The sequence below is a fragment of the Callorhinus ursinus genome, unplaced genomic scaffold (genome assembly GCF_003265705.2).
Source record: "Callorhinus ursinus isolate GAN/ISIS: 27379988/994484 unplaced genomic scaffold, GSC_fseal_2.0 scaffold4, whole genome shotgun sequence".
Taxonomy (NCBI): domain Eukaryota; kingdom Metazoa; phylum Chordata; class Mammalia; order Carnivora; family Otariidae; genus Callorhinus; species Callorhinus ursinus.
This window is the reverse complement of record NW_027397066.1, coordinates 27,099,727-27,171,815: the sequence shown is the minus strand read 5'-3', so window position 1 is coordinate 27,171,815 and position 72,089 is coordinate 27,099,727.

Here is a 72,089-nt window from a genome sequence, read left to right as displayed (position 1 = left end):
AGTAGCATATTCTCTTTCTTCTGGCACTTTAACCTTTTGGCCTATTTCTTTCCATTTAGCTGAAAATGGAATTACAGTATTACACTGCTGATTTAGATTAGAATAGATTTTTATGGTATTAGATTTCTGATAACTTAATTCTCATTCTTTTAACTTACTGAGGAGAGGTCCTTTAAATATTGTAATATTATTCTTTATTCTTCCCAAAATGTACACCAAGAGATCATCACACATTTTGCTACAGATATATCTTGTGATTGTTATTTTTAATATCTCCTACCTGGTTTCTCTGGATAAAAATCCAATCTCCATTCCTCTAAACACTTCAGAGAATCATTTACCTTCCACGGGACACTTCTGGTAAATGAAACAGTCCCACATTATTAATGCCAACATTCAGTCATGTTAAAATTGGACAAGAAATAGCAAAATATATCTACAAGGAATAATTAGAGAGATGTTCACAGGGCTGGAGAGAGAGCAGTGTTGGGAACACATATTGGGTCCTCCTTTTTGTATTAGTGTATTTATTTTTCTTAGATATTCTCAGGGAATTTTTTGTTCCCAAGGAATAAATAGATGGAATGAATACTCCTGTCACATTAAATGACTTCTATATTTAACAGCTTTACCCCATTAGATTATAATGTCTTATACACACATTAAGACTTCACTGGTTTACCACACACAAACCTGACTTGTGCCTAGGGAGTAAATTATTAAAGTTTTTTGGACAATAAGCAATCCTTGACACCACCCCTCCCCTCTCCCCCTCCCAATCTGATGTTGTTAGACTGAGCCCTAGAAACACACACACACACACACACACACACACACACGGCTCCAGGTAATTACTCAGAATACTAAATTATTAACTTTTTAAACTCTTAAATCACTTAACATGGTAATTCTTACAATCAGAATTATTCAAATTTGTCAAAAGTGGTCAGAAATTTATCAGTAACTAAGCTGATACCATAAATGATCATATGTCCTAAAGTTCAAGGTCGACTGACCCTACACAACCATAACGTTGGTGCCAGAGTTGGTTATGCCACCTGGCCAGGCCCTCTGGGCAAGGAGTTGATTCACTGTAACTCTGAGCAGATGAGGGCACCCAAGGCGTGGAAAATTATTTGGATATGTTTGACAGGTGGCACAAGCCACACTACTTACAGACACGTCTGGAGCTAGCAGCCTCCAGCTCATGGAACATCCAGGTATTTTTCATCGCAATGACTCCTCGGGTGCGCAGGCCACCCTAAGTAAAACTCGGGAGATCCTGCGAGATCAGGCTTTCCTCTGGGTAAATGGTTCTAGCTGCGGCACCTGAGTTTTGGTTCAACTAGTTTCTTGAGCTGCTTCTGATGTTCCAAGTGAGTGTCCCAAACCATTCTCTCCCTTCCCTTCCCCCCTGCCTTTTTATTTTTTTTTTAATTAATTTATTTCTATTTTAAGTAAGCTCCACGCCCAAAGTGGGGCTGGAACTCACAACTCCAAGATCAAGAGTCACGTGCTCCACCGACTGCGCCAGCTAGGTTACCCATCCCTTCCCCTCTTTACGGACTATGTACTTACTCTCCCACACACCCCACCTCATATAGTGCTAACTGGGAGCTCTCTAATGTCGTGTTTGCCTTCAACCTAATAGGGCCAGTCTGGGCATTTCCTGTTATCAAAAAAGGAAAAAAACAAACAAACAAAAAAACAAAACACAATTTGTCTGTATAGTTTTGATACTATTTGCTAGACAGGATGGTATTTTTGCCATCACTAACATTTTGTATTGTACTCCGTTAACTCACTGATCAAGTAGAAAATCCATCTCTAATTTGGCTTTCCAAGGTACAACATATGGATTCTGGAAAAATGTTTACTTGGCCTGGCTTCACCAATTTAGTATCATAGCTTTGTAGCATTCCACCAAATCCAGTCATTGTTCTGATTTGCGTGAATTGCTGCCACTAATTGTATATTCATTGTCCCAGGAAAACTAGATTTCACATTAAAAATTTTCCATCAATTGTTAGGATATCAACCAATCCAAAAACTGTCTATCCTTCTGATACTCCATGCTAAGAACTTCTGACACTAAATTTCTGACACTAAACATAGCAATAAACCCTGTGCACTTACTTTCACTAACATGATATCTTTTCAGAATTGTCTCTGTTGTCATCTTCCTTACTTGACAAAGAAAAGTAAATTCAGTTTGCTTTTTTATAACGGATTTCTTTATTTGAGGTAGGGGTTTTCCAATGATTTCAGTGATCAACAAGAATAAATTGAGCAGCTTCATTGTATATCAAAATAGCATCTTCCATACAAATTTTAGGATTTTTTTTCTATTTTTGTGAAAAATTTGGAATTTTCATAGGTATTGCACTCACGGTACATCAATTGGGTCGTAGGGACATTTTTACAATATTGATTTTTTCCAATCCAAGACTATGGGAGATCTTTCCTATTATTTGTGCCTTCTTCAATTTGTTTCATCAGTGTCTTATAGTTACCAGTACACACTTCATTCAATTTCTTGGTTAAATTTATTCCTAAGTATTTTATTATTTTTAATGCTATTGTCAATGAGATTGTTTTTTTAATTTCTCTTTCAGCGAGTTTGTTGTTACAGTTGTTACAGTATTTATGTATGTTGATTTTTGTATCTTGCAACATTACTGAATTTGGTTTTGGATAAATAAATTCCAAATATCTAATGTATAGTGTGGTAATTATAATAATAATAATGTATTAAAATACTTGAAATTACTTGAGAATAGAGTATAAGAATTCTCACTACACACACAAAATAAGTTAACTATGTGAGGCAAAAAAAATGTGTTAATTAACTTGATTGTGGTAATCATTTCACAATGTATACATACACAAATCATCATGTTGTATATTTTAAATATACACAAATTCATTTGTCAATTTTTCTTCAAAGAAGCTGGAGGAGGTGGTGGGTGGCTTAGTTGGTTGAGTGTCTGACTCTTGGTTTTGGCTCAGGTCATGATTCTATGCGTCGTGGGATGGAGCCCGTGTTGGACTCCTCAATCAGTGTGGAGTCCACTTGAGATTCTCTAACTCTCCCCCTCTGCCCCTTACCCTTACCCCCTCTCATGTGTTCTCACTCATGCGTGCTCTCTCTCTCTCTCTCAAATAAATAAATAAATAAATAAATCTTTTTTTTTTAAAGTTAGGAAAAAACAGCATCTTCTTAAACTATGAAGTTTCATTCACATTATAAGAAAAGGGTAATTTAAAATTTCCAATTTACTGCTCTTTGATAGATGTTTTCCAGTATATATAAATTAGAACATTCCTATAATAGTACCTTTTGAATCAGATTTACTAAAGATTTCTAGGAATTGATATCTGTTCAAGTTCACAAAGATGTGTCTATCACTTTAAATTATTTTGTTTTAGTTATATCATTATATCATCATATTTAATAGCATGAAGTAAAATGCACAAATCTCAGATTTTGACCTCCTGCTAAAAGAATTACTGATAAATATATAGTTGCTTTACCAGTTGAAAACCAGATATATATTGCCATTTACTAAATTTGCATGGTAAGTGGTTATTCTTCCTTGCTTTAGTTTTTGAGCTGTTTACAGACAATAATAGAGATAAACTGTTAGTAATTGCTATTATAATCAGCTACTTAATTTGATTAGGTAGTGATGAAATAATAAGAGTTAATGAGCTATTTTGAGGACTTCTCATGTTGGACAAGTGGCAGTAAAAAAACCCTAATGAAACAGTTTGTTTAGATGACCAAATCTATTGCCAAATGAAGACATATTGATGAAACTGTATTGACCTTGCTTTAGGAAAATTGTGCTGTACTAATTAATTGAAGATTGTCTGGATATGAGCTTTAATAAAAGTTTCTTTTTTTTTTCAAATAAAACTTTACCTCACTTAATAATCATTTTATGAAAAAAATACTTTATTTTAGATGAAAATTTAATAGACTCTTTAGTAGCAATTGAAATATACATTTCAATAAGTGGCTTTTACATAAAATGTCCCAGCCTGATTGGATATGCTCTTACAAATGTTTCCTGTTTTCCTTCTTTTTCTGAATAAAATATTGCATGCTAATTTCTAGTTTCTTCTCTTCAAAGGACTTTTAATTTAAAAAATAAAACAAAACATAATGTTGCCTAATATAAGGCACAGTTGGTTTTAAATGAGTGACTGCAAGGAGTTCCCAGGATTGTAGAGCATGACATAGTACAGGGACTTAGGGACTTATATTTTTTTCTTTTTTAAGATTTTATTTATTTATCAGAGAGTGCGAGAGAGAGAGAGAGAGAGAGAGAGAGAGAGAGCATGCACAAGCAGGGGGAGCGGCAGGCAGAGGGAGACACAGGCTCCCTGCCAAGCAAAGAGCCCAATGCAGGACTCAATCCTAGGACCCTGGGATCATGACCTGAGGTGAAGGCAGACGCTTAATGGGGACTGAGCCACCCAGGGGTCCTGGGTCTTATATTTTCACTTTTCTGTGCCATTTTAAGTATTTATGAGTTTATGAGCTTAGCTCTCTTTCTAAGAACTGAAAAGAACAGCTTAGTGAAAATTCCTATGGTTGTTCTTATGTGATATTACAGATAACATTCATCTACCATGTCTCCCAAATAGCTCCACACTCTTGGGTGATCACCTCTTCTTGAGTGTGAGCTGGGACTAGTAACTCACTCCTAATGAACAGATCACGGCAAGGTGTGTCACTTGCAAGGTTATGTTACAATAAAATTATGGCTTCTGCCTTCTCTCACTCATTCTTCTCTTCTTTCCCCTCTTTCTTTCAGCCAATTGCCATATGTGAGCTGCCCCATGGAGAGGTCTACATGGCAAACAATTGAAGGGGGCGTCTCACCCATAAGCCTCGATTATTAACCTCGATTATTATTAACCCACAAGGAACTGAATCCTGCCAACAACCATTTGAGTGAACTTGCAAGCTGATCCTCCTTCAATGGAGCCTTCAGGTATGACCACAGCCCCACCTGATAACTTGATTGCAACCTTGTGAGGGGGCTTGAGGTAAAGCCATGGTTGTATTCCTGAACCACACAAACAGTGACATAAAAAATGCTTGTTGTTTTCAGGTGATAAATAATAGCTATCACAGCTATTTTATAGTTGATTACCTAATCATAGGTCCTTTGTGATTTGAGGGTCACATTTTCCTACTTTATCTGTTTTGCAATTCTTGATTGCATGTCAGATATTTGGTATTAAAAAATGATAGACACTGAAGTAAATAATATTTATCATCAGCAAAGACATACCATTTCCTCTGTCAGCCCTCTCAAGTGGGACCTAAATCAATCTAATGTGTTGTTGAACTTGGTTTAGGATTTGTTGAAGCTTTAGTCAAATTAAGATCACCACTGTCTTCATAAGTTTTGAGTGTAGTCTCCCTTCAGGGGAGCTGAGCACAGCTAAGACTTCAAGTCAATCTCATTCTCTCTCTTTTAGCCCAGTTGGCAGCTCCATATGCCACTACAGGTGTTTCTGTAGTTTCCAACCCAACCCCCAACTTTCTGTATTGGAGAGACCTTCTTCACATTCTGGCATGGACTCACACAAAACCCATGTGATTCGGGGGTATCTTTCTCACTGTCCTCCTCTGCCCTCAGTTGCTGGTGCAATGCCTTTGGCAAATGCCTATGGGAAAGAACTGGTGGATAAAAATGTTTCCACTTTACATCTGGGGCACTTTCAGATTCTAATCTCTCTCGCCAATCCGCGTGGGTGTGTGAAAGGATGCTAAAATTTCAACTGGATACCACTTCTGTCTAGGCAGGCTTGATTCTCTTCCCACCATGCACTCAGGGAAGAAAGTGGCTGTGAGCTACTTTTTTTCCTAGACAGAGATTATCCCTTTCTAGAATTTAGTTTGTTTTGATTTATTTGCATTCCACATCTCAGATATATTTTCTAAAAATGCATTATTTTTTAGTTTGATTCCAGGCTTTTTTCTCTGTGTTAAGGTGGGGCCATGGTCTCTTATTACTTTCTACAATTCAACTGGAACCTCAGTTTTCATGGATTTTAAGTTTAAATGTTTATCTCTAGCCCTAACCGACTTCATCTCTTCTCCAAATGTCCATAGCCTCTTAGACATCTTTGCATGGATGCTTAATAGAGATCTCAAAATTAAAATGTCCAACACTAAGTTCAGGTTCATATTCCTAAAACCTGCCCTACCCTACCATATCCCCATTATTTAATGGAAAATCTGTTATTTTAGTTGCCCAGATGAAATCTTTAACCAACTTTTTCTCACACCTACCTATATTCTCTCAGGAAATACTTACACTTTTTTCTTCAGAATGTATTCTGCATCAGACCACTTCTTACCAACTACATTGTATCACCTTGGCCCATCGTCTGTTTTTTAGATTACAGCTCTAACTGGTGTTCTTCCTTCCACACATGACTAACTACCCCTTCTAGAGTCTATGATCTACTGAGCAGCTAGGATGATCCTTTCACAGCATAAATCAGATCAACACACCATTCTATTCAAAACCCTGCAACAGTCCTGCACCCAATCAAACCAAAGTCCTTAAAATGGCCTATAAGGCATTAGGTGATCTGCCCACACACTCACCCCTGCCCAAATAGCCATGTGCACCTCACCTTTCTTTTCACTTCACTCATTTTACTATAGCCACACTGGCCTTGTTTCCCCCAAAAAACAAATGTACTCCCATTTCTGGACCTTTACATTGTATCCTCTACCTGGAATGCTTTTTTTCCTCAGACACCTTCATGTCTTATGCTTTTCGATCCTTCAAATCTTTCTAAATATCATCTTCTCAGTGAAACTCATATAAAAGTGCATCTTATTTTCAAGTTCCCTTACTTTGCTATATATTTTTTTCCAAGTAACTGATCACATTCCAGCATTTTATAAATGCATCTATCTACCTACGTATGTATGCACTTGTAATGCTTGATGTTATGTGTCAACTTGGTTGGGCCGTAGGGTGCCTAGATAGTTGGTCAAACATAATTCTGGATGTTTCTGTGAGGGTGATTCTGGATGTTATTAACATTTGAATTGGTTCAATGAATAAAACGTATTGTTCTTTCTAGTGAGGGTGGGCCTCATTTAATCCATTGAAAGCTTGAATAAAACAAAAAGGCCAACCATTTTCCAAATAAAGAGAAATTTCTCCTGCCTGACTGCCTTTAATCTGAGACATTTGTTTTTTCCTGCCTTTAGACAAATTAAAATATTGGCTTTTCCAGGGTCCTGAAACTACCAGCCTTGGAATTGTAACTATACCATCTATTCTCATGTTCCTCAGGCTTTCAGACTCAGACTGGAAAAAGCCATTGGCTTTTCTTTGTCTCCAGCATGCTGACTCACTCTGTAGATCTTGGGATTGGTCAGCCTCCATAATTGTGAGCCAATTCTATATAATCTCCCTCTCCATACCCCACTTCTTTTTTTTTTTTTTTTGAAGATTTTATTTATTTATTTGAGAGAGAGAGAAAATGAGAGAGAGAGAGCACGTGAGGGGGGGAGGGTCAGAGGTGAAGCAGACTCTCTGCCAAGCAGGGAGCCCGATGCAGGACTCGATCCAGGGACTCCAGGATCATGACTTGAGCCAAAGGCAGTCGCTTAACCAACTGAGCCACCCAGGTGCCCTCCCTACCCCACTTATTATACTGGTTAAACTGGTTATGTTTCACTGATTCCTGATGAATATACTACCTATCTATCATCTTTTTATTTTTTATTTTTTGTATTTGTATTTATATTTTATGTCTCCCTCCACTGGAATGTAAGACTCTCAAGAGCAAGGATTTTTATATGTCTTGTTTATTGCCTGTGCTCAATTTTTAACAGAATTGAAAAAAAAATACTTGAGACATTTCTGGCTTTCAAAATATAATTCATGTGCATTTTTTTTGAAGTTTATTGTAATTTATCTTTTGTTTGCTACTGTGAATTATCCAATTTATGTCAAAATTTTTAATGCATTACTCTTAGCATGTAAAATGTACAAGTGGTTAGAAGCATATTGAATCACATAGAAAAATAATTAGAGCAGCAAGTGCATATTACCAACATGATGCCCAAACACCGTTCTGAATGTTTGACATATATGACCTTATATAATTCTCACAACATACCAATTTTACAGATGAGGAAATTGAACTAACTTTTCCAAGATTATACAGTGGCTAAGAGATAGAGCAAAGACTGGAAGCCAGACATTCTGGCTCTGAAACCCATGGTTTTACCACCATGTTACATTATGTTATCACTAAATGTCTTGTAGCTAGCTCCTCCAATGAAGTTGAATTCCATTAGTAAGTAAGGCCCAACTCCAAGGTCTTGTTTTTGTCTGTTATTACCCAAAAGGCAGAGAAATTAAGTTTTATAATTATTTTATTCATGTGTCTGAAGAATTGCTTGCTTTGCCCACAGGTGGCACAGAAACGTTCTATCTTAGTTTGGCGGCTGCAAGCAAATACTATACTGATGTTTTAAAATGTCAATCAACTTTCCAGCACACAATGGTTTATATAAAATTTGGTAAAGTCAACTCAGGTCTTTGGATGTCAATGCTAGTCCAACACTATGGGCAGAAAGGCAATGCCCAATTCAACCTGTATCTCCTTTGGAAAATTCTTCCTATCTCAGTAAAATGAGCTTAAGATGTGTCCATATTACACTTTCTCTTTTATGTGTGTTTATCTTGTATTTTCTCTGAAGGACAAAAAATATCTCTTTCTTTGAATTCAAAGTTTTTGAGTTTTTGAGTTTTGGGGGGGGTTACTTCCTGTTTGATATGCTCTCATGTATAAATTATGCTTTGCTTGTGTTCCAAGTTAATGTGCAAACTTTTTCAGGTACTTCTTTAAACTAATGCTCTTTCATAATCATGTTCAACTCTTTAAATTATAAAGCCATTTCACAAATAAAGGAGAACTTTGCCAAACTTTAGAAAATGTAATTGCAGGAGCAAACAAGTTTAATTAATTAGCTACAGCTTTGTTATGGAAGGCGAAAGAGTGAGTTTATTCCTCCCTTGAAATATTCTAGAAATATACCACACTTTATATATGCCAAAAAAAATAGAAAGAGAAAATGTATACCTCTTACTGGCTTAAATATATACAAAGACAGTATCATATGTAAAGTACTGGGGTTGAATTAAATATTGAGATTGGAGTTCTGAGTAGAATGAAATTTAAATTACATCAGTTTTAGCTTAATAAAGTTCTTGTTTTCCTAAAATTGGTTCCTGTCAATTCTTGGAACATCGTATTTTGTTAGGCATATGGGTTTATATATTTTCCTCTCCTGCCAGACTATAGATTTCTTAAAGGCCAAGATCCTGTCTTACTAGTATTTGTATACTTTGATTTCTACAGACCTGACACCTGGGAGGATTTGAATGAATTAAAAAAAAAAAAATCAATGTTGACAAGATCTACATTGATCTTGAATTATTATTTTGAAATTATTTGAATTATTTGAATTATTATTTGAATTATTTGAATTATTAAGTTGAAACTTAATAATTGATGATAGGAATGTCAATACAAAATGGTGAGATTATTGAATATTTTACATTTGTAGGGATTTTGTCCTGCTTTTTTATCCCCTCAATAGATACACAGACTAAAGTCATTTTCCTGTATTTCCAAAATTATTCTTTTTAGAAAATCAGAATTTGGGCGCTTGGGTGGCTCAGTTGGTTAAGCGGCTGCCTTCGGCTCAGGTCATGATCCTGGAGTCCTGGGATCGAGTCCTGCATCGGGCTCCCTGCTCAGCAGGGAGTCTGCTTCTCCCTCTGATCCTCCCCCCTCTCATGTGCTCTCTCTCTCTCATTCTCTCTCTCAAATCAAATAAATAAAATCTTTTAACGAAAAAAAAGAAAATCAGAATTTATTATGAAAACAGTTTTAGGAAGTACGTCTCTTTTGATAACCTTCATTTGATATCTGCCTTTTGTGTTGATACAGCAAATATGATTTGTATAATTATAAACTTTTGCAGTTTGCCTTCCAATGTAAGATCACACTTTATCTGATGCTAAGGGAAGGCTCAAGAAAGAGGCAGTGTGCTGTAATTCAATACGTACAACCTTCAAAATCACAATGCCATAAAACCTAAGTTTCTGACACAGAATGAGCAAAATCAACTTATATTGTTTTGTTTATTTTATATTTTTAATTTTTTTGTATTTGTAACTCTCTAGAATAATATTGAGATAGAGTAGACAGCTAAGAATTTGTTTCAGTATTTACTAACAAGTGTTTATTTCTTTATGTGTGCAGGACTGGGCTAGCACGCATACTAAAATGCAGTCTTGGAGCTTCATTAGATGACTTGATGACCTATTTTAGGATAGAAGAATATTGGCATACAGTATTAGTTTAAGAAAACTTTATTGCTTAGAAATTATTCTACTGAAGAACAGTGGCAATTGGATCACACAACTTAAAGAAAAGAGAAGGAAAAAATAACATCAGTTGTTATTACTGTCAGGAGGACTAACTAGTACTGTAGAATACAATCAAATGACTTCATAGCAAAGACAAAAATATAGGCAGGGGAGTAAAGAAGATAAGACAACAGAGAAAAAGGATAGGAAAGCATGGAAAGAGAAAGAGAGAGAAGCTGAGTATGTGAGGAAAGGGGATTTAGGGCCACACTATGATTTTGGAGTCTCTTAAAGGCATCAAGTCAGCAATTAACTTCCTTTCTACCTCTAGAACCACCACCATCACCACCATGGCTATGAGTGATAAAACTCCTTAGATTTGTGATTATAAATCAAGGTTAGGTTTTAATATCGAAATTAGATTTCAGGTTTGTGTTTGGACCCCCCTAAAGTCCTAAAGGATATCTCTAAGTGATCATGACACTTTCCCACTGAGCGGATATGGCTATCTATCTATTGAACAAAACTTAGATAATCACAAGCAACACATAGTAGACCTTTGGGATTGAATTTATTTTCCATCCCTGTAATTAATAATCTCAAGGAATTATTTATACTTTTCATTCACCAAATATATTAATCAAGTCAGCCATTGCCTGATTCTGAAAGTGCTTACATTCTAGTGAGGGAAAGAGAAAATAAAAAAGAGTAAATAAATAAAAGTCAGTTTGTATAAATGCCATGGAAGAAAATTAAGTTAAAGAAAGACTACAAGGAGTTCTGAAAGTGGAAGAAGATGCTGTTTATATTTGTTGGAAGATTTATTGATGAGTGCCAAATTAAGGAAGAATGGCAAAAATATATCAGGTAGAGGGATTGGCAAATGAAAATATCTGAGGAGAGATCATACTTGGTGCATGTTAAAGGAACAGCAAGAAAGCTAGTATGCCAGGGATAAGGTCAGTGAAATAGGAGGGCCAAGCCTTGTAGGTTTTATAGCAATTTTACTTTCTTCTGATTGAGATAGGAAGTTATTGGAGGTTTTTGACCAGTGAGTGATATTATATGACTTGCACTTAAAAGTTTTTTTCTGTCTACTCAGCTGAGAACATATTATAAGGAAGCAAGAGAGGTATAAGAACAGTTTAGAGGCTATTATAAAAATCCAAGAAGGGGTGCCTGGGTGGCTCAGTCAGTTAAGCAGCTGGCTCTTGATTTTGGCTCAGGTCATGAATGCAGGTTCCTGGGATCAAGCCTCACTCCACGCTCAGTTGGGAATCTGCTTGAGGATACCTCTCTCCCTCTCCTTCTGCCCCTCCTTGCCACACCTCTCTGAAATAAATAAATAAATCTTTTTAAAAAATCCAAGGAAAGGATAATATGATCTATAGTTGCTTAAAATTCAGGTTGAGCAGTAAATGGTGACAAGTTAGATACAAATGAAAATAGAAACAACAGTATTTGGTGCTGAACTGGTTATGGAATATGAGTGAAGGAGAAAAATCTAGGATAACTTCAAAATTTTAGGCCTACATGGAAGATAAAATTGGCATCAAACTAAAATGAAAAAAGACTAGGAAAGGAGCACATTTGGGAAGGTGTATCAGTCAGGTTAGGTTAACTTATGTTGTGATAACAAACAACTCCAGGATCTCAGGTGCTAAACACAATGAAAATTTATTTATGGTTATGAAAGAGAAAACTGGCAACAAAGGCTCTGTTTGTCGCAGCCCCTCAGGGACCCAGGCTGACTAAGGCTCCATGTTGTTACATAATTTAACAACACTATGGCACAGGTCCGGAAACATGTTGACTCATACACTAAATCTTAAATTTTCTTTCCAGAAATTAAATTCAACTTATACTTAATACTTTATTTGCCAAAGAAGGTCACATATTCACATTTATATTCAAAAAGGAGCTGGAGATAAATTTTAGCTATGTGCCTGAAAGGTGTAGGCTGGGCAGGTTTGGTAAATAGCACTTAGTAGTCTCCAGAAGACATTTAGATTTGAACATGCTAAACTGGTCATTCTTATTAGACATCCAACTAGTGATGCCAAATACAGTTACATAGTTATAAAATTCAGGAGAGTAATCTGGTTTAGAATTAAATGTTTAAAGCCATAATCTTGGCTATGTACAAATGTCTATGTACAAAAGTGTACATAGAGAAAAAGCACAAGGACTACATACACCATGGAACACACGCAATTGGGTAGTCAGGAAAGTGAGGGAAAACAAACAATGGAAACTGAGAAAGTGTATCCACTGAACAAGGTAGGAGGAAACCTGAAGGAAAACAGTGTCGCAAAAGCCAAAGGTATAAAATAATATGGGAATAACTGAGCAATCGTATATACTTAATGCTGATAATGATGACATTGAATTCAATCACTGGACTAGTAGTGTGGAGATTATTGATGACTGAAATGATAATTTTTATGTAAAATGATAATAAAAAATGCTTGACTACAGCATGTTAAAAGAGATTTGGAAGAAACAGAGTTGTGACAATGATTTTTAAGGGTTTTGATATAAAAGAGACAATACCTGGAGAGAGAATGGGGTCAAATGAGGGTTTTTCCTCTCCTTTTTTAAGATGAGTTCTATTAAAATATGTTTATATGCTGATGAAAATGATACGACAAAGAAGGAAAAATGATGATGCAGAAGAGTATTTTGAGTTTCTTTAAGAGTAAGGTGGAAATTGTATGATTTTGGCTGAACAAATTTTGAAGTTTTAATACCTTAAGCATTATCACACTGTTTTTCTCTCTTTACTTCTTTTTGTGTCTTGGAGAAAGAAGAGAGTAAGTATAATTAGGTCAAGAGGAATCTGAAGTCTGTTGGATACTGTTGCAATAGCAGATTGAAAAGTAGACTCAGAAAATTCCTTAAAATAAAATAGCTATTGTAAGATATATTTGAATAAGTAAAAAGAGTTTGCATGCCAATCAACGAGAAATGCTTGTCAAGTGCCAGAGCCAGAAGTAATTGGACTGACTATAAAATAGAATTAAGGTGACTTAGAAATGAAAATTCTAATCAAATCCTGGAAGTAGACTAAACGGTAATGTCCAGCCAGGTGGGATTTTTGGAAAGGGATGATACTGTATTAATGTTATATATTTTTTTCTACCTGCTTAGCCATGTGGGAACAACTCATGTGGATGCATCAACTGGATACTCTTGTCAATGGGGCTAAGAGAAGGTTCCAACGAGATCAGTGGACAGTGCAGAGAGATCTCTACTCCCTCACCGTTTTGGATACTTTGTTAACTCTAGTTTTTACTATTTTTACTCCACAGTTCCAGTTCTCACTAGGTTCCAGTTACATTACTCACCTGCCCCACCCCCACCCCCTCAGTTCTTCCTACTACTCTTGATTCCTGGGACCTCAGTATCTTTTTTTGGTTTCCTAAGCCTTGCCATTATTGAGTATTTTAATGTTTTTTTTCTTGTTATTTTAAAAAGTACACATTTTTACTTAAATGAAGAACTGAAAAAACAACTGGCATTTTTAAGCCTTGAATAAAAAGATTATGGAGCACCACACTATGAAAGTGTCACTAGAATGAATGATTATGAAAGAGGGTTTACAACCTAGAATGTTGGCTGATAACCCTGAAACATTCTTATGACATGTGCAGCACATGGTTGAGTCAGTAGCTAATAGAATGGTCAACAAATTCTTAAAACTAAGATGGAGAAATAAACTATAAATTTTTTACATCGTGATAAGATGATAAATAGTTGTTTTTTTTAAGATTTTATTTATTTATTTGACACAGAGAGAGAAAGCACAAGCAGGCAGAGTGGCAGGCAGAGAGAGAGGGAGAAGCAGGCTCTCCACTGAGCAGGGAGCCGGACGTGGGGCTTGATCCCAGGACCCAGGGATCATGACCCGAGCCGAAAGCAGCTGCTTAACCGACTGAGCCACCCAGGCGCCCTGATAATAAATAGTTTCTTTATTGAATTTTTTGAATTTGAATTATCTGGGTGTGAGTCACTGTTAATTCGGGTACAATATCTTTAAATATTTTATAGAACACATCATATACGTGACATGTTATATAGTCCATCACTGTCATTGTTGATTTTGATACTTATATGGGCCAAATTTGACCAGTGAGATCCCATTCAGGTTGGCTCCTGTATCCTTTGGTATATCCTCTCTAGTTTTTGAGTTCTGTTTTCTCTCTGGCACAATAATTATTTTGGGTTCACTATATGTTTTTCCCTGCCCAATACTGGAATTGGCCATTTTGCCAGGGATCCTCATTCCATATAGTGGGAGATAACATTTTAAAATGAATCAAGGTGCTAAATGTGCTCCTTGTTTCAGAGGTATCATGGATATCTTAGCCCTTTCTCAGCTCTTAGCCCTTAGAAAATATATACCTTTATTGAATCATAAATTAATACTAACATTTCTAAATCTAATTCAACACAACATGGTTCTTTTTGCTTATCTCCTTTCATATTTAGATGTTCTTTAAAAGATCTTATTTTAATAAAATTGATTTTGTGTCTGCTGAGTTTACCTGGTCAGCTATCATAAGCTACTTTTGTTTTAAAATGACTAGAATCGAAGTGATTTCTCATATCATAGGTGACCTCTTTTATTTGTAGAAATATACCTCATGTTAAAGAGCCTTGCATGCTAAGAGCCTTGCATGCTGAGAATATACATTTTATTTATGCAAAGATCATATACTACATTTTATGATAGATTATCTGACCAAATATATACTTTCTAGGGAAGGTACTGAGTCAGTCTTTATGAAAACCAGTTTGAAGGCTAATGTAGTAATTTCAGCAAAGGATAACTAAGCCATGGTACTTGGATCAAGGTCAAGCAGTAAATGGGGAGAAGTAGATACATGTGAAGATAGAAACAAGAGGATTAGTTATAAATTCAATGATGAATATTTGATGATGAAAGAAAGGAAAGGGTATAGGATGATGTTAGTATTTTCCACGTAAAAAAATAGAAGAATAGGTCACCTGGGTGACTCCGTCAGTTAAGTGTCTGCCTTTGGCTCAGGTCATGATCCCAGAGTCTGGGATCGAGTCCTGCATCAGGCTCCCTTCTCAGTGGGAAATCTGCTTCTCCTCTACCCTTCCCCAGTGCTTGTGATCTCTCTCTCATGCACTCTCTCTCTAATAAATAAATAAAATATTTTTTGAATTATTATAAAAAATAGAAGAATAAAGTTGCACTGAACTAAAATGAAGACTAGGAAAAGAGTACATTTAGTCAGTCGCAACAAAGTTATGCTGTGGTAATAAACAACTCCAAAATTTCAAGAGCTAAAAGCAACACAGATTTGTTCCTAGTGATAGCTCTCTATCTGACTCCAGGATCCTTGTTGGACAGCATCTTCTTAAAGTCCCCTTTCACAAGCAAGACATTTGTTCATCTCAGTATTTAATCTAGCCCACCCACTCTGGCAAGTAAGAGTCTGCCATCCATTGCTTGGCACTCTCCTTGTACTACTTAAAACAAGTACAATTAAGAGTTGGTGACTTCAGACTGCATTGTTTTCCCAGTCTTTTTTTTTTTTTTTTTTAGATTTTTAAAAATTTATTCATGAGCGAGAGAGAGCACGAGTGAGAGCACAAGTAGGAGGGAGGGTGAGCAGGGGGCCTGATGGGGCCTTGATTCCAGGATCCTGGGATCATGACCTGAGCTGAAGGCAGATGCTTAACTGGCAGAGCCACCCAGGTGCCCCTGTTTTGCCACTCTTCAGCTAGTTTTGCAGTTTCGCTTTTTTTCTTCCCTATGAGATTTTTTTTTACTTTTCACTGTACCCTCCTTTACAATCTACTTTTGATTCTTACAGACTAGAAAGTATGAGATAAACACATTTATTAAAATAGGCAATAAATATAGAAGTCTCTTGACTCTTAATGGATCCTTCTCTTATGAGGTAAATTACCTATGTAATAGCTGTTTGACTTATATACCTTCATGGATACATTTTTCTTTTAAATAATTAAATTTCCAGATAACAAGGATGTAGATATCATTAGTTGTAGGAAGGGAATGAGGCAAATGAATATTCATCATAACAAAAGCAGAATCAAGATATATTAACGCAGATTTCTATTACTCTATAATAATTTACCACAAATTTAACAGCTTACAACACCACCCATTTATTAATTTACAGTTCTGTAGGTCAGAAGTCCTACATGACATTACTGGAAACTCTGCTTATGGTATCAAATGCTGAAGTCAAGCTGAGTTCTTATCTGGAGGCTCTGCATCCAAGCTCATCCTTGTTAGCCGAATTTAGTTCCTTGAAGTTGGAAGACTATATGGTCCTCATTTCTTTGCCCATCTTCAGCAGGGGGCCACTCAACTCATGGAGGCCACCTGCATTCCCTGCCATGTGGCATCCTCAGTCTTCAAGCCAGTGATGGTACATCAAGTCCTTCTTTCCCTTCTAATCCCTGGACCCCTCCATTTCTGACCTCTAGACCTAGATTTAAAGGGCTCAGGTGATTAGGTCAGGCTCACCCAGATATAATCTCCCTACTTTAAGGTCAATCATTTTGGGACATTAGCAATATTTGAAATATCCCTTTTGCCATAGAAGGTAATGTAATCACAGAAGTGATACCATATTCATAGGTTCCATCTACACAAGGGGAAATGATTATACAAAGGTGAGTGTCATTTGGAATTCTGCCCCCAGCATGGGTGTTCTTAAAAATATTAGCCAATCCTTGTATTCTACATAAAGTAAATATAGAATGCAAATGAAATGATTGTTTAGATTTGGTTGAGTAACTTTTAGGTAAGAAATCTTTTCTTTTTTTAAGATTTTATCTATTTATTTGTCAGAGAGAGAGAGAGAGCACAAGCAGGGAGTGCAGCAGGCCAAGGGAGAAGCAGGCTCTCCGCTGAGCAAGGAGCCTGTTGGGGGACTCGATCCCAGGACACAAAGATCATGACCTGAGCCTAAGGCAGACGCTTAACCGACTGAGCCACCCAGGCATCCCAAGAAATCTTACTCTTGAAAATAAAATACCATTTAAATAGCCACAAGGTTTAAAGAAACAAATGAGGCATTAAAAAAAAGAAAAATGCAGGGCACGTGCGTGGCTCAGGTCATGATCTCAGGGTCCTGGGATCAAGCCCTTGCTGGGCTCAGCACTCAGTGGAGAGTTTGTTTGAGATTCTACCTCTTCCTATGCCCCTCCCCTCACACATGCTCTCTCTCTCTAAAATAAATAACTAAATTTTTACAAAAAAAATGCATAAAACAAAAGACTATTCTGAAATGAAAAGGGTAACCACTGAGACTGGCATATTTATGAGAAAAACCAAAGTTAGAAGCCCATAAAATGATTGTCAAAATGAATAAAAAATTATTTGAGTCCATTAGCTTATTAAATAATCAAAATCCATTATGTCTCAGAAGGTTAAAATTGAACTGTGTCCTAATAAGAATTTTGAGTCCTGTCCTATGATAAGACATGAAAACAAAGCCTCATAGTAAAGGAAAATATCTGGAATTCTGATTGGATCAAGAGAGGGTCTTCCAAAATAGTCTCAGGGTAAATTGAATGCTCCAACTTGCATTTCTTTCCCTGTGGCCAGTTGGTGCTTGAAGATGATAAGGTTAACCTAGGAAAGAACAAAAGGAAATTAAAGATATCAGTGTCACAGACTTGTGGTTTCAAGAGGCCAGTCTAAGCCCTTATAAATCATCAGTGTTAGATTAAGCTGTTGTTCTGGGAAATATCTTAGGTCAAAACTGCATAGCGCAGCTCCTATAAATACCCTCGGAATATTTATTTCTCTATTGCTTGTATACTCGTTTCTTATCGTTTAAAGTGGAAATAGAATACCCTTACACTGGATGCCTTCCTAAATGGCCAGAAGCTTCAGCTCTGTGCACAATAACCACAAGAAGCAAGCATCCCCATTAACCACTCAATCTGATTATTAACCTCTAAAAATAAAATGCAGGTTGGAAAGCTTATTTCCCCCAAAGAAAGAGAAAAGAAATCAATAATGACTTAGATTCTATTTGTGAACTAAAATCCTGCTGAATAAAATGTGTCACGATGTGACAGTGTTAAAAAGAAAAAAAACTTATTGGAAAGGCTTGCAAAAAAAAAAAAAAACAAGAATTGCTTTTGATGGACATTGACAATTTGAGATGGCAATAAATGTCAACAAGAACCTGAAACAAAGAATAATGGAGATAGGATGAAAGTGTTTGCTGGGCAATTACTGAGTATAGTCATAAACTCTCTTAAATGGCTTTCACATACTTGCTCATGTGATAGAAACCAGAGTTTTAATTCTTAATGGTGTGGAATATGGGGACAGTGCTGAGTTTCTACTCTTCATGTAGCAATTTGGGCAAGTGAAATATTCTCTGTACACATCCCTTACTTTATCTGGAAAATGAAAATAATAATTTTACAGTATTACTGTGACAATGGAGGAGATGACGCATATAAACAGCACTTTACACAGCATGCAACTTATAAATATAAATTCATTATTTTTATTATCTCATTTTATCCTCAAAAGCCCATGGTATTCAGCTTCCTGTCCAGGATGTAGAGCTAAAGCATCAATGCCCTGCTTAGAACATCCAACATCAAAATCATGACTTGTGCCAAACCCAAGAGAGAGTTGATGTTGCAGAGCTAACAACTGTCCTAGCCATCGTTTCCTGCAGGGACAGAGAGAACAATGAGCATGATCTTACTTGAGACCAACATGACTGGACACCAATAAAAAGAGTGCAACTAGGAGAATTGACAACTTGATGAATGCCAAGTACAGGCAGATAAGAGAGTCTGAAACTCTGGGGACTCGAGAAATTGGGAGGAGCTACACCTTCTGTCAGGGTCTTTCTCCACAAACTCCACCAAATATTCATAGAGAAATTTTTATTGTGGTGCAGACCTGAGGGAGGGGAATCGAAGTGGCCATGTGAGAGGGGAAAGAAACTCCATCTAGATCCATTTTTCCCATTCATTTAAAAAAAACAAATCTTAATGTGTGGGGTGGGAGAGAAACCATCACTGCTGCCCTCAGCTGAAAATGTACTGCAGCTAGAAAAGGGAATTTGCAGGGATTTTTCCTACTCCTACTTCTGTGGGAGGGGCAGGATTCCATGCTGAGCTCACAACCATAAATGGAGCAGCAGAACTGGAAGCCCACATTCTCATAACACAGGCGCATGATATATGCCCAAGAATAAGGCCTCATAAGAACAAATCTTCATGGTGCGCCTGGGTGGCTCAGTTGGTTAAGCAACTGCCTTCGGCTCGGTCATGATCCTGGAGTCCTGGGATCGAGTCCCGCATCGGGCTCCCTGCTTGGCGGGGAGTCTGCTTCTCCCTCTGCTCCTCCCCCTCTCATGTGCTCTCTCTCTCATTCTCTCTCTCAAATAAATAAATAAAATCTTCAAAAAAAAAAAAAAAAAAGAACAAATCTTCAGCCCAGTACCAGGAATCTATGAAGTTTTGAATAACAAGTAACCTTAGAATATTGTTGAGAGAGGAACAGGAGCAGAACACCAGCACACAAAGATGCACTCTGTGAGGCACATAAAGGAAATACCTGAAAAACTTAAACCTCGGAATGAAACAGACATTATAAACCGACACCCACTCCATATATCAGACAAGGTACAGCCATTAGAGTAACAAATATCACTCCCTCTCTGAACTCCTGACTAAATGAACTCAAACCCAATTGTTAAATAAAAAAAGAAAGAAAGAAAGAAAAAGGGAAGTCATATCATTTCGAGTATAACAATGATTTACCTCCTTCTCTACTCTTCTACACAGTATGTTTGATTTTCAGTAAAAAATTGTGGGGCGTTTTTAAAGGAAAGTAAAGACATGGTCAGAATAGGCAAACAATCTTCTGATCTAGACTTGGATATGGCACATATGTTGTAATCATCAGAGGAGAAATTTAAAGTAACTATAATTAATATGCTATAGACTCTAATGGAAAGGGTAGACTATATGCAAGACCAGATGCATAATTCCAGAATCATGGGAATTAGAAGAAAGGAGCAGATGAAGATACTAGGGAAAAAAACATTAACAGAAATAAAAATGCTCAGCACTACTCTTGACATAGGAAAGAATCAGTGAGCTTAAAGATAGGTCAATAGAAATTACTCCTCCTGAAATACAAGGAGGAAAAAAAAGAAAGAAAAAGAACTGAATATCTTATTGATGTGGAACTAGTCCAAACATCCTAACGTATGCATAACTGGATTCTCCAAAAGAGAGAAAGAGAACAATACAGAAGTATTTGAACACATGACAGACTTCCAAAATTAATGACTGATAATAGGGTGCTCAGAGGTCACCAAGCAGAATAAGTACTCTCCCAAAATTAAAAATACAAACAAAAACTAGATATATTTAAACTGCTGTAAACAAAACAAAAAATACTGAAGGCAGACAGTGAAGGGGGAAAATATTACATATGAAAAAACAAAGATAGGAACTATAGCTTCAAAAATCACGCTATACAGAAGACAATGGACTAACAACTTTAAAGTGCTGAAAGCAGGGAAAAAAACAAAAGGGAAAAAACAAACAAACAAAAATCACCCCCAAGTAATCTATTCAGGAAAAGTATCTTTCAAACAATGAGACTTTCTCAATCAAAACAAAAACTAAGAAAATTAAAAGTGTTAGAGAACATTCTTCAGATAGAAAGAATGTAATAAGCTAAAACATGGGATGCAAAGAAATAAATAACATTGGGAAGGATATAAAGGAAGATAAATCTCAATTCTGTAGATTAAAAGAATTGTAAAGCACCAAAAGATAACTGACGCAAAAATTTTTAGCAATATGTTGTGTGTTTTAGCATGTGTAAGAGTAAAATAACACAAGATGGGTTGTGGAATCAGGATATACTATGCAAGGTTCTTAGCTACATAGAAAGTGATATAATACTATTTGAAGGTAGACTCTAAGTTAAAATGTACATTGTAAACCTTAATATAATAACTTCTAAAAAGATGTATAAATATGTTGATAAGCATATATAGCAGCTTTATTCTTAGTAGCCAAGTATTAGAAACAAAGCTCATGTCTTTCAACCAGTGAATGGATAAACTAACTGTAGTACAGCCATATAAAGAAATGCTAGATGAAATGCTACTTAGCAATACAGAGGAATGTCTATTTGTTGTAGGAGTTAAACTTTGAGAAATATTTTAAGCACTGAAATTTACTCCCTTGGAAAGGCTTTAAATTTCATATATCTACTAAAAACAAGAAACTACTCCTAATCCATCTTTCCTTTATTATATTTCTCTCTGAAAAAACAAAAAACAAAAAACAAGTCTTTGGGTTTTCTTCTATGAACATATTTTTATAGAACTTGATATGTAATTTTGTACTTAATATGATAGTGTTTGTAAATGTTAGCATATCTAAGTTAGCATATACATATGGTTCATAACTAGAGTGTAATTTCTTTAGAAAGAGAACTTATTTATATTATGTATAATTCATATTATTAACATGGCTAAATATAAAAAGGAGATAGAGACTGTAGAATCACAAATTTAATAGTAGAAAGTATTTTTTAAAATATTAATATTAAAAATCAAGATTAAAATTTCTCTAAGAATATAAATATCTGGAAATCTTTTAGAATATTTAAAGTTATCAAATATAGTCACTTTATTTACAGATGGAGAAACTGAGGTTATTCAGGTAGTATGAGAATAACCTCTGGAACTCTGACCTTCTGACCCCTAAATCAACACAATATTTTTTTAAGTACATCTTGCTTGCTCTCATAAGGTAAATAAATTTCACCCAGATCTGGTCAACATATTGATGAAAGGCTCTAAAGACAAAAATCTGAATTTACTCAAGAGGTTGTAGCAAATTCTCTTTGATGCATTTTTTTCCTATTTTTATTTATTTTTTATTTTTTAAAATTTTATTTTATTATGTTATGTTAATCACCATACATTACATCATTAGTTTTTGATGTAGTGTTCCATGATTCATTGTTTCTGTATAACACCCAGTGCTCCATGCAGTATGTGCCCTCCTTAATACCTATCACCCTCCTCCCCTCTAGAACCCTCAGTTTGTTTCTCAGAGTCCAAAGTCTCTCATGGTTCATCTCTCCCTCCGATTCCTCCTCCTTCATTTTCCCTTCCTACTATCATTTTCTTCTTCTTTTTTTTTTAGCATATAATGTATTATTTGTTTCAGAGGTACAGGTCTGTGATTCAACAGACTTACACAATTCACAGTGCTCACCATAGCACATACCTTCCCCAGTGTCTATCACCCAGCCACCCCACCCCTCCCACCCCCACCACTCCAGCAACCCTCAGTTTGTTTCCTGAGATTAAGAATTCCTCATATCAGTGAGGTCATATGATACATGTCTTTCTCTGATTAACTTATTTCGTTTAGCATAATACCCTCTAGTTCCATCCACGTTGTTGCAAATGGCAAGATTTCGGTTTTTTTGATGGCTGCATAATATTCCATTGTGTATATATACCACATCTTCTTTATCCATTCATCGGTTGACGGACATCTTGGCTCTTTCCATAGTTTGGCTCTTGTGGACATTGCTGCTATAAACATTGGGGTGCACGTACCCCTTCAGATCACTACATGCAGCCAAGAATACTATATCCAGCTGGGCTATCACTGAAAATAGGAGAGATAAAAAGCTTCCAGGACAAACAAAAACTAAAGGAATTTGCAAACATGAAACCAGTCCTACAAGAAATATTGAACGGGGTCCTCTAAGCAAAGAGAGAGCCTAAAAATAACATAGACCAGAAAGGAACAGAGACAATATACAGTAACAGTCACCTTATAGGCAATACAATGGCACTAAATTCATATCTTTCCTATTTTTATTAAGGACAGTTTTTGCATCACATATATAGATTCCCTGTCTTCATGAGAGTGGAAATGAAATAGCTTTCTAAAGACTATGTAGTTCCCTTCCTCCCACAGTTAGGTGCCTACAGTTCATTAAAAAAATAGGTCCAGTTTAGTGATTATGTATCAACTTGTGACCTTGATAATAGGTAGGCATTTATGGAGAGCTATAGTCTATGGAGTCAACTTTCCTCTACTTAAAAGCCCTAGAAGGTAGTTTCCAATAGATGCACTTACTCTTGAAGACACTTGAAAGACTTCACATATGTTAATTATAGCAATCAAGACTCATATAGCCTGGAATTTTACAACTTTTCAGAGAGCCTCTGGCAATAGAATATCTTCCAATTCAGTGGGCAAGTGAAAGCTAATTATGCTTCCTTCCTTCTTTTGGCAGCCTCCCCTTTGTACTCTTACAGTCTGCAGATTTAGAAAAATGCAAAAGAAATAAAAGAAAAGATCTAAGCTGTACTGTTATCAGGAGAAACACAGTTCAATATTATTCTATTATACACACTATCATTGGCAAAAAGCTCTTTGTGTTTATTTGTGCAACGGTTGTATTTTCTAGATTGCAAAGAGAAAAGTGGTCAACATTACTAGGAGACAGCTACACAGACACATACACACAAACCAAAAAGCTACATTTGTGTTTCAAGTATCAGCATTTGACACCACTTATATTTTCCTTATTTTTAATTGGAGAGAAACTAATTGGAGAGAAAGAAAAACAACTGAAGAGCTGAGACACTAAATATAGAAATAGACAACGTTAGGGCAACATAAGAATAGAATTCTGACCCACAACCTATAGCAACCTGCCCAGGAAGCTAAATCTCTTACATACAATAAACAAGACAGGAAATCAACCTGCTGCAAGTTAGACTTATGGGAAGTCAGATTGCTATCTTTCGTAACAATCCAGGAAGCTAAACAATAATTTCCATGGCGTTTGTCTGCAAATGAGGCCCCAAATGACCAGGATTTAGTTAATAACTGACAGTTTCTTTAATCTTTGTTCCCACGTCCAATTTAGTACTAATCCAAGAAAGCCAAATGTGCACCCCTAACCAATCACATCGAATGCCCCATCTAGTTAGTGTACCTACAGCTTCCCCAGGCCAACAACTTCCAACCAGGGTATCTCTGGAGCCTTCTGTTTTTCCCACTATAAAACATTTCCACTCCTCTGCCTGCCTTTGAGTCTCTGCCAAAACACAAGGGACGGTGGCTGACTTCCTCGCTAAAGGAAGCTCTAAATAAATAGCCTTTGCTTTTCTCATTTCGTTGGTCTTCATTTGTTTTTACAGAGCAAAAATCAAAGCACAACAAAAGCTCTGTTTCAGAATCTTTAAAATGCTTTGATTTTCCTCATGGTTTAAACTGTCCACTTTTTTTGGTTAAACATACTCCATTTTTTCAACTGGTTTTCTAATATATCCTAGTGGAATTTATTTCACTTTTGGGAAACTTCTGTAATTTATTTAAGTAATAAATTGTGTATCTATAGATGTTCTGATTCTGCATGTGTTTTTGTACATAGAATCCATAATTTTTAAATGTCTCTCATTGAAATTGTAAGGTGAAATTATCACTATTTTATATATGTGTATGTGTATGTACATACAAATATAGATATATGTATATGAAGTTGTGGTGTATTGAAATAAATATAATTTAGTGGAATGCAATATGTATTTATTACTAAACACTGGAATTTCATCTTCTTTCTCTATGTTTATTATTTAAGTAATCAAATAACCGATAGCTGGTAATATATGCTTTCTAAAATGTGTATTTAACTCACTTTTCTTTATGAATCATTAAGAATTTACAATTGACTATGAATTATTCCATTATTAGAATATTAGTCAGCAAATTTTTAGTGCTGGCTTTCAATTTTTTCATGTTTTAAAGACATAAATAAAGTCAAGTTTTCCATACATTACTGTTTGATGAGCTATTTCTTGTAGAAAAATTCTAAATAGATTTGTTTTTGTTTCTTAATGTGTGACTACTATAGAGATTTTCAATAATTATTTATCCTATAATAATCAAATGGCATTAGTTAAACAAAAAATATGAAGTCAGGAGCAGGCAAAGACAATGTAGAACTATCCAAATTCGAATGTTGTAGATTCCTATTCTATGTGTCAATAAGTTTTACACAGTTAGTTACTTCTCCCCACCCCTCCCCAGCTCTTTGTTGACTTTTTGTATGTCATTCTCCGCACATGTTTATCTTTTAGTTCGACTCTTTGTAACATTCTCTGCATATCAGGAATCTTGTCTTAATTGTTTCTGTGTGTACCCACATACTACTTGGCAATGTATACTACGTAACAGTGCAGATAATTTCAAACAATATAAGATTTCCACCTTATCACTATAGCTTATAATTATTTATGTGAAACTAGGCAAGAAGTCTAGATTTCTGTTTTCTCATCTATAAACCAGGGATTTATAGGATTAATCAGAGACTTATTTTTTTATTTTTTTAAAGATTTTATTTATTTATTTGAGAGAGAGAAAGAGAGAGAAAGAGAGCACATAAGCAGGAGGATCGGCAGAGGGAGAGGGAGAAGCAGGTGGGGAGCCTGATAGAGGGCTGGATCCCAGGGTCTCAGATCTCAGAAGGCAGACACTTAACCAACTGAGCCACACAGGCACCCCTATATTAGAGATTTAAATGGAACAGTCTTATAACATGCTTAGACTGGCATGTGGCATAGAGTAGCTGTATGATAAACAATAGCAAATACCTAAAAACAATTCATTAAATGAATGACTTTTCACAATCATTGGACTGAGAGAATGGCCTCTGAAAGAGTTAAAAGCCTTACATTGTGTCTTTTATGCTTTTTTTTTTTTTTTTTTTTTTACTACATGATTTCTATAGGGACATAGCATGTTTTCTCTTCTAAACAGAACACTAGGGGCCACTGAACAATATGTCCCTGGTGGAATCTAGCAATCTTCAGCTGGAATTCCTATCCAAGAGGTCAAGCCCTTTATCCCTGTCCTTTATAAACATGTTTAACTGATATCATTGAGTTCCTCAACATACTGACCTTATGAGTCTTTAGACTCAAAGTCTAAAGATATTTGAGATCTTTATACATGACATTTCTTCTTTCCGGACATTTACTTCTTCTTCTTCTTGACTTGACTGTCCTTTTTGTCAACCTTAACATTTCAGATTAAATGATCTCGTCTGTGATTGCTTTGTCTGAAGTATCATCCACTTGCACGCCAGTCCTTCTCTGTTACTTCTATGGCACCATGCATTTTTCTTTACTGGACCCATCATACACGTTGTCTTGATTTTACTGATTCATTGTTTTGGTTTAGTTGCCTGATTCCTTCAATGGGCTGTATGATCTATGGAGGATAAGGTTTTGTCTGTCCTGTTTCCATATTTATTAATGTTTAGGACATAATAAGTACTCAAATGGTTGTTGAAAACCAACCTCTGTGTTCTGGAGCTGAAACATGTAACACAAAGAGAGTTTGGGTATAAAGAGAAACAATAGCTTTATTGCTTTGTCGGAAAAAGGATGCTGCAACTGGCTAAGGACTTCACAACTCCAAACCCACCTGGAAGAAGAGGCTGGGAAGGTTTTATAGGGAAATACAGGATCTAGCAGGAATTATGTATGTGCTCTCAGCCTCATGTGTCATGTCTTCATAGTGGTACCAGATTTCTGAAACAAAAGGCTAAGAAAGGTGGAGGGGAGTTTTGTGGAAGAGAGGAAAACAGTTACTCTAAAATCAGGATTTGCTGGCACGCCTGGGTGGCTCAGTCTGTTAAGCATCTGCCTTCTGCTCAGGTCATGATCCCAAGGTTCTGGGATCAAGTTTGGCAGCAGGCTCCTTGCTCAGCAGGGAGCCTGCTTTTCCCTCTGCCTGCCACTACCCCCTCCTTGTGCTTGCTCTTTCTCTCTCTAACAAATAAATAATAAATAAAATAAAATAAAATCTTTAAAATCAAGCTTTGCTGAAACATTAGTGCGGCCATCATTTTGATTTCTGTTCAACTTTATGCTTTTAAGTGGTTTCAAAATAATATGCTGAATAGCCATACCCTGGGAAATCTAGAACTTGTTTGTATAATTCTACTCCCAAAATTAGAAAAGTAAAGAGGATTGGAAAGGGTTAAGTTTAGGGAAGAGTAAAGGTGTCAGGAATATAAACTTTTCCTTTCTTTTATCCATATAAAAGTGTCGATTTAACAACTTTCAGCAAGAATATACAGATACAGAGAATGATACATGATATCCTGTGTAAATAAGTAGGTTATTTAAGTTTCCTTTACCATTATAAAGCAGTTATAATAGAACACTAATCTGAGACAACAATTGAAATGACACAAGTATTTAGACATGGCCTGATAGTTAAAGCTACTGAAGAGTCTTTGTTGCTCAGGAATTTAAACATTTTGTCTTCAACAATTAAAAGCTATTTTCTTGAAATCCTTTTGGATTAACTGAACTAGAATAGTTAGTACATGGAATTGGTGTAATTAGTATAACACTTTTATTTTAGTTTTTTTCCCCTGTGTTTCAGATGCTGCTTTCTTGCTGTTAGAATGTAAAATCTTCCAAGACAAGAACAATGCTTTACTTATTTGGTGTCCACTACAATGCTGTGTGCAGTGCTTTTCATATAGAAAATGCTGAGTAAATGAAATCTATGTATAATTGAACCCATGGTGTGCTCTTTACACTGTTAGCATATAGATCACTATTTTATCTCGCTTTAAAATCCTAATTAATTTATTGAGGTTCATATTTATAGATAGTTACCATAGTAAGTACAAAATAAAATTATGTTGAAAGATATGACCTAATTTAAAATTCATTTGGATTTTTTATCCAGAGAAACTGCAAAACAATAAATGTATATTATTTTAAGCTGCTAAATTTGGGAGTAATTTGTTATGCAGCAATATATGCCTAATATAGTCATGCAGAAAAATTATCTACTCACTCAAAAATATGTTAGTTGCTTAAGTTCCTGTGTTAGACTATTAAAAAATAGGCAACAGGTAACAAGATGTAAGATGTGGTAGCTATTAACCCTCCTGACATCTCATATTCTAATAAGCGGGTAATCCATGTGAACCTGGGAACAGATATGGAGTAATATAGCTTAAAAGATTTTAGGATTCAGGGCTTTGAAAGTATGAAGGAGAGAATTTCAATTGTCCAAAAAGACATGTTGCAATCCTAATCCTAATTACTTCAGAATATGATTTTATTTGGACCTAGGACTATTGCAGACGTAAATAGTTAAGTTGAGATAAGGTCATACTGGAGTGAGGTGGGCACCTAATCCAAGATGACTGGCATCCTTATGCAGAAGGCAGCCATGTGATAACAGATGCATCCCGGGAGAATGCCATGTGATGGTGAAGGCATAGATGGAGCTGTGCAGCTGCAAGTAAAGGATTGCCAAAGATTGATGGAAAACTACCAGAAGCTAGGAAAAGGCAACTAAGAATTCCTTGATAGGTTTCAGAGGGACATGGCTCTGTTGACATTTTGATTTGAGAATTCTAGCTTTCAAAACTATGAGATAATAAATGCCTGTTATTTTAAGCCTCCCAATTTGTGGCAGTTTGTTACAGCAATCACAGGAAACTAATACACAAGGATTTGGCATCAGACTACCTAGGTTTTGATCCTGACTTCACACACGAATGCTGCAATATTGGGGAAGTTATTGAACCTCACTTAATTTGGGGTGCTTGTTACGGCAGCCTTTGGAAACTAATACAGAGACGGAGATTTTTCCTACCATTTCATTAGGATTTTCACATCCCTATTTCAGAAGCACTGGAGTCAAAGAATTGATATATTTCATTTTGCCTTCATCACCTAGAGGCAACCCTAGCCCAAGTACTCAGACTCTAGAGTCAGCCCTGCCAGCACGGGAATCTCAGTTCCAAAAGTTATATGTTGTATATTTTGGGGCCTGTGACTAAACTTCTCTTAGCCTCAGTTTTCAGATCTCCAGAATGGGCATATTAAAATTTTATAATACACAGATTTATCACAGGATTAAATAAGACAGTGCAGATGAAGTGTTAGAAACAGTGCCTTGTGCATTGTGAGCACTCAATACATGTTAAATACAATATTCTCCTTGGAACCAGTTTTGTCACATATAGATCTGGCTGTAGCCAAGAGGCCAGAAGAGAATTCTCTTCCACTGTGCTAGGTTAAGTGTGAGTGGTCTACTTGTTCTCTGTCTTCAGGTCACTTCTGAATTTCTTGTGCCACACACATTGGAGATAAGGATTGACTGAGTTCATAGTTGGTTGAACCAAACTGAGTTGGTTTCTTTCCTACTCTTTTACAGTAGCAGTAATATTTTCTAAAATGCCTACCACACAATGAATAAAGTGGCATCAGATAGTCTCATCCTTCCCTAGGACTCTGCTCTGTTCCCATAGCATATCCCAATACATCTCACTTGATAAGCCAGTCCTGCCTCTGAAGGATGAAAATGGCTCAATATAATACTAACAATTTTCAGGATGCCAAATGTGACATTCCACCAGCTGTCTGGCTAGGTCAAATAGGAGAGGGCCAAAGAGAGAGGGCAGACACAAATCCTGTACTTCCTGGGCCCACAATGAGTTATAGCTTCAAAAGAAGAAGAGTTGAGAGGTGCTAGGAAAGCAACAGTGGCTGTCAGACCCACCTTGCCTAAGGCATTCTGAAAGCAGGAGGTTTTTTGATCAAAGACAGCAAGGATGAAGTGAACCTGAAGAGAGAACCACAAACTGCACTAGTTTGGGCAAAGACTTGCCGCCTCTGAAAACTAAGGTTTTGTGTGAATGCCATGTGGAAAGGATTATAGCGCAAAGGACTGCCTTAAGAGTCCACAGCTGCACTCTCCAATTACAATCACCACAGGGAACGTGTCCTGAGGCAAATATTACCTGAAGTCTTTGCCTATGACCTGGATTAAACGCATTCCATCTACAGATGAAACAATAGGTGTGGATTGCTTCACAAGATCAAATTTAGTTAAGAGTACAACTTGATAGGACGAAAGAATAAAGAAAAACAAACTCAATAGCACCAAATGGTGTTGAACACAGAAAATAGGACCAGATTTCTCCTTTCAAATGCAAATTTTTACATTAAAATATGTTTATAAATCATAGTTGTTTTTCCTCTTGATTCAGTCTTTCTCCTTCCCCTAACAGGAGCCCCAGGAACCAGAAGACCGTGTGCATTACTAATCAGATATACAATCCAGACACCCCTTCCAAACTGGAATCTGATTACTAATGGACTGGCATAGCTCAGGGCTGCCCTCAGGGAGAGGAAGCAGTAACCATACTCTCAGGGAGAACAGATACTGAGGATGCCACCAGTCAGAGTTGAACGCTGTGCGCTGGGTCCAGGATGGCTTGCGATCCCTGTTCACTGCACAGTTTCCGACCACCTCTTGTAACACCAGTCTCACACAATGATGCCACATATCCATGCTCACGTTGATAGTAAACAGGGTAAATATCATTCCCACGACATTTGGAATAAAGATGAAATTGAGGGTGGTGACCTGCAGTAGGCAGCAGTCCTGGTCTGGGTTGGTTCGAACATCTTCGTACTGAATGGGAGGCTGCAACCCTCCCATACAATTGCTCTTTAATCTAGGGGACTGTTTTTTTTTTTTTTCCTTTCCTTTAAATGTTTTATTGTTATGTTAATCACCATACATTACATCATTAATTTTGATATAGTGTTCCATGATTCATTGTTTGTGCATAACACCCAGTGCTCCAGGCAGAATGTGTCCTCTTTAATACCCAGCACCAGGCTAAGCCATCCCCCCACCCCTGCTACCCTCTAGAACCCTCAGTTTGTTTTTCAGAGTCCATTGTCTCTCATGGTTCGTCTCTAGGGGACTGTTTTTTGAAGTTAAATTTGAATTCCCACATTGGTTCCTGTCTGTTCCCAACAATCTTTCTGCACCAGAAAAGTAAGCACTTGGAATTCTGGAATGGCTGGATTCTTGGAGACTAGAGCAGCAGAGGGCTCACACATAAGGTATAGAGGTTGGATCACACAGAGAGCACATCTTCTCCACTGACTCCGGTAACAGGTGCAAAGGCAGAGAGGCATCCAGAGTGTAGTGCCTTCGGTACAACCTGGTCCAAAAGGCAGCAGTGCAAGTGACAGTTCAGGCCTTCTTACAAATCAGGGAAAAATTCAGTGTCCTCAGGATGGTATGGGAGGCCAGCAATAGCCATATATCCATGAGATACTCTTCTCCTCCAGCCCCGTCCAGGTCTTTGTGCCTCTTGCTTTTCTTTGTTCAGGAGATGGTTCTCTCACCGATGCTGTCCTCCTGGGCATCCATCTCATCAAGGCTGTCAGTGATGTCACAGGGTTCACCAACCCCAGAAAGAGCTTCCTCCGCAGGAAACTGGGAGGCTTCCAAGCCACAAAGGGATTCTACTTCCTGCTGCACAGCATTGGCGATGGCTTTCTTGACCTGTCCAGATCTCATGACCATCAGATCCCAGTGGGCATAATCCGCCACCATCACTCATCCAGAGCAGGCGTTGTGGGCCTGGAACTTGAGTCGCTTCCCTCTAAATTAAACTCTTCAATCTCCAAACAAGGAAGTTTCAGCATTCCCTTGTGATCCGAGAGGAGCCTTCGAGGCCAAAAATTGTTGCTACTATTGCTTCCCATTAAGCTGCCGCTCAAATTCAAGTGAATATTTTCTCTCCTCCCTTTATCCAGAAAAAAAGCAGGTGACAGCGTTTTCAGAATCTTAAAAAAAAAAAAAGAGTACAGCTTGATATCAGTGTTTTTATTTTTCATAAGAAAAGGGGAAGAGAGCAAAACAATACCCTAATGGAAAGTTTAAAGGCAGGAATGTAAAATAATGAAATGCTGTTTAGGTATACACGCTTAGCTTGGTGTCTTCAGTGGATAAAAAATGGATAGATCTGCACTGTAATTAGATTTTATTAAGTGAGACATTAAAATGTTTTCTTTAATTGAATCAAATATTTTGTTTTAATTCTTGTTTTGTATTTTCCTGAGAGCTAATTTATTATCATTGTGGTTATTGTCTTCAGTGATTTGGATTTTTGCCATTCTACCACTATCAGTCCATTTATTTTTTCATGTATAGAAATTTGTAGAGAGACTGAAAGAATTTGAGCTGCATACATACTAACTATAGACCAGAGTTTGGAAAAAAAATTTTGAAGTACATTTCATTATTGTCCTGTAACATGCATAAACAAATGTGTACCTTTGAATAAATTTTCACAATGTGAATATATGCAAGTAACTAACATCCAGGTCAAGCAGTAGAACATTGCCACTCTCCATGAGTTTTCCTCACCCTGCTCCTAGACCCTGCTCCTCCCTAGACAGACACTGTCCATATCCCTAAAAGCTTAGACAGCTTTCTCCTCTTCAACATCACTCATTCCGTATGCATCCTTCTATAATAGTAGGTTTGTGAAATTAATCTATGCTATTGGATAGAGCAGTAGTTGTTCATTCTCATTGCTGTGTACTCCATGATTTGCATATACTACAATTTACTTGTTCTACTACTATGAACATTTAGATTATTTTCATTTTTTAAATTTAAATTCAAGTTAATTAACATATAATGTATTATTAATTTCAGGGTAGGTTTTAGGTATTCATCAGTTGCACATAACACCCAGGGCTCATTACGTCAAGTGGCCTCCTTAATACCTTTCACCCAATTACTCCACCCCCCCAACCTCCCTTGCAGCGACCCTCGGTTTGTTCTCTATAGTTTAGAGTCTCTTATGGTTTGTCTCCCTCTCTGCTTTTGTCCTATTTTATTTTTCCTTCCCTCCCCCTATGTTCATCTGTTTTGTTTCTTAAATTCCACGTGAGTGAAATTGTATGGTATTAGTCTTTCTGTCTTGTCTCACTTAGCACAATGCATTCTAGTTCCATCCACATCATTGCAAATGGCAAGATTTCATTTTTTTTGATGGCTGAGTAATATTCCACTGTAAATATATACACCACATCTTCTTTATCCATTCATCTGTTGATGGGATTCTGGGTTCTTTCCATATTTTGGTTATTGTGGACATTGCTGCTATGAACATTGGGGTGGGTATGCCCCTTTGAATCACTATGTTTGTATCCTTTGGATAAATACCTAGTAGTGCAATTGCTGGGTCATAGGGTAGTTCTATTTTTAACTTTTTGAGTAACCTCCATACTGGTCTCCATAGTGGCTGTACCAGTTTGCATTCCCACCAACAGTGCTAGAGGATTCCCCTTTCTCTGTATCCTCACTAACATCTGCTATTTCCTGAGTTGTTAATTTTAGCCATGCTGACAGGTATGAGGTAGTATCTCACTGTGATTTTGATTTGTATTTCCCTGATAATGAGTGATGTTGAGCATTTTTTCATGTGTCTGTTAGCTATTTGTATGTCTTCTTTGGAGAAATGTCTGTTCATGTCTTCTGCCCATTTCTTGACTGTTTTTTTGTTTTGTATTTTGGGTATTGAGTTTGATGAGTTCTTTATAGATTTTGGGTACTAGCCCTTTATCTGATATGTCATTTGCAAATTTCTTCTCCTATTCCAAAGATTGCTTCTGGTCTTGTTGATTTTTCTCTTTGCTGTGCAAAAGCTTTTTATCCTGATTAAGTCTCAATAGTTCAGGTTTGCTTTTCTTTGCCTTGCCTCTGGAGACATGTCTAGCAAGAATTTGCTGAGGCCGAGATCAAAGAGGTTGCTGTCTGTTTTCTCCTCTAGGATTTTGATGGATTTCTGTCTCACATTTAGATCTTTCATCCAGTTTAAGTTTACTTTTGTTTATGGTGTAAGAAAGTGGTCCAGTTTCATTCTTCTGAATGTGGCTGTCCAATTTTCCCAGCACCGTTTATTGAAGAGACTGTCTTTTTTCCATTGAATATTCTTGCCTGCTTTGTTGAAGATTAGTTGACCATAGAGTTGAAGGTCTATTTCTGGGTTCTCTATTCTGTTCTGTTAATCTATGTGTCTGTTTTTGTGCCAGTACCTACTGTCTTGATGATTACAGATTTGTAATACTGCTTGAGGTCTGGAATTGTGATGCCTACAGCTTTGGTTTTCTTTTTCAAAATTACTTTGGCTATTCATGGTCTTTTCTGGTTCCATACAAATTGTAGATCTGTGAAAAATGCTGGTGGTATTTTGATAGGAATTGCATTCAATGTGTAGATTGCTTTAGGTAGCATAGACATTTTAACATTATTTGTTTTTCCAGTGAGCATGGAATATTTTTCCATTTCTTTGTGTCTTCCTCAATTTCTGTCATAAGTGTTCTATAGTTTTCAGAGTACAGATCTTTCACCTCTTTAGTTAGGTCTATTCTTACATATCTTACGGTTTTTGTTGCAATTGTAAACAGGATTGATTTCTTTGATTTCTCTTTCTGCTGCCTCATTGTTAGTGTATAAAAATGAAACAGACTTCTGTGCATTGATTTTATATCTGGCAACTTTGCAGAATTCCTATATCAGTTCTAGCAAGTTTTTGGTAGAGTCGTTCATGTTTTCTACAGAGTATCATGTTGTCTGTGAAGAGTGAAAGTTTAACTTCTTTGCCAATTCAGATGCATTTTATTTCTTTTTGTTGTCTGATTGCTAAAGCTAGGACTTCTAGTACTATGTTGAACAACAATGGTGAGAGTAGACATCCCTGTCATGTTCTTGACCTTAGGGGAAAAGCTCTCAGTTTTTCCCCATTGGGGATAATATTAGTTGTGGGTCTTTTGTAAATGGCCTTTATGATGTTGAGATATGTTCCTATCCCTCCATGGTGGAGGGTTTTTATCAAGAAAGGATGCTGTATTTTGTCAAATGCTTTTTCTGCATCTATTGAGAGGATCATATGGTTCTTTTTTTCTAAAGATTTTATTTATTTATTTGAGAGAGAGAGAGAGAGTGAGAGAGAGAGAACATGAGCTGGGGGGAGGGGTAGAAGGAGAGGGAGCTGAGCAGGGAGCCCGACACTGGGCTTAATCCCAGGACCCTGGATCATGACCTGAGCCAAAGGCAGACACTTAACTGGCTGAGCCACCCTGGAACCCCAATCATATGGTTCTTATCCTTTCTTTTATTAATGTAGTTTATCATATTGATTGATTTGTAGAGGTTGAACCACCCTTGCGGCCCAGGAATAAATCCCACTTGGTCTTGGTGAATAATCCTTTTAATGTAATGTTGGATCCTATTAGCTAGTATCTTGAGAATTTTTGCATCTGTGTTCATCAGGGATATTGGTCTGTAATTCTCCTTTTTAGTGGGGTCTTTATCCAATTTGGGGATCAATTTTTGGCATATAATTGCTTATAATATTCTCTTATAATTATTTGTATTTCTTTGGTGTTGGATGTGATCTCTCCTCTTTCATTTATGATTTTATTTATTTGGGTCCTTTCTCTTTTCTTTTTGATAAGTCTGGCTAGGGATTTATCAATTTTTATAATTCTTTCAAAGAACCAACTCCTACTTTCATTGATCTGTTCCACTGTTTTATTTTTATTTATATATCATTGATTTCTGCCCTAATTTTTATTATTTCTCTTTCCTGTTAGATTTAGACTTTATTTGCTGTTCTTTTTCCAGGTCCTTTAGGTGTAAGGTTAGGTTGTGTATTTGAGACTTTTCTTGCTTCTTGAAGAAGGCCTGTATTACTATGTATTTCCCTCTTAGGACTGCCTTTGCTGCATTCCAAAGATTTTGAACAGGTGTGTTTTCATTTTCATTTGCTTCCATGTATTTTTTAAATTCTTCTTTAACTTCCTGGTTGACCCATTCTTTCTTTAGTAGGATGTTCTTTAACCTCCATGTATTTGTGGTCCTTCCAATTTTTTTCTTGTGGTTAACTTCAAGTTTAATAGCATTGTAGTATGAAAATATGCATGGCATAATCTCAATCATTTTTTACCAGTTGAGTTCTGAATTGTAACCCAGTATGTGATCTATTCTGGAGAATGTTCTGTGTGTACTCAAAATGAATACGTATTTGCTTCTTTAAGATGAGATGCTCTGAATATATCTGTTAAGTCCATCTGGTCCAGTGTGTCATTCAAAGCCTTTGTTTCCTTGTTGGTCTTCTGCTTAAATGATTGCAGCAATAGTAGGGGACTTTAACTCCCCACTCACAGCAATGTCCATTGCTGTGAGTGGGGAGTTAAAGTCCCCTACTATTATTGTATCATTATCAATGAGTTTCTTTAAGTTTGTTATTAATTGATTTATATATTTGGCTGCTCCCAAGTTAGGGGCATAAATATTTACAATTGTTTGATCTTCTTATTGGATAGACCCCTTTATTATGTTATAGTGTCCTTCTTCACCTATTATTATAGTCTTCAGTTTAAAATCTAGTTTGTCTGAAATAAGGATGGCTATTCCAGCTATCTTTTGATGTCCATTAGCATGATAAATGATTTTCCACCCCCTCACTTTCAATCTGGAGGTATCGTTGGGTCTAAAATGAGTCTCTTGTAAGCAGCATATTGATGGGTCTGATACCCTATGTCTTTTGATTGAATCATTTAGTCCATTTACATTCAGAGTAATTATTCAAAGATATGAATTTAGTGCCATTGTGTTACCTGTAAAGTTGCTCTTCCTCTAAATTGTCTCTGTTCCTTTCTGGTCTTTGTTACTCTTGGTCTCTCTTTCTGCTCAAATAGTCCCCATTAATATTTCTTGCAGGGCTGGTTTAGATTATTTTCATTTTGGCTATTATGCCTAATACTGTTTTTAACAGTTTGTGTACAACTCTTGGTAAAACTTTGTAGATATTTGGTAAGACTATGTAGACATTTTTATTTGGTATATATTAAAAGGTTAGAAATTACTATAACCTAGTTTTATGTATATATTCAGTTTTAGTAGCAAAAATTACTTATTTTTACTTAATTATCTAATATAAACAAATATCCTTATGATATATTGTTTGCTCCGGGATAGGAAAAGGAGAGAAAGTACTTGTTACTTGGGTCTAAGCTAATTAAATTTTGTTTTACTTGGCTTAAAATATTATTATGTTTTTAAATTAGAGACTTAGGAACAAATTTTATATTACTTTTTAATTAAACTTTTAATTTTGGATATAGATTCATATGCATTTTAAGAAATAATACAGAAAGATCCCACGTACCACATAGTTATCCTAATGGTAACATTTTGCAGAACTATGGTGCAATATCAAAACCAAGATATTGGGGCACCTGGGTGTCTCAGTCAGTTAAGCGTCTGCCTTCGGCTCAGGTCATGATCCCAGGGTCCTGGGATGGAGTCCTGCATTGGGCTCCCTGCTCAGTGGGAAATTTACTTCTCCCTCTCCCTCTGCTTCTCCCCCTGCTTGTGCTCTCTCACTCTCCCTGTCAAAGAAATAAATAAAAAACCTTAACAACAACAACAACAAATACCCCAAGATACTGACATTGGCATTGAGGCATTCAAGGTGGAAAACGTTCCCATCACCACAGAGATCCTTTGTGTTGTCCATCTATAGTCCTACTTCTCTCTCTGTCTCCTTTTCTCTTCCTTACCCCAGGCAATCACTAATCTGTTCTCCATTTCTCCGATTTTCTTATTTTAAGAATGTGATATAAATGGAATTATAGTATATATAACCCTCTGAATTGACGTTGTTTTCCACTCGGCATAATCCCCTGGAGATTTATTCAAGTTGTTTGGGGTATCAGTAATATTCTCCTTTATGTTGTTGACTAATAGTATATAATGGAAGTACCACAGATTATCCATTTCGGTTGAAGTGTATCTGGGCTGTTTGCAGTCTTTTGGTTATTACTAAAAGGATATAGGTGTTATGAACCTGTATGTACAGGTTTCTGTGCAGATATAAATTTTTATTTCTTTGAGATAAAGTCTCAAGAGTGCAATTGTTGGGCAGTATGGTTGTTGCATATTTAGTTCTATAAGAAATTGCCAAATATGTTCGGAGTGGTTGTACCATTTTATGTTCCTGCTAGCAACACATGAGTGATCCAGTTGTGTGTTTTGATCTTGTACCTTGAAACATTGCTGAACTTACTTATTAGTCAGAGGAATTTTATTTATAGATTTTTTTTAGGGGTTTTCCATGTAGAGAATCATGCCATCTGCAAAATAGGGACAGTTTTTTTCTGCCTTTTCAGTCTGTTTACTTTTTATTTTTCTTCCTTATTGCAGAATCTACAACTTCCTGTACTCTGTCAAATATGATATATTTTCTATGTTACTAGCCTTATAATAAGCATAATCAGTCTTTGATCATTAAATGTTATGTTCACTGTATGTTTTGTGTAGGTGGTTCTTTATTGAGGTTAGGACGTCCTCTTTTCCTAGTTTGATGAGATTTTATGTGAAACACCTTTTCTGCATCAATTATTATGATCTTATGGTTTTGCTTTTTTAGCCTGTTGATGTGATAGGTTACCCTGATTGATCTTTGAATATTGAACCAGCTTTGTATATTTGAAATAAATCCCCCTTGGTCTTGTATCATTATTCTTATACATTGCTAGATTCCATTTGCTAATATTTTGGATGAGTTTTACATGTAGGTTCATGAGAGATATTGGTCTATAATTTTTTTTTTTTTTGTACTTCCCAACCCTCCACCCCCAGGTTTGGTATCAAAATAATGCCAGCCTCATGAAAAGAGTTAAAAAGTATTTCCCCTCCTTTTATTTTCTGAATTATATAAAGTTTGTTTTTAAATTGAGGTTTGCTTATGACAATTTTATTCTGTACTTCAAAGGCTATATTTTTCTTCCATTGCTTTCTGGTATTGTGTCAATTACAGTTTTCTGCATAAAAGGACATGGGAAAATAGAAGAAAAAGTTGTCAATGGGAAAGGAATAAAAAAGAGGACTCATAATTAAGGAATAATTTCTTTTTCAAAAAGAGTTAATCATTACTTTTTAAAATGTTCAAAAAATATCCTGCTCTGTCAATAAAATGTAGTTCCAATCTTTTGATTTTTTTAATTGTGAAAAATACTACATAACATAGGAGTTACCATTTTAGCTGTTTTTAAGTATACAATTCAGTGGCATTAATACATTCTTATTGTTGTGGTACTATTACACTTACTTAGAGAACAATCAATCTTGGTAAGCAAAGACTGCGCTTAAACCCAAACAAGCTTTCCAATAAATTGTGTTCTGTAAATTAAAATTTTAATCCTGCTTCAGGCTGGAAGATGGTCATTGACTACACAAGAGATTTTTAAAAGAATGGATAAAAATATCATTTCATTTTTTTAAGCATCATTACCAAAAATGAGGTCTTTGATTAGATTGTTTTAACTTAAAAAAATTCTAAATAATGTAAATTCTTCTTTCGTTTTTAATTGTCTCACAGATATGATCTTTCCTATCATTTTGGATGATCTTAATTATCCATTTTCTCCCATTATCTTCATTTATTTTGAAAGAATATTTTGGCACATAACCTTGCTTCATACAATTATCATTGGCAGTAAAATGATCAAGAAAGTTCGGATAGCAGTCCACCATTGCCATCATATTGATTTGAATTACTCAATTATCTTCTCAGTATTCTAGGTAGAATTAACATTATTTCCCTAATGAGTTATTGTACCTTACTCTTAATTTTTGTTCTAACTACCTCTCCAATTATAATTGTTGCCAGAAACTAGTTTTGAATATTTCCTGAAGGCAGATAGAGTCATCATTTTTACTTTTTCTTCGTTTTATCAGGTCTCATTTTGTTTTTCCAAATACTTAAAATTTTACCTAGATCTGAAATCTGAAGGAAAAATTGGAACAACTATATGAATAATTTTAAAAAATATACACATGTAAAGACAAAAGTAGGGATGAAATTAATATACCATGTTGGTTGTCGGGGTTGAGGAGAGTGGTGAGGATCTTCAGTATTTCCAACAATCAAGGTTTATACCCATTCAAAAATCTTCACAATGATCCTCAGAACTGCATGTTATCATCTACATTTTGTGGCTTCAGAAACAAAAACTCAAAGAAATAAATCACCAAAAGCACTTTCCTTTTGAGACAGCCAGTATTTTAATTCATATTTATCAGATTATTTAATCAATTCTCTTTGTTAAGAAAAAACAAATCTATGAAATAGAAAAAAGTAACAAAGTATGTGAAAAACAAAAGCTTGTTCAGTTGTATAAATTCATGGTGTATGTAAAAAATTAGGTTAGTTGATTATGTGTGCCAACATATATACTTCTTTATATGTAACAACATGCTTTATTAACATTTTATTGTAGAGAATTAGTGTGTGCTTTGATATGATTTGTTGTTTTTTTTTTCTCTTCACGTAAGTACATTCATCAATTGCAAATGGATGAAAAAAGTTTCTTGTCCTTTCTCACAACATTGTAAATTTTTAAGATATGGGCTCTCCTTAATTCCAGAGTTAAAGAACAGACATTAGGTTAATCTAACAGCGTGGAATAGGCCCACTCTGAACAAAAACTCTATCTAGGCTTTTTATTTAAAAGTTTTTTTCAGGTGCTTAGAGAGATAAGACAAAAGTAGAAGAAAGATGGGAGATTAGCTGAAGACTGGAGGATAGAGGTTGGAAAAGAAGACAGTAGGATCACTTGAGGGGTAGAAGCATGAACTATGCTTGAATATAATATTCACGAGAGACAAAAATCTCTTATGTAAAACCTTTGACTCTAGAAAAATATTTAAAGTCACTATTACTGAGCTTGGCCCCCAAATTTGAATGGGCCACATGGAATGAAACTTTGTAGGAAGATCATTGACTTTCTTACTTATGGCCAAAACCCTGGGCCCTTTCTCAGTTTCCTTTACCATGTTAGGCCCAAGATTCTGGTACAACAGAAATGAGCAATAACTCAAATGAACTTGCCAATCTTAGTAAGTGGAATTCTTTAATGGAATTTAATTTGCTATTTTTATGAAAACATAAATATCACATTTACTGCATTATTTATGTATTCCTTCAACTAAGAAGCTTAGGCAAAAAACAGTACCCAATTTATTGACTATTTTCCTATAAAAGCATGTAGGATGGCAAAATTAACAGAGCAACTACAGTGATACAAATTGAAATCAAGTCATTATTCAAAATGGAAACTGAAAGTCCAAGAATTTTAATGACTTTACAAACAAGTTAGCTTCTTTCACTGAATCCCTGATAAGGCAAAAACTCCGGTGCTGATACTAGAAGAGTGACGGTAGCCCCATGAGCATGAGAAATATAATACAGGTTTTATATCATCTACTCAGTTCCATTATGTGAAAGACAATAAATAATGTTACTTTAATGAAATGTGAGGACCCATTTGCTAAAACCCTTTCGTACATGACAGTGTTGTCAGTTTCATGTAAGATCATTTTCTAACATAAATTTACATCTCCCCAAGGTAAATGTGCCCTTTCCCACTTCACAAAAAGAAGATAACACTTGGAAGAAGCTCCCACCCTTCCACTACAATTATTAATTCAAATGTCTACTGTTATTAATTCAAATACCCCATCCTACTTTAAACATGATTTTGAATGCTTATTGTATATGTCCCATTACATTAATCATCTTTCATTTGTCAATGATATGTTTGAGTTCTTTTTTTGTATTTTCACTTATTAGTGAATGAATAGCTCCACTTTTGTCTCTACTCCCCTGGGAAGTAATTTTAGTATTTCCTGTAGCAGATTCAATCTGGCTAGCAATAAGTATAACTTTCTATAAAGTTAGTTTTTGTCCAAATGGAAATGGCTTAGATAAGCATCACATAATTTTTCATGAGCTACTCACAGTCCCAACAGGTTTTATTTCCATGTTAACATGTAATTGAAGTAGAACTATATTTACTTATAAATTTTACTTTTTAATTGATTCTGAGTATTTCATTTGTGTTTGGCATTTTGTATTTTTTTAATTAAGGTATAATAGACATACAATATGTTAGTTTCAGGTGTATATGTATATACACTGTGTATACACTGTGAAATGATCCTAAGTTTAGTCATCACCCTTCACCATAAAAAGTTACATTTTTAGGGGTGTCTGGGTGGCTCAGTCGGTTCAGCATCTGACTCTTGGTTTCGGCTTAGGTCGTGATCTCAAGGTCCTGGGATTGAGCCCCACATCAGGCTCCACACTCAGCGTGGAATCTGCTTGAGATTCTCTCTCTCTCTCTCTCTCTCTGCCCTCCCTCCCACATGCATGCTCTCTCTCTCTCAAATAAATTAATAAATCTTTAAAAAAGTTACATTTTTAAAAAAATTATTTGATGAAAACTTTCAAGATCCACTCTCCTGGCAACCTTCAAATATGTACTACTATAAATGATATCGAAGTTTATGTAAATGGACAATAGTCATCCTGCAACACTACACATTCCCTGACCTATTCATTTCACAACTGGAGGTCTGTACTTCCTGACCTCTTTCACTCATTTCACCTCCTGCCAAACCTCCTATCTCCTGGCAACCACCACTGTGTTCTCTCTATTCACAAGTTTTGTTTTGTTTGCTGGGTTTGGGTTTTTTTGGGGGGTATTTTAGATTTCATGTATAAGTGAGAGTATATGGTTTTTATCTTTCTCTGACTTATTTTATTTAACATAATGCTCTCAAGGTCCACCCATATTGTTGCAAATGTCAAGATTTCCTTCTTTTTTGTGGCAATATTGCATTTTATATGTATATATATATATTATATATACATACACACACACACATATATATAAATATATGTGTGTACACCCCATTTTCTTTATCCATTCATCCATTGATGGACACTTAGGTTGTTTCCATATTTTGGCCATTGAAAATATGGCTGCAATGAACATAAGGGTTCATATAGCTTTTCAAATCTGCATTTTCATTTTCTTTGGATAAATGTGTGCCCAGAAGTAAAATTACTGGATCATATGATAATTCTATTTTTTAGTTTTTGAGGAACCTCCATATTGTTTTCCATAGTGTTTGCACCAGTTTGCATTCCTATTAAGAGTACACAGTGTTCCCTTTCCTCCACATTCTTGGCAACACTTGTTATTTTTTGTATTTTTGATACCAGCCATTCTGACTGGTGCAAGGTACTATCCCATTGTAGTTTTGATTTTCATTTCTCTGTTAGTGATGTTGAGCATCTTTTCATATGCCTGTTGGTCATCTGTATGTCTTCTTTGGAAAAACTGAGACCCTCTGCTCATTTTTTAATTTTGGATTTTTTTTTTTTTTTGGCTGAGTTCTATGAGTTCTTTATATATTTTGGATATTAACCCCTTATTGAATATATGATTTGCAAATATTTTTTTTCCATTCAGTAAGTTGTCTTTTCATTTTGTTGATGGTATCCTTTGCTGTGCAGAAGTTTTTTTTTTAATTTGATGCAGTCCTACTTATTTTTACTTTTGTTGCCTTTGCTTTTGGAGTCAGATCCCCCCTCCAAAAAAAAAATCACCAAAATTGATGTCAGCGAAATTACTGTTGATGTTTTCTTGTAGGATTTTTGGGGATTCAGACCTTAAGCTCAAGTCTTTAATCCATTTTGAGTTCGTATTTGTTTATAATATAAGATAGTAGACTAGTTCCATTCTTTTGCCTATGGTTGTCCAGTTTTCCCAACACCAGTTATTAAAAAGACTATCTTTTCTCCATTTTATATTCTTACCTGTTTTGTTATAAATTAATTCACCATAAATGTGTGGGTTTGCTTCTGAGCATTCTATTCTGTTCTATTGTATATGTCCATTTTTATGTCAAACCATATTATTTTTATTATTTTAGCTCAGTTATATAGTTTGAAATCAGGCAATGTGATGCCTCCAGCTTTCTTCTTGTTTCTCAGGATTGCTTTGGCTATTTAGGGTCTTTTATGGTTCCATACAAATGTTAGGATGGTATGTTCTGGTTCTGTGAAGAATGTCATTGTTATCTTGATAGGGACATTCTTCCAATCCATGAGCATGGGATATCTTTCCATTTATGTGTGTCTTCTTCAATTGCTTTCATCACTGTCTTAATAGTTTTCAATGCAAAGGTCTTTCACCTTCTTGGTTAAATTTATTTTTAGGTATATTATTATGTTTGAGGCAATTGTAAATGGAATTGTTTTCTTAATTTCTCTTTCTGATAGTTTGTTGTTAGTGTATAGATTGCAACAGATTTTTCATGTTGATTTTTGTACCCTGTGACTTTACCACATTTATTAAGAGTTTTTTTGTGGAGTCTTTTAAGGTTTTCTGTATACAGTATCATATCATCTGCAAATAGTGAGTTTTATTTCTTCTTCTTATCTAGTTACTCCGGCTAGGACTTCCCAATATATGTTGAATAAAAGTGATAAGAGTGGGCATCCCTTGTCTTATTCCTGATCGTAGAGGAAAAGCTTTCAGTATGATGTTAGGTGATGTTACCACCTAGAGTTGATAGCTTGACAAAAACTGTCTCTCCAATTTTTACAGTTCTGTGGGATGCAGAAACACAAGCCCCCTGGCTACCAGAGCTGGGGGATCAATGAACATCCCCTGTGTGGACTATGCATGTACTCTGGCTTTGGCGAGGCAGCTAGAGGGTTCAGGGCCAGGGCACATCCACTCACTTTCTCTGGGTTGCAGGAGGGCTCTGGGCTGGGGCATACCTTCCAGCACTATCAAGATAGAGAACACGAAAATGGTGCCTGCCAGCACTTCTGTCCCCAGCAGAGTCCCAAAAGTTCCTTGTCCCTCCAGCAGATGCTTTAAATTAGCAAATAAATCTTCACATATGGGCTAGGCACTCTTTAAACTGCTGCTTTCGCACTAGTCCCCAGTGTGACTGAATCAATAAGCAACCCTTTAAGAGAAGTATCTCAGTTCCTTACAGCCCTTTAAGTCTCCTGGGTGTGAGCCTGTTGGTTTTCAAAGCCAGACATTTGGGAGACTTGTCTCTCTACTGTAGCTCTCAGGGATTCCTGATGTGGACCATGAACCCTTCGATCCTCAGGGAGAAGCTCTGGATTTGTGAGCTCTAAGATCCCTCCCAATTGTGGGTCACAGTGCAAAGTGTGGGATTTTTGGCAGGATTGCACCTCTCCCTGTCCTAACCATCTCGAGGTGATCCTTTTACTATTTATTGTGAAGAATCTGTTCAGCTAGTTTTCAGGTCTTTTCCTTTTTTTAAACTTGTTTTATTTAAATTCAATTAATTAACATATCACATATCATTAGTTTCAGATGAAGAGTTCAGTTATTCATCTGTTGCATATAACCCCCAATGCTCATTACATCACATGCCCTCTTTAATGCCCATCAACCAGTTACCCTATTCCCCCACCCATCTCCTCTCCATCAACCTTCAGTTTGTTTCCTATAGTTAGGAGTTTCTTATGGTTTGTCTCCCTCTCTGATTTCATTTTATTTTATTTTTCCCTCCCTTCCCCTACAATCCTCTATTTTGTTTCTTAAATTCCACATATGTGTGAAACCATATGATATTGTCTTTCTCTGACTGAATTGTTTCGCTCAGCATAATACCCTCCAGTTTCATCCATATCATTGTAAATGGTAAGATTTCATTCTTTTGATGCCTAAGTAATATTCCATTGTATGTATTACCACATCTTTATACATTCATCTGTTGATGGACATCTGGGCTCTTTCCATAGCTTGGTTATTGTGGACATTGCTGCTATAAACCTTGGGGTGCATGTACCCCTTCGGATCCCTACATTTGTATCTTTGTGGTAAATACCCAGTAGTGAAATTGTGGGGTCATATGGTAGCTCTATTTTCAACTTTTTGAGGAATCTCCATACTGTTTTCCAGAGTGGCTGCACCAGCTTGCACTCCCACTGACAGTGTAAGAGGGTTCCTTCAGATCTTTTCTAGAGGAAATTGTTCCATATGTAGATTTGATGTTTCAGTGGGAGGAGATGAGTTCAGGACCTTACTATGCTGCCATCATGGACTTATATGATTTTACATTATTTGTTATTTAATGGAACAACCTTGTAAAGAAAATGCTTTACAAGTAACACTAATACTCGTAAAGAAAAATATTCTTCCGTTTTCTGAATGAGAATTTAAATACAAAGTCGAGTAAAGACACTGCCCATGTGTATTAATAGTCAAAAGCATGGCAAGATTTACATGGTGAAATAAAGAAAGATGTGATTCATTCAGTCAAAATGATGGAGGTTGAGGTTTGTAATTGTGATGAACAAGGAGTTTCATGGAATCTGTATCTTTTCAACATGGAAACTCTCCTCTTTCTCTAAATGATAGGAAAAGGAATACTCATCAGTTCTGTACATTGCCCTTATTACACAACTTAGAGTTCTCAGGTGAATAAAGAACAGAAAAACACACAGAGGAATGCCATTAGAAGTGAACATGTACCATGTGTTCTGCTTAAGGTGTCAGAAGTAAAAAGATTTTTTTAAAGTTGTGTGAATTTAAGGACCTAAAAAACTATACCATGGCAAGAAAATGGAATAAAATTAAGCATTTAAAATAAGAGCATTGAGTAATTGCAGGCATAGATACTAAGAATACTGTGCAATTAGTGTAATTTCTCTGATAGAACAGATCAACATGGAATGAAAGTAGCACAAGAAACTGAAGAAATCAGTGAACCAAACAGAGAATAAATGGAGGTAGCATGCTATGTCTGGGCTGTACTGAGGTGGATCAATAGCCTTAGTACCCAACTCCAGTTTTCCAATTTTTAGAGATGAAAGATACTATGAATAGACATAATTCATTACATCTTCTAGGAATTCTTCACCTTTATTCCAACCTCCTACCTTCATTGAGTGCATCAATATATATCTTAAAGTTCACCTTTAGACAGAATATGTTAATATAATCATTATCACATCTTTCTAAATGAGAGAGCATAAGGGGCACCAGGGATAAATTAAATTAAATTTATCTCGCTAGTGTGTTTACCAGTACTGAAAATTGTAATGCTTGGTTTTGTTGTTGTTGTTGTTGTTGTTTTCTCCTCCAACCTTTGGCATATTCTTCTTAACTAGGATAAAAAGCTAAGAGAGATTTATTGCCCACTTGCCTTTGGAAAGAGTCCAAGGATAGTTTTTGTTCCCTGTCTTGGAGAAAGGAGCATAACTGTAATTTTCTTAATTATGTGAGGTGCCACAAGTAAAAAGGTAGCAGCACCAGCTCAGTTCCCTGTGGGAGCATCAGCATCTGTGAGCGTTTGCACAATTCTTGAATTAGTAAGCTTCTCAACAGGGGGGAGCTAAGCTTGTTATTCTATTTTGGATCTGAGAAAATGTTTCAAATTTACCAGTGGCATTCTGAAAATGCCTTACCAATCACCTAAGCATTGTTGTGTAATTCTGAAATGTGCTGAAAGAATGTCGACAAGATAGATTTTTGAAAAGTAGATTTGACAATGGAATTCAAATTAGAGGAATTCAAACCACCTTTTTTTTTTTCACTGCACTACAATTTTTATAAATGTTCTTAAAGGGAGATGCATAGTTAACTCCATATATGGCATTTGAAAATATACAGGAGGTTACAGGTATTTGTATTTAAATAGGTATTTTATTTTTATTAAAAACTTTTTAATAATAAAGGAAGAAATATATTTTTTGTTCTCTTCTTTTCTCATAAAATGATTAGTCTGTTACTCTGCAGAGTTTTAAACTGCAGGTTACAGGCATAGAAATTTGGATGTCTATATTCAGTTCAAAAGAAGAAGAAACATAGAGGCAGTTAAGCACTTATCTTTCTATTCATTGTCAAATTGCAGCAAATGCAAAATACTACTTAAACTTTAAGTAATACTGAGAATAAAAAAGGAAGTATATATTTTATATCTATGCACAAATAAGGTTTGGTTTGTCATATGTTGTTTTTTGGGGGTAGAAGAAAGTGAAGCATGTTTGCAGGTTTGGGAAGATAAAACTAGAAGGAGAATGGTTGAAAACTGTGTCACATTCAGTGAAAACTGGTGATCCATGTCCTCTGAGGATGTGGAGAGGATAAGCACACCCATCAGAACTGTATTGGGTTACCCCCCAAAATAAAAAACATGCCTACCGTGGGTTAAACAAATAGGGGTTTATTTTTCTTATATAACAGGAATTCCAGAAGTAGGAGTTACAGTCATTATTTAGTGGCTCAGTGGTGGAAAGACCAAAGTTTTTCCCATAGGATAGGAAGATGGCTGCTGGATCCCTAGCCATCCTGTTGACATTGAACAGGAACAAAGATACAGCCACATCTGAACCCCTGCTCTCTTATTCAGGGATTGAAATAACTTCCCAGAGCCTTCTCCAGCCAAAATCATATCAATCAGAACTGGTCATATATGGACAGAATTTGTGAGGGCAAAAAAAGTGGGAGATGGCATTGTAGGGATTGGTTTTGAACAAGCATTATCATTGTTGTGCCCGTGACACAAAATCAAGGTTATATTAGCAAGAAAGAAGAAAATAATTTGGGTAGAAAAGTAACTGAATCTCTAATTAGATGGAATAAGTTGGAGTAATTGTGGAAATGGTAGACCTTAGTAACTAGTGGGAATGTTTTCCACTGAGATTAGAAATAAGCAGAAATGGTAGATGCAAATGTTTTGATCTATTTATTGGTAAAAAGATAGATCTTGATATAATTCATGTCTTCTTATATTCAATTAAAAAACAGCAAGGGAATGGAAGTGATTTGAAAAATATGAAAAAGAGCAATCAGAAGAAAAGGGAGATGCATTTTGTTTAGGAGAAGTGTATGCAACTTAATTCTTTTTTTTTTTTAAGTATTTTATTTATTTATTTGAGAGAGAGAGAATGAGAGATAGAGAGCACGAGAGGGAAGAGGGTCAGAGGGAGAAGCAGACTCCCTGCCGAGCACGGAGCCCAATGCGGGACTCGATCCCGGGACTCCAGGATCATGACCTGAGCCGAAGGCAGTCGCTTAACCAACTGAGCCACCCAGGCGCCCCTGCAACTTAATTCTTAATGATAGCCTGTGATCATTTAGTTAGAGGCACTGGACTTTCTTCAGTAATTGCACATACGTAAGAGTTGACAAATTTTTGCCTCTTTTCCAGCTCTACACCACTCTCTCCACCCATGTGAAAAAACATAGGATTTCTTAATTCTACAAAGATTTCCAACATTTCCTTGAAGAGGATATGCTATTGATTTTCTGCAAATGTTATGATTCTAGGGGAAGGTTTTTCAACCTTCACAATACTGATCTTTTGATTGGATAATTCTTTGTAGGGACTGTCCTGTGCATTTTAGCAAATTTGGTGCCATTTTGGGCTTCCAGCAGCATCCCTGGCTTCCATTCACAGGATGCCAGTAGCAACTACACTTCCCTTTCTCCCCTCCTCCCACCTGCCAAGTTTGTGACAATGAAGAAAGGTTCTAAATATTGCCAAATATCTTTTGAGGGGCAAAATACCCTGGGTTGAGAACCACTGTTATGAACCATTAGCAAAGGGATCAGCTAGATGCTTGGTACAAATGGAGATTCTAGGACTCTACTCTGATTCAGTGCATCAGATTATGAATTTTAATAAGATACCCCAGTGATCTTTAACATGCCAAGAGTCTTTAAGTTCTTTTCTCCCATCCAATCTCCAACATTTATAGTCCATTTGACAGACTGCAGCCAGATTAATCCACTAGTAACTTAACATTTCCCACAGAATAAAATTGAAATTGTTTCCTCTCCCTGGTTTTTGAAGGTTTCCATGATCAAAACTCCAAATAAGTTTAGAATATGATTTCATAAATATCTCATTCTACAAGTGGACATTCCAGTCAAACTGTATTCATTAGTTAGTGCCTTCCATGTTCTGAATCATCCTGCTGAAATAGTATGCAGAACGTAAGGCAACCTAACAAAAGTCTAGCCTCCTCCACAAAACCTTCCATTTTCTTTGTACTTAAACTCTTCTTTCTCCCACATTTATTTTGTGTGTGTGTGAAGTAGAATACCAAACATTGAGTATTGAAGTTAAATAAACTGGGTTAAAATGTGACTCTGCCACTTAATATGATCTTTGGCAAAGTAATTAATTAGTTTCCTTAAGCTTCAATTGCCTCATTTATAAGTTGGGTGTATTATAAGTATGTTCATCAAGAATTGGTTTGACAATTAAATGAGATAATGCATGAAAGGACTGACACAGAAAGTCCTGAACAAATAACAGTCTTTGCCATTATTAATGATAATGATAAAAATAATAACATACTTCATACACTTTGTTAAACATTAAGCAACACTGAAGTGTTTGAATTAAAAAGTAATACCTTTTATATTGTTCCACCATTTCATTCAACAGCAGAAACCACTATAAAATATTAATATTAAATATCTTTACATTTTAACTTAGAAGTATCTAATTCATTTTTATAACCTCATATATTATTTACACTTGTATTTCCAGCAGACGGAGTAAGTGATTAATAAATATTTGTTGTTGAGAGAATTTAAGTACATGCCTTATTTTTACTATCATATATTAGAGCCTGGAAGTCAGAATTTATGTCTCTTTGTTTTCTATACCCCACAGCAACAAAAACAGTGCCTGAATATAGTAGGAGCTCAAGAAATATCTGTGGACCATCTACATGATTGACTAACTGGTTAACTGTGGAGAAATCTTTAAATTAATGGGTGCTCGAAACCCAAAGGGAAACTCCATCCTGGAAAAATCAGTCTTATTTATGTTTACATCTCACTTTCTATTCCTTCCAATGATGAGAAAGATGTTTTTTTCTACAACTAGGTAGTTTATGTTACAAACTTGACAAAATATTTTTATTTAGCCATCTGCTTTCCCATTTACCACAAATGGAAACTTAATATTCCGGCATAAACAGTCATCTTGAAGAGAACTATTTGCATCCCCAAATTTTCTTCTCCTGTTATGTATCCCAAGTAAATTTCCTTCCTATCAAAGATACAAACATTATAGATAATATGTCATTATTATTTTCATCACCAAGAATCACTAGCTGTTTGCCAGTTGATAGAATACTATTTAACTTTTCCCAGTTGGAAATGTCAGTCAGCACTTGTTCTTACATTATGCACAAATGCATAATGACTTCCTATTAAAGACAGATAAGTTTGAGGTCTGCTTCAAAGTGCACCATTACTTTCATCTTTTAAAAGCTAGCTACATTGTTGTTCTCAAGAATCATTGATGAAACCTGCTTTTTAGATGTAAAAAAAAAAAATGCTCATAATTATTCTACTTATCTCAGAAAATAAGCTACTTCCTTTAGTTGTGTTTAGCACCTGTATTCAAAGCATTGAATTCTTTCCAGACATTAAATAAATTATATTCATAGAGCTAAAGAGTTTCAGCTTCATCAGAACAGATGGTTTTTATGGGAAATATACTCACTGCAACTCCTTGGTTTCATCTCCAAAGCAATGACTGTTATCTCTTCAGGAGGTAATACTTGGGACTGGTTATGTCAGAAAAAGATGACACAAAGCATTTTCTTCCTCTTTCTCCTTATCAACTCCAAACCAAATTCTGCCAATCATAGTCTTTGTTTTTAAATTTTCCTTAAACTCTGCATATTTCTGCCTATTTTTGCTGTTCAGCTTCTTTACTTTGAAACATGTTCTTTGGCTTCTAGGCAACATCTACTCTCAGGCTCTGTTTTTATCCCTGGCTATTCCTCTTTTGTCTTTATTCCCCTGAGCTCTCTACACTCATATTCCCCTGGGGCTTAGCCCCTGGATCACATCTGTTTTTCTATCTGCATTCAATCCTTTTATAAACAAACATAAACATGCATGGCACTTAAGTTTATAGCTTGAGCTCAGGCTTCGACCCTGAACTCCAGATTCTTAAATACAAATTGCTATTCTATATGCCTGCCTGAGTTTTTAGTAGGTGACTCAAAATGAACATGCCAGAAACTGAGCTTGTGATCTTTCTCCCTAAGCCCTCTCCTCTCACGGATTTTCCAGTCACAGTTAATGGCAAGTCCATCTTTTTAAGTCCAAAATTTTAGCAATCATTTTTGACTATTTTTTTTTCTTTCACATCCCACATCCAATTCATTATTTCATCTGAGGCCTCTACCTTCAAAATATATCTTTCCACCTTTATTCTAGCCATATTTTCATTAGTAACTCAAGGTCAAATCTCCAACACTCTTGCTAATGCAATTGATTCCTTACTGGTTTCATTTTTCTGCCTCCTTTCATTTCCATCTATTCTCAATGGGAAGCTAGAGTAAGTTTGTTTCAATGGAGAGATCATGCAAGACCATGCCGCACGTCTGCTTAACACTCAACAATGACTTCCTATATCACACTAAGTAAATGCCTAGAGTGATCTTTCCCCAGATATTCACACAGCTGGGTCCCTCCCCTCTTCAGGCTTCTCAGAGAAACTTTGCCTCAGCATCAATGTAACATGACAACCCTCTCCAAGATTCCTGACTTTTTTATCTTCATAACACTTACTGCTATCTAATATACTGTATCAGTTGTTCTCAAAGCGTGATGGCCAGACTAGCTGCAGCATCCTCACCTGAGAGCTTCTTAGAAATGAAAATTCTCAGCCCTCAATCCATGCCTACTGAGTCAGAAATGTGAGGAAGGGAGACCAGCAATCTAAGTTTTAACAAGCCTTTCAGGTGATTCTGATTCGGGCTAATTGGAGAATAATCCTATATGCTTTCTTCATTTATTGTGTTGTACGTATTATATATTATCTTAAATACGGTATATATATATAAGACATAATAAATCTCCTTCCCCAGAGGATGAATATCATGAAAGTATCATGAGGGAAGAATTGATTATTATTTTATTAACTGATGCTTCCAACGGTGGCTGGACTACAGTATGTACTTCATATTGCTAAATGGACGACTTCACATCTCCATTCCCCTACCCCTGTCCTTCCCTCTGTCTATAATGTTCTTCTTTCTTTCCTTGTCAAATTAAGTCTGGTTGTATTTCTACATCTCACTCATGTAGCAGCCTTACTCTCCTTGAAATTCCATGACTTTCTCCGTGCAGCTCAATCTTTTTAAGCACTTCTTTTTTTGCTTATAGGAGATTTTCTGTCACTTATAACACGACACATATAACTAAGTTACCCACCTGAATGTCTACTTTCTCCGCTACAAAATAAATTCTTTGAGGGAATTTTTTTTTTTCTATATATCTCACCATTCCACAATACAGAATGCAGAGGAACTCCTCAATCAGTATTTCCTAAATTATTGAATTAAACTTGGAAGATTGTCATCAGAATTGTAAAACAATTGAAGACAACTGAAATTAGCTTAAGAAAAACATTTTGATTGTTGGCAGGATATAGGGTGTCCACGAAAATCAAGGAAAGGAAGAAAGCCAGGTTTTATAAGGGCCCAGGACAAGAACCAGAAAGATTTTCTGAAACAAGGCAACTCCTTCCTTTGTGTTGATTGATGAGGGATTGCATGCACTTTACAGACAGATGTCCTGTCTTCCTTTTGAGTGGGAAAAAATAGGAAACAAGGCCTATGTGTTTCCCATTTCTACTGCAAACTGAAGACTTACTGACATCACTCTATCTCTTTTCCAATTTTCCAGGTGAGAGAATCTGATTGATCTGCTTCAGTTAGGGACTCACCCCTGATCAAATAAACGGTATCCCTAGAGTTTATTCTCTGAGAATGGTTGGGGGAATGATAGGCAATTTAATATATCCATTACCTTTACACACACGCATAGACACACATACAATTTTATATGTATATAACCATATAAATCATTGAATAAAATTATAAATGAGGTAAGATTCTACACTAGTGTTATTACTATTAGACTGAATATATAAGCACTGAAGCAAATGCAGGAGACTTTTTACAACCTCAGCATGGATGCAAGTATTTTTCAGTAGAAAAACTGAAGTTTAAAATCTTCACAAAATTGCATATAGAGGAACTTGTATGGTTTGAAAATTTCCTAGGAACCAGCCAAATCTAATTTGATGCATCTATCTCACTAGAATAACAGTAAAAACAAACAAACAACAAAAAAAAAACAAAAAAACCACGGTTTTTCCTTTTCCTCTGTATCTGATAAGTGACATTTTAGGAACAGCAAGTCCAACAATTTTCTCATTTATGATAAAATATTTGTTAATTGTTGATTCTCTCTGTTGTGTCAAGCAAGGAGTAGAGTATATGCCTTCAATTTGCATTCTGTGCACAGGGAATAAAATAAAGGTAAAATAACTATAACCTGTGCTTGATACAGAAGAGGGTATTGAAAAGCTATAGAGGGTAAGCTATTGGTCACACAGTTATAATTTTCTTTAGGGTAAGAGAAAAATCTCACATCACCTGCATACTTTGTGTATGATGAATGATTGATTCATGATTCAATAATCATGAATGATTATTCATCTACAGAAAAAGTGGCCCCTAATCCTGGTGAATTTTGTAGGCACAAAGAAAGAATGAGAGGCCACAGAAGTTCCCCAGAGCATTTTGTATGAAAATGTTATATGCAGCTCAGCTTCCTGGTGTTGGTGTTAATACAAGCCAATGAAGACTCTCTACATTAAGTGACTGTACTAGATAGACAGTAGGAACCCTTCTTTATAACACTAGAAACTACAGTGCATCAGGTATGAAGAAAGCCGGTCAGTAATCCATTTTTTTAAATCTCTTTCTACTTGCACTCATGCTTTGTCCCTTCTGGGCAGAGTCAATTTAGAGATTTGGAGCAGATTTTAGACCATTCTTTCTTCTGTGAGTGTCCATGATACTCTAGCAGTTTCCTTAGCATAAAGAACAGGATCAAGTAAAATATTTCAAAATGTTTCTAAATTACTAAATTACTTTCCAGATTACTTTCCAGATCTCCTGCCTGGTTAAAATAATGAATACATTTAGAAGACTAAATATTTATTAAACTTCTAGTTGGGTAGGCTGGTCCTCCATGGTATAACCTAAATAAATAATAGTGAACATGCACATCTGAAACTGAGCATGTTGCTTGAATAATTACTTTCCTTCCCCAGATTATCTAGATTTACTTATCTTTGAGCTCCCTGAGATCAGGGGCCATGTTGTAGATTATCTTCCAAGCAGAGCCTAACCCAGTGCCCACCATATAGTGGGTCTTCAGTGAATGCCATTTGAATGGACTCATATGTTGGGTTATTGATTTACACTTAACAGAATTGATTGCATAAAAGATACTCTGTATACATGATAAACAATAAGAGGAAAATATAATTTTATAACTCTTCAGCAATGGACTTAAAGTCAGCCATTTCTTTGCTTTGTTTTCCAAGAAGGGAATAATTAAATAAAATAATGATAGACCGTTCATTAACCTGTCAGTTCTTCTGACACTTTTCTAAGATCATTTAGGTCTAATGCAGTTCTTTTATTTCCTTTATAGATGCTGATGTTTTTAATAGGAAAAAAAAAGACTCTCTTGAAGTCTATTTGTAGTTTTCTGCTTTCTCTCAGGCTCTTTGATGTATTTCAAGAAACATAGCACTTAAAAAATGCATTGTGTCTTCATGCACATTCACCCCCCTGCAAACCACCGTCAAAAGAAAGAAAAAAAGAAGACAAGTGTGGGGCTGATATATTTAGTTTTTATTTCTCCCTTTTACGCTCCTTTTCACAGCCTCTCTTATGTAGTCTCCCAGCTATCTTGCACATGCTAGGACTCTAAAAATTGTTTTCACTACCATAAAACCACTGAAGACACCTGCTTCACAGCCCGATGAACTCTCTTTGTGGTTGTGAATATACCTTATTCACTCAATAATTTTCAGCAGAAAACAATGAAATATGTGACAGGGGAAGGTCCAGCCTTAACGCTCTTCCATTCAAACTGCTTTCCTTCATGTAGAAGTAGCACATTCACCCTTGGCATGACACGCATTGGAAGAAATCAAGATGGTCTGTAGGGGAAAAAAAAGGTTATAATGTATCTTTTATTCTTCTGAACATTTTAAAACACTACTTTAGAAATACTTTCAGAGCTGTATCCAGCATGAGGAAGCTAATATTTTCTTAGTGTTTCTATTTATGTGGCAATAAATGTGCCTTGGTCAGTGTAACAGGATATGAGGTTGTATTTCTTAGTGGTATTAATACAGCATTACAACTCAAGTTAGCTTACCCACAAAAATAAATTAGTTGGTTCAAGTCACTGAAAAATCCAGGTTGTTTTGGCTCCAGTTATTGCTGGATTCAGGGCTCAAATGATATCTTCAGATCCTTTTCTTTCAATCTCTTAAATGGATGGTCTTCCAATGGTGGGCATGATGGTGGGCAATGACCTTCATCCTGACATTATAACGGCCTTGTGGAAGGAGAATCTTCTTAGGGCAGAGGCAGAAAAGCCCCCAATGGCACTTAGTTTGGACAGTTAGTGTAACATGCCTATACATGAACTAACCACTGCGCTAAGAAAATTAGGTAATGTTGCTGAGCAGGTCTGGGTCATGAGACCATGTGGGGCACTTCAAGTAGAACTATATGTGTTTCCCAGAGGAAAGAAGAATTTGTAACCAGATAAAGAGTGAAAGTATCCTAACAAGCAATAACAGTGGGTATCTACAGCTGACATATGATACTATGCTTATTTTAACAATGAGAAAACCAAGACGCAGATTTTCATAACTACGCTTACATCACACCGACATTTGATATCCAGCAAGCAGCAGAAGAGAAGAGAGACTTCCCTAGCTGCTGAGATTTGAATGTGTCCTTTCTCATGAGCATGTAATTTTCATAATCCAAAATCTAGTAACGTTGGTATCTCCCTTACTTGACAGATTTCTTTAGTGCTTTGCCCACACAAAAATTCAGCCTTGTCTGTGATATTATGTTGTCATTGAAAGATACATGGAAAGATGCCCCTTTGCCTGACACATATGATGAAGGAAAGAGGAATCATTAAGTGGAAGTGGTATGTGCAAATGATCTATTGCCATAATTTAGATTCCACATTAATATATACTTATTTCCTTAAAAAGTCTAATTTAATCCATCCTTTGCCAGGCCACAAAATCCTGAGATTAAAAAAAAAGGGGGGGGGACGCCTGGGGGGCTCTGTCATTAAGCATCTGCCTTCAGCTCAGGTCATGATCCCAGTGTCCTGGAATTGAGCCCCTCATCGGGCTCCCTGCTCAACAGGAAGCCTGCTTCTCCCTCTCCCACTCCCCCTGCTTGTGTTCCCTCTCTCACTGTGTCTCTCTCTGTCAAATGAATCAATAAAATCTTTAGAAAAAAGGGATAATATTAATAGTTATAAGCTTTTTCTGGTTCTTACTTCCCATCCATTCTCCCATCCTAATATGTGTTACTGCATATTATATATTAGTCATCCAAAGTAATGTTTGCATTTTCAGGTACTCACTGCTAATGCTAGTATAAGTTCATTTTCTTCTCTCCTGTCCTGGACTGCTTTGTTAGTTGCATGTGTTTGCTTTCATTGTTTGTGAAGACTTGTAACAGCACCTCCCCTACCCCACCACCTGATTCCTATCCAAGTTTTATTAAATACCTATTATGTTTCAAAAACTAAGCTAAGTACAAGAGATGTAGTTTTGAATGGGTAAGACAGAAACACTGTCCTGGCTCCCTCAAATCATTGAAGAAACTAGTTGTCTTCCCTGCTATCATGAGAAAGCATCATGATGTGATTTTTTTTTTTTATATTCTGTATGTGTATGTGAATACACATCTTTTATTCTTCTCAACATTTTAAAACACTACTTTAGACATACTTTTAGGGCTGTATCTTCTTCATTTCTTCCTATAGGGGGAAAATAGTTATTAAATGAGTGTGATTCCTATGTCCCAGATAACTCCAACTACTGACAAATAAGGTATTTGTCTTTTTCTGAGAGATTATGTCATTTTATTATATGGAATAAAAATCTCCAAGTCTAAAATGACTTGAGAAATAGCTAATGAGTGTCCATTGAGATTATATTTGTGGGATACTCATTTCCACATTTACTGATTTAGTATTAGTTGCATAAATATTTGTAATGTCAGATTTAGAATAAGCCTTGAAAAATTTTAGAATTTGAAATTTTATTTGAGCATACGTCCTTACATTTTTATGGTTGAGTCTTTTTATTTTCTTCCCTGTGGGGGCGGCAACTACAGGTGATGAGTAGTCTCCTCTTTTCTGCTCAAAATATGAAACATTTAAGAAATAAAACAAGGGGATTAACACATCAAAGCGTTTAACACATAACCTCTGACAAAGGAAGGTTGGGTGATATGATTTCTCCAGGCACCTGAATGCAGAATGAGGAAGCCTTTAGCAATCCAGTTGCAAGTAATGTTGGGCCAGGGTAGGCTTCTTTACCAGAAAGGCCAGCCCCTATGGGGTTGAAGAAATGGAGAAGAGGTAAGCACATACTTCTGTGGCAATGAAATAAAAAATCTTACTCCATGTTTGATGCTTGCTGAAAGCTTTCAAGCTCTACCCATCCCTTTTCCACTTTTGCCTCACATTTGGGCAAGCCATTATGAAAGCCCAGATGCTCCCTCCTTTTGCACTACCATGCCTCCCCTGGCCTGTGTATGTGTAGAGGAAATCTCCATTCAAACCCACACCTGACCTCGATAAAAGCCAAAGCTAGTCACACATCCTGGCTCCCTCAAATCATTGAAGAAACTGCTTAGGAGCCTTCCCTGCTATCACTAGAGAGCTTCATGTAACTTTTTCATATTCTGCGTGTGTATGTGTGTATGTGTGTGTGAGAGAGAGAGAGAGAGAGATCACCAGTCTCAACATTCAAACTAAATTTTATGTGGGAGGTCCATCCTGCCTCTGAAGACTGCCACATCAGGCAGCTTCTCCCCAAGAGAAAAATGAAAAGATAAAGAAGTAGGGTTTTGGTACATAGGACTAGTTCCTCCTTTCAACTAGAGTGTCAGGCAAGCCATCCCTTCCCCCTAGTGGGTGGAGGCACTGAGTGAGTGGTGGGGAGAAGGTAAGAGGTATAAAGATTTGGATGAAATACTCCATATGGAAGGAAACATCAACATTGGGGAAGATCTCTCACTTTTCCCAGCTACTTGGATGCTGTTTCAATTCCCTGTTTTCTAGCCCCCAAAATACAGCAGTCTCCCATTACCTGCAGGTAAGATGAAGCAAGGAGAATGACGTAGGCATTGTGATATAGTGTTAAGCTATTATTGACCTTCTGACAATGTGTCAGAAGGAAGATCATCTGCTTTTGGACTGTGGTTGACTGGGGTAACTAAAACCAAGGAAAGTGAAACCCTGCATAAGCAGAGCTACAATATACTTCTCTTGGGATTCTAGACTTCTACTCTCAAATCTGTGATGTCCTAAGTTCTTGACTATTCATGCTTCCACTCTTCCCAACAAATCTTACTTTTTGACTCTTTAGATTATCAAAGCATTTAGCTAGAAAATGATATAATTCATCCATGTAAATAAAAGTATTCTTGCTTCAGAATTACTACATTAGTGTTTCTACTGTATTTGTGCATTTCATCTCAAGATCTTGTCTCTTTCCAGGCAAGAGACTCTCATGGTTAGGATTTTATGCATGCTGTATAATCATTGTAAAGACCTTTCACTATCCTTCCAATCAAATCCTACCCAAAGGGATTGTTCTGACCAGAGAAATAGATCTTCTAAGCTCTGGGCCATATTCAAAGAGATAAATCAAAAAGCAACTGGTTTCTAAAGTTCCTCTTGAAATGAATATCATTGCTATTTGTTAGCAGTCTAGCAGAGCAAGAAATAAGATACCAAATAAAGTGTGAAAAATAGTTTTAAAATTTTCATATCCCAGATTTAGCAGTTTCTGTTAAATATGCTGAAGGGGAGTTTACATGATATCTTAATATATTATAAATAGCATTTTTGAGACTATTAGGCTTGATAAAACTTAAAAATTCCCTTTTATAGTATCATGATCAGAATTTACATATATCTTTCATAGGCAAATACATGAAATTTATTTTAATGTTACTTTTTGGTAGTAAAGATTGTGAGTGTGTCTAGGATAAGGCCTGATGCATAAAAGTTTTGTTTGGTTTTTACGGCACAAGTGTTGATGCTAAACTGAGCTAAAATCATTTATTTCTCTTATGCAAACAATATACTATGTGTCCACTTAATAAAGCATGAGCCTTCAAATGCCTTCTCCAACTTTCCTTCTAAAGGATGTGTGATGCTTTTATATTTTCCTTATTGTTCCCTGGCTGTACACCTCAAAAGAAAAAGAAAAATCACCTCCACCATTGAACACGTGGAAAGCGGGTCCTCGAATAGGTTACTAATTATTATCTTTTTTTTTTTTAAAGATTTTATTTATTTATTTGCCAGAGAGAGAGCGAGAGGGAGAGTACAAGCCGGGGGAGTGGCAGGCAGAGGGAGAAGCAGGCTCCCCGCTAAGCAAGGAGCCTGATGTGGGACTTGATCCCCGGACCCTGAGATCATGACCTGAGCCGAAGGCAGACGCTTAACCATCTGAGCCACCCAGGTGCCCCCTAATTATTATCTTGCTTGACAAGGTTTGTCTAGCAGTTGCATAATATTTAAAGCTGAGTAAAAATGGCTAGGATTTTGTAAACTACCACTTAATTCAATATTAGGCTTCCACACTCCCCTGAGAGCATTTTGTATCATTAGATTCCAAAATCATGTCCTTATTCCTGTAGGAAATAATCTCTTTAGTAAGTTTCTTTTCTTCTTTTGCTTGTTCTTAAAATGTTACATATTTCTTGGACTTTCTATTTTAGGAAAGAAGTCCTAGTGTGTCCTGAAAGTTCATTCTTACCCGAGGTTTCAACCACCACCAACATGTCAGTATACTGTAAATATTTACCTGGAGCCCAGACTTCTCTTCTAACTTCAACCCCATATAGAGACCTTTTAACATAGAAGGAAAACAAAACAAAACAAAACAAAACAAAACAAAACAAAACCCCAAAAACAAAACAAAACCAAAACAAAAAATAATATTTTTTTTATATCTCAGCTTACTTTGCTTTGCATAGTTTTTCTATCTAGAATTCCCAGCCTTCCTTTTTTCACTTGATCATCTTTTAAGACTCAGCCCAAACATCACCATTTTAGTTTTATTTCCATGTGAAATTCATCTCTCCATCCTCTCTTTCTTCCTGCTAATATTTGTGGTATAGTATATGTAATACTTTACTGACTTTTACTTATGTAAAATTTTCTGCCTAATACATTGAAGTCTCTTATGAAAAAGCATGTTGTCCATGAAAACTTAATATGTTTTTGGTATATTTAAAGTTATTTTTAAAAGCTTTTTTGAAAGTTATGGATATGATAGTATTTAATAAAATGCAAATTCTTTAAAAATGTTGCTGAAATAGCAGGGTTTTTTTTTAAGATTTTATTTATTTTGACAGAGAGAGAGAGAGAACACAAGCAGGGGGAGTGGGAGAGGGAGAAGCAGGCTTCCCATTGAGCAGGGAGCCCAATGTGGGTTCGATTCCAGGACCCAGGACCCTGGGATCATGACCCGAGCCGAAGGCAGACACCTAACGACTGAGCCACCCAGGCGCCCCTGAAATAGCAGGTTTTTATTGATGGTATGTAGTTTTACAATCAATAGAAAATAAACTTCTACTTCTTCATATGGTCCCTTCATGTTTTTGATATTAAAAGCCTGGGAATCAAAATGAGGGATTGTGTATTTTTATTAAAAAAAACATATACACTGAGGTATGCAAAAGCCTTCTTGAAGCACAGGTAAGTGACATGACTTGATTAACATGACTTTTAAATGTGACAAAAGGATATATAATTGGTCGGAAACAATTTCTATTCACAAGGTCATAGTTGTTTTTATTCTGTGTTATTCTATCACACTGTTGTATGTTATGTATAAGTTGCAATTTTATACTTGTGCATGTTTTGATGTTGTTTAGTTTTCATGTTCTGTGTTTTAGATACTCCATATTATTGAGCTAACATGATTGGCCTAAAAATTCTTAAACATTTTTCTCAAAGACAGAACCCCAAACTTGTCTTTTATGGGAAATACTCCTAGAATTAACTAAACATATATAAGATATTAATAATGGAAATTTAAAAAATATATTTAAACATTTTTGTCTCCTTTAATAGTTTATAAGTATAGTGTAATAATACTTTGCATCTTTATTTGAATTGTTTTCTCCTCTTCCTTCCTGGGATGGAATGCCTACTCTTAGAAATTTCTAGCCCTCCTCCATCATCCAATCCCCATTAATTTTCTTAGAGTTTGCCAGGATATTTGAAAATCAGATAGCTGGAGTTTGGTGAGAGCTAATTTAAATAAGAGTCTTTTAAAAAAGTAAGTGCACAATAATCAGGGCTTCAATATAGCAAGGGAAGGAAAAGCTATTTGAGATATTCAAAGGCCTTTACATTTAGTTCTTATTTGGGATTGTGTTCTACAGGCTTAGAAACTTAGAGAACTTATATCCAGATAAATGGGGTTAATTGTGTTGAACTTTTGCATGAAATCTGGATGATTTGGATTAAGTTTTCTTCTGCTTATGTGACAATTTGCAACATGAAGTAAACACAAACATATAGACACACATATATAATATCCCTGATATTAATATTAAAGTGGAGAATTATATCTTTGGTGTTAGCAAAGAGTGTGGTATTTTTAAGTCCGTTACTCAATAAATTTATAATATTTACCCCGTTTTTTATCCATTCTAATAGTCTTCTTCTCTGAAGTTTCAAGCTTACTTCTCTTATTATTTTCTTTCTGTTGAGAGAATTTTCTTTAGCCATTCTTTAGGGGTAGATCTGCTAACAACAAATTCTCTTAGTTTGTCTGACAATGACTTTATGTCCTCTCTAATCTTAATTTTTTTATGAATTAAGAAATATTTCTACAATATTTATGGTTGACAGTTCTTTTCTTTTAGTACTTGAAAGACATTTTGTGACTTCTTTCTGGAAGAAGATGAGAAATCTGCAGTCATTTGAATTGGTGTTCCCTTACAAGTAATGCAAAATTTCTCTCTAGTTTCTTTCAAGATATTTTCATTGTCTTCAATTTTTAGTTTAATTATAATGTGTTCTAGCATGAATTTATTTGTGTTTATCCTTTTTGGAGTTAACTTGGCTTTTTTTGAATCTGGAGGTTTTGTTCTTCCACAAGTTTGGGAAGTTTTCAGCCACTGTTTCTTTGGATATTGTTTTAGTCCCATTCACTCTCTTCTCTCATTCTGGGAGTTCAATGATACAGACTTATCTCATTTGTTATTGTCTTTGATATATTGTTTTGTGTTTTTTTGGTGGGAGGTTCCACTTTTCTCTCTGTTCAGATTGAGCAAATCTGAACAAGTCCTCTAGTTCACTGATTCTGTACTCCATCATCTCTACTATTAAGGCCATTCAGCAATGGATATCATATTATGAGAATTTGGATGTTATTTAATTTTCTCTTTTAGTAGACATTCTTCCTGTTGAGGTATAGCAAGCCAGATTAGGATGTGTAAGTTCAGCTTTCTGCTGGACCTTACCTCTGCTACCTCAGGAAAATTGGTGAGAACTGACTCAGACTGCCTTCGGGTAAAAATTCAAGTGGACATTTTCTGGTGAAAGCGGGGAACCAACAACACTGACCTGTTGCTCCTAAGTGGGGTTGCAAACTCAGCTTCTCAGTGAGTTGACACCAGGGCAGAGGGAAGCAGAGGAGTGACTCATACCCCTTTTCGTTGCAGGGTGGGGCAGAAGCTGAGCATCTTTGGCATGAGTGATTGCTTCACTTAGGGGACTGACACTACCTTGGCATCATCTGCTTCCACTGAATACAGGTTGGAAGATCAGAAACACTGCTGCCTGCTTTTGTGGGTGGGTGGGGAGAGTGGAAGATCAGCTCTGCATTCAGCCCAGTTAAAACTGCAGAAGCAGAGTGTAGTGATTTTTCCATTATGTTTGCTGAAATAGGGTAAGTGGGGCGCCTGGGTGGCTCAGTTGGTTAAGCGACTGCCTTCGGCTCAGGTCATGATCCTGGAGTCCCGGGATCGAGTCCCGCATCGGGCTTCCTGCTCAGCGGGGAGTCTGCTTCTCCCTCTGACCCTCTTCCCTCTCGTGCTTTCTATCTCTCGTTCTCTCTCTCTCTCAAATAAATAAATAAAAATCTTAAAAAAAAAAATGAAATAGGGTAAGTGTTGCCAAAAAGGTTTTCTGCTGTGAGATAGGTTTTTCCAGGTCTTTTGGCTAGGGGAAAAGACTTAAAGGTTTTTTGTCAGTTTGTTTGTTTTGCCAATGCCTATTGGTAGTTCCAGGTTAGGGACTTCTAGAGCCCTCTGTCCAGGATACATGAAGGGATAAGGAAATTAAGGGAATTCACTACCAAGTATGGAAAACCCTAGAGAGTGTGCCTTCTTTTTAAAAAAAAATATTTTATTTATTAATTTTGAGAGAGAGCATGCACGAGCTGGGGGGGGAGAAGTGGGGGAGAAAGAGAGAAAGAGAGAAAGAATCCCAAGCAGGCTCCATGCTCAGCTGTGGAGCCTGATGCAGGGCTCGATCTCACACCCCTGAGATCGTGACCTGTGCTGAAATCAAGGGTCGGAAGCTCAATTGACTGAGTCACCCAGGTGCCCTGGAAGTGTGCCTTCTTTCCAGTTTTCAGAGTGTTCTTGTTTGTTGTGTCATGTCCAGTGTTTTGTCTGGCTTCAGAAGAATATGGGTCATCCATTCTTATTATAATACCTATTTCTGTCTATCATCATTTCACTCTGTCCACCTTCTACTGATGGACTGTAGTTCCCTCCTCATACTTCACTTTTCCCCAGAATTTTCTCAACCTCTTCTGGAAGCTTCTAGAGGCTATTTCTTACATAAGTATTCTTAGCTACCCATGGACATAAGCCATTTTACCGTCCTTTGTCTTCCTTCCATCAACAACATTACCTATGAAGCCTTGTGAAAGTGCATCCTCCTGCTTATGCAATTTTGGTGATGGATTCTCAAAATCACATTGGTCCAAAGATATTGTGCTAAAGCTGGAAAAATATCCACCCCTCAGGCATACACTTGTTCAGTAGCTACCAGAGTAAGTCCTAGTGATTTAAAGAGGATCACTTTCACTTCTAATAACTCAAAAGGTTTTTGTGTAATTATGCTGGGTTGAATACTATCCTGCAAAAATAATATCTACTCAGAATGTGTGAATGTGACATTATGTAAAATAATGTATTTTCAGAGGTAATCAAATTAAGATGAGGTCATAGTGGGCCTTAACTCCAATATGACTCATGTCATTATAATAGGAAAATTTGGACAGAGAGATATACAAGGGATGTCTGAATGATTTGATGAAATACATTTGCTTAGCTTCCACTGTGTGCCCAGAAAAGTAAAGTCCTGAGTTCATAAATGAATCAGAAAAAAACAGAAAGTTAAGGCAGAGCATAGTAAGTGGATTGTGGTGAATGACTTTTCCTTAGACAAGGAACATGTGTATTTTTATTGAGCTATTATATATCTTTAATTTAGGTTGTTTGAGTCAAATTCCAGAACTCTTTTATACTTATTCTTTTGCTTTTTCCCTGATCATAATATTATTTCTTATTGTTTATTTTTTAGGAGCCAAAAAGCAAAGCATATGATAAAAGCTAGCACGGGGTTTATCGATTTCTAAAAGTTATGTTTATCAAACGAACAGTGAATGAACACCCAAATGGTTTATGTCTGAGTCTGTAGGTGATTTTGTCTGCATCCCATTATCCTCACATTCACCAGTTTAAGTATTAAGGTTTTGCCTGAATGCCAGCACACATTCCAGAGCAAGCTCAACAGCTCTCTGGTTTGAACATAGATAGTTATATTCTTTTCCTGCCAAGCCTGTCCTGGACTGGGGAATACGATGGGAATGTCAGCTGTGTATCAGAACACACTGTCCAATGCAAACTGAGGAAAGAGCTAAGTTTGAGATTTAGTGTTGCCATTTTAAGAGATCTGATGCTTAACTGTAGGTAAACAGTAACTGTTAAGCCACCAGTGAATTGAGTTGGGGTATGGGTGTGAGATGTGCTCAGGGAAGCAGCCTGGCCCAGAGAAATGAGAGTTGCTGATAGACCCCTAGGAGAGCATAGAGGACATCACATAGATGATGAAGTTGATATATCTATGATCATGCTATACATTTGCCTCTTATGGGTCTATTTATATAAGAAGGCTTCTGTTTGTGAAGATATTTTAGGGATATAGAGACATTGTCTGGCTGGCAGCACGGGTCAGAACTCATCTATGCTGCTCCACTTAGGCTTGGGATATGAATACAAAATCTCAGAGCACACAATAAGGGGTACTAGCTTTGGGGAATCCCTGCTGTGTTCAGAGTTCAGTGAATTGTTTTCTCTTGCTTGAATACCCATTGCATACTCTGAATTTGTTTTAACACATCAAGAGAATAAGGCTTAGAGACTGTAAAAAGTCCAGGTAGCTTTCACAGAAAACCCCATTTGTCAAACACTGAGAAATAAAGGACTCCGCTGAATCCTTTCTAACAGAAGGTGGCTGGGTTGATCCGATCTAGATAGTGATGATCCTACAGTACCCAAAGCTTTGTCATGTCCCCTGGGGTCTTACATGTCAGACAGAAAGAGTGATCAAACTACTGATGAGTCTAATCCTCAGGGTTTGCAGGAAAAATGGACACAGCTGCTAGAAATGTTCTGACATCTATTCCTGCCCACCAAAAGTGTAAGTCTGGGCCTCTGCACAGTTACTAATGAAGTGAAATGCGGGGTGAAGAAAGGGGAGAAAGAAGAGAAAACACAGCTTAAATATGTATGTATGCACACAATACTCATGCAAGTCTTGGGATTTCTTTTTTATCTCTTAAATTCACCCATTTCTCTGCTTGAGTTCTAAAGCATTTGAAACAGAAAACGTTAAGAATGGCATATGGAGTCCAAAGAATTCTACTATTGATAGAAGCCGAGCTGGAGGACAGGACTGGGTAATATGAACCGGGTGAATCTGCCAACCCTTAGCTGCAGAATTAACCATACTTCTTCATCTGGACCTGCAAGTGCTGGCCTTGGAGCAGGTTTGTCCATGTGGCAGGACGGGAGCTAACCTTTGAAGAAGCAGAGACTTCTGACTCCCTGAAATACCTGATCCTTGAGGGAGAAGGGCACAGAGCTCAAAAAAGCCTACCCAGTTTTTCTTCCCAAATTTATCAATTACATCATTTCTAGACATCTCCTAGAGAAGAATGACAAAATGAACAAACAAAGATTGGAAATAACAGTCTATTGAGCTCTAGAAACACAGGGAAACATGTATATATATATATATATAACATATGTATATGTTACATGTATATATATATACATGTATATATACACATAAATATATGTAGTATATTTATTAAATATCATATTCAATTATATATATACATATACATATATATATTAAATGCTCTTTAGTTCTCTATGTTTTATTTAGGTGCATCTCCAAGAACTGTATTCTAATTCACCAATTCTTCCATCCAGAGTTTATAACAGTTATTGGGTTTTGTATGCCGGGGACTACATTTTTCATTTCAAGGATTTCTAACTAATTATTTTTCATATTCCTCTGTACTATTATCATTTTCTCTACTTGCTTTATAATTTCCTATGTGCCTTTGTATTATTTTCTCTCTCTTTTTTATCTCTTTTCTTTGTATTATTGTACTGCCATATTAGAATGTTCTATTTTCCTTTTCATCTGGAGTAAAGTAATTCACTTAATGTTTACATGGTTCTTTCTAAACTTTATTTTTCCTTGTGGGGTTTGGAATTTTGATATGCAGGCTTACCCTGAGGGGGAGCTTTTGTTTTGTTCTACTCTTTTTGTGTTCAATCCTCTAATAATTGTGTTTGCCTCTTGATCCCACATGGACCCTAGTCCATAACCAACTCTCATTTTGGTGGCAGAATCTCCTGCCTCATTGTGTTGAAGATATTGCAGAAACGGTCCCTGAACTACTGGGAAGCCTGTTTCATGTTCCTGCTGAGAGATTGAGTCAATTTCCCTCTACCCTCTGAGGTATACAGTTATATATAAACTTTAACCAGAAACAAGAGTTAATTTTAGCTATTTCCAGCCTCCTTTTAAGGATAGAAGAATCCTACCATAGTCTCTAGATTAAGCAGTGAGATTGCTCTGACCTCTCTTTCTCTTGAGAAAGAATGAATTCCAATTCCAAAGAGGAAACCACCTGTTGTCCACCTCCATCTGCTCCTAGCCCAGAGCCAGAGCTCCTGATGTTGACAGCTTCAGCCCTACTCACTGCTTCAGGTTTCCTCCTCCCTGACTAACACCTCGGAGATTGAAGATCTATGCTTTGTTCCTGGGAAAGATTGTCTTCTCACCTCACTGTCTGTCTGTATTGAGTGCATGGAGGAAGGACAGGAAAAAAATGATAAGTTCTCTCACATTTCTTTGTTGGTGGAGAGGCTCCATTGTTTTTGTTTGTTCAGTTGGTTTCCATTTTCTTGTGGCACCAAGACCTCAATCCTGGTGACATTTTTCATGAAAACGGTGTATGTGGTTTTCCTGGGCAGTCTCTACCTTGGTCATATTCTTTTCTGAGGATGCTCTCATATAGTGCTGCCGATTAGCTCATACCAAGGGTCCAGTCTTCCAGTGCCCTCTTAGAAAGAGCCATAGACCCACTTGGCTGGGAGCTAGCTCATCGGCTTCATGGTTCCAGGGTTTTCTTCACTTCATGATTGTTCATGGAGCCAGGTGAATCACTCTACCCTTTTCTATAGTTGCCGAAGGCTGTGAGACATTTATGTGGGAAGTCACTCTATTTTCTTTCCTGGCATACTAAACTAATGACCCTACATACTTGTCCAGGAAGGACAGCAAGTCTCCTCCCATATACATCTCTCTCTGTATAAAGTATTGAGTGCCACTTATATATATATATATATAAAGATCTTGGGAGATTTTATATTAATATTGACATCACATATAATTATAACTTCAAATTCCTGGGCTATATTTCAAAATATTTATCACCATACTTTGTTTGATGACAGAAACAAGTGTGATTATTTGCTTTTCAGCAAACATTCACCTGGGGAGTAAAAACCTAGTGTCCCTTCCCTTGAAACCCTCTGATCTCTCTAAGAGGTTCTGTTAATATTGGTGTCTTTTAACTCATTTAACACTTTTGGTAAGGTCAGGGTAAAGACCTATTGCAGTCTTTACGAGGCCAACATACCAAGACTCTCACAGTTATCTTTTCTTTCTATTCTCAGCATATATATATATATATGTATATATATATATATATATATATATATATATATATAATAAATAGACTAGAAGTTTGATGTGGAAGGTTGATAGTTAAGGATAGGAGAGGTAGCTAGACTGCTTCTCAGTAAACCTGAAAGTGGGAGCTAGCTTTGCTTTTTTGGCAGGTATATTAGAATACAGACTTCTAAACAGCATTTTATTTCTACTTGAGACTCCACTCAAAAATTCCAAGGCAATAAGAAAAGTTCTACTCAATACCTTGTTTCCTGCATCTGATTCCCATATCCTTTATTGCAGGAAGTTTATCTTATCTACCTTTGAAATACCTGCCCACAGTCAAATGCCTGACAGCATTTTCTTGAAACATTCAATAAAAACTGGTTGAGTGAACACATAAACATGTAAGAAGTGATTTGGATGTTTTATTATGGGTTTGTCTTGAATCATTTTACTTGAGGCTGATAATCTTCTAGGTACAGATAAAGTAATTATTTCTATTTGTGGATCAGATACTAGAGCACAATGCTACAGTGAGGTTTGGCTCTGAGGGGCCTCGCCTAATCAGCCAGATGGTGTCACTTGATTATATTTATACTTCAAGGTGTTCTTACCTGCCCACGGGGATGGTGGAGAAATGGCCTCTTAGTCTGTTCTAAAGGCCATAAGAGTTCTTGCTTATAGTTTAAGTTACAAAATATGTTACGATAAAAAAAGTCCAAGTGTACAGTAGTCAAAAGGGAAACATTTTGGACTAAACTTCAAAGCAAAAGCTGACTAGATTTCCAAATATAAATTGGTAAAAACAAAACAACAACACTGAATTGCTGGTTGGTATTTATAAGTTCTTGGTGTACGTGTTTTAGACATCAGAGACAGATATATTTTGATATCATGCTTTCCCAGCAAGAAATAATAAGCTAGATCTATATACTCATATAAACATATTTTTGTTGGTTATCTATTGCTATGTAACCAATTACCACCAAATTTAACAGATTAAAACAGTAAACACGTATGATTTCACATTTTCTGTGGATCAAGAATATAGGTGCCACTCGGTTGGTGTCTGTAGCTTAGCTGAAGTCAGGCTGTCAGGTGGGGCTTGTATTAGTCATGGTTCTCCAGAGAAACAGAACTGACAGGACGATCTATGGCTCTACCTATCTGAGATTTATTTTAAAGAATTGGCTCATGTGATTGTGGAGGTGGAAATCCAAAATCTTCAGGGTAGGCGGACAGGCTGGAGACATAGGAAAGAGTTGCAGTTTGAGTCCAATGATCATCTGCAGTCTGAATGTTTTCTTACTAGGGAAGGTCAGTCATTTTTCTATTAAGGCCTTCAACTGATTAGATGAAGCCCACTCAAGTTATCAAGGATAATCTGCTTTACTGAAAGTCCACCGAATTTAAATGTTTCTCTCATCTAAATAAAGAAAAAAGAAAAACAACAACAACAACAACATCTTAACAAAAACATCCATAATAATATCTAAACAAATATATGGGCACCATGGTCCAGCCAAGTTGACACATAAAGTTAACCATCACAAGGTTGCTGTGTTCTCAAGACTTGACTGGGAAAGGCTCCACTGTCAAACTCAGACTACTGCATCTTGGCAAACCTCAAGCTCTTGATAGATGTCAGCTGGAGACACTATTCCTTGCCACATGGGCCTCTCTGTATGACTATTCACAACATGGTAGCCAGTTTTTCCCCAGACCAAGGGAGTGGAGAGAGAAAAATCAGAAATGATATCCATCACAGAAGCCACAGTCCTTTTCTAACCTAATTTCAGAATTGACATACCATCTCTTCTGTAGTATTCTATTGTTTGCAGGTGAGTCACTAAGTCTACTCCACATTCCAGGAGAAGGGATTACCCTCAAACTTGAATGCCAGAAAGCAGGGGCCATTGAGGGCTGTCTTATATACATTGCCTACTCGAGTATTATTTAGAATATATTTTCAATGGCAGAACATGTTAAGTCCACACAGTAATTATTTTTCTTCACTGACTGTTTTCAATATCAAAATAACAAAAAGGAAACACTTGGCTTTTTCACACATCCCACTTCCTCTGCTTCTTCACCCTCAGCATGCTTATTTTAAAGTACATTTAACATCCAATTTATGAGTCAGCAATGTACAGCCTGAGGGCCACATTCAGTAGCGGCCTGTTTTTTGTATGGCCTTCTTGGTAAGAATGTCTCTTATGCTTCTAAAGTTTTTTTTTTTTTAAAAAGCAAAACAAACAAATAAAAAAACAAAACAAAGAAAAACATGCAACAAGGTTTATATGCAACCTACACAGTTTATAATATTTACTATCTGGCCTTACTGAGAAAACTTTTGCCAACTATAGTCTAGTTTTACCTCTCACAAAGATAACGAATAATATATAAATTTATTGTAAAATATAATTCACCC